Here is a 70,693-nt window from a genome sequence, read left to right on the forward strand (position 1 = left end):
GACAGAAAGTAACAGACCAACATCTTCATTCTTCAGCACTTAACTACAAGCTGAGTACAAATATCTATCAATGGCAAAGAAGTGTTTAGGTATGTAACAGAAAAGAAAAAAAGATATATAATTATTTTTGTATAAAGGTGTTATTGGTCTTTTAAAACCTGTTTATTACTTATGTAGCCACAATATTGCTTAAACAATTTAATCAAAACAATTTTTGTGGAGAGAATGACATCTTTTATTAGACTAACTATATATAGTTGAAAAGAGTGCTTCAGTGCAGCCAAGCTTACATTCTCTGTCTTCCTCTAAGTTTGATCAGTCCACCCCACTCATCTCTCCCCTTCACACAATCCGTTGAAGTCCAAACTCAGCTAGAGTGGGGGCTTGAACCTGCCTTTCTCACATCCTGAGCCTTCCAATCCTGAAGAAACTGAATTAGTGGGAACGGTCCCCACCACCTCATCCTAGCACTACATACTGTGAAAAGCGTACTTATCCCCTGGAGAGGCCTGAGAGTTGTCAATGTGATTCAGAGACAAATTGTTTTTTACGACCTAGAGCAAGCCACGTTTGTCCTGGATGTTCGTGCACTCTCTTTTCTACATTTCTTATTGAATAGCTTTTGCAGCTCTCTGCTCAGGATGCTGGTGTTTGTGAATCTCGCTCTTGGAGATTCCTATATGCTATACAGGGAGTCCTGGTACCTAAAGTGGCATCTGGATTTCACTAGTAACTGGAAGCCTGACCACTGTGTAGGTCGCAGGCATTAGGCACCGGCACTGTAGAATTCTTAGCCTATAGATGTAATTTCTGAGCTCTATGTCTACATTATGTATGACCAAGACTGTCAGTGTTTTTTAAGTTTGCAATATCCATTTATCACTCAATTAAAAGAGCCAATTTGAGGCTGAGGAAAGCTGAAGCACAGGATATACTTTCAGCAAAAAAATGAGCATTGGAAAGTTTTGTAAACAACAGCTCCCTCTTGTGTATTAAAGAAACAATAGAAAGCAGATAAAGAAAAGGCATCTTGTCTGCATATGTCTGAACATGTGAACATGCAAATTTAGCAGAATTTGGAAAGAAATTAGTGCATCGAACCCTGCAATTTGGTTAGCGGAGACAACACAAAACTGAGCTCCTGACAGTGGCTTGCTGAGCTCACAGCTTAGCTCTGCTCTGGGCATATCTGGACGTTTGTCGTAGCAGGGTGGAAGCATATTTATGAAATGTAAAAATGTTTTGCAACATTTCCAATCGTGTATTTCACTTATTTGTCTTAAAAGGAAAAGAACATGGAAAAATGCCATTTTTAAACAAAAATTCTAAGTCATTTGAATTTTTTACTTACAAATATAGTTTAAAAAAAGTTGAAAATCAAACCACTATGTTTTCATGAGTATAGACCCACATGTTCTTGTTGTTAACAAAAAAGACTTGTGATTCTGCAACAGTGCACATGGTATGTTTGAGCAGGTAACAAAGATCACAGTTTTTCCCATAATCTCTTTGTTTCTGATTCTTTAATGGCCTATTCCTTGCAATGACAGAGCTCTGTACCTCGTCCTCTGTGAGGCTGTATGTGTGGAAATACAGTAAATGATTAATTTTGTGTTTAGCTAAATTTGTTTTTTATCGAAAACATTTATTTAAATTTGGTTTCATTTCCTTGGGGTATTTGGGGGTTTTTGTTCAACTATTATGAGCACAGACAGTAGAGCACTGACTTTTTAGACATAAACTCATTTCTTGTGGACTGCAGATTTGAAAACATGGGAACAGAGGTTAAAAAATGCACTGAACCATAAAAGAAAGGATAAACTCAAGTGATTTTAAGGTCTGGTGATTTTTTCCTCCACAGCATGACTTAGCAGAATTCACATAGAGCTGAAACTGTGTGAATAGTAAATATATTTGACTACCCTTTGAGTTTTTTACAGTTGCCAAAGTTGTTCAGGACCAGCTCTTCAGGTATGAAGTACAGTGAAAGTGAAGATGACTTTGTCTTATCACCTGAACTGCTTATTTCAGTCATTTTTATCTAAAAAAACCTGACCAATGTACTGGCAAGTAAATAAGAATTGAAAGTAGTTGGATATCAGCTATATGTTGATGTCAAACTGGTCAAAGCCCAAAGTAAAGATTTTTAAAGCTGAAGTACTTAAAATGAAGCTATACCATGTTAGGTTGAGTCTGAGCAGAGCAGCAAGATATGGTACTTTTTAGTAAAACATACTAATGTATGTGGAATGTACTTTAAGTGAGAGTTAAGTGATGATGGTGAAGTGGATTTTTAACTGTAATACGCAACTAGATTTCTAGAAAGGTATGATGTTCATACAGACTACGGAATCTTATGAAAACATCTATCAAAATCCTCAGTAGGGAGGGTTGCATGTTGAAAGACTGTAAAGGTGAAAACAGTTTTTTCTCTTTTACTACTCTAACAAAAGGAAATGTTATTTCAGTGAAAAGACCTCATTTTTATCTGCCTGTAATTATACCCCTAAAAACAGTCTCTAATAATGGCAAAAGCTTGTCTCTGCTAACCACCTCAGGAGAAAAGATTTGAAATTTGCCTCAGCTACTACACAGAGAAGAAGAAATACACACACCTGATTCTCCTCTACTTTGCAGTTTTCTTCAGTCTTTTCGCTCCGGCTTCCATGTGTTCATGAACTGCTCGTACCACCATCATTCATTAGCATTCCTGGGGAAAGCACGTTTTAATTAATGCCCATGCAAGAAATGCTTGCTGTTTGACAGAATTTTTCACAGACAGAAAGTGACACTATACATTTAAAAATTGAAGCCAAACTAATCTAACAGCAAAATGAATAATTTTTTTTCTAGTCTTTGAGAACTATGTTCTAACTTTCCACACAAAGTGAAAAAAACCACACACTAACAAAATTATCTAGCTATGCACATATGCTTGATGTAGGTTGGAATTCAGAATTCCTCCTGCAAATATTCTGTCTTAGGAGAGAAAAAGAGAGAAAAACATTCTGTCAAGGAAGAACTATGCTGAATAACACATGAAACTCAGTCTCACCCTAATTAGGCAGACTGCTCAGTAGGAAACAAAAATTCATCATATGACTCTCTCTAAAAGATATTTATTCATCTTCTAATTGACATTCTAATACTCTTTGCACAGTAAGTTGAATCATGATAGTGATAGGTAAAATTTTATTATTTTGGAAACAGAATGGTTACATAGAGATAGAACAATGGATATCAGGAAGGATTTGATAACAGTAACAGTAGCATCAGTAATCTGGAGAGTGTTCTTTCTGAATAATTTGTGTTATTCCTTGTAAGTCTTATCAGTGATTAACTGGCTAACTCAAGGAAAATGGTAATGAAATCAGCAAGTATAAAGGCATATGTAAAGGGGGAAAGGTCAGATCCTTGGTATTGCAGATGAATATATTGATCTGTCTATCATCTAGTGATTTGGAGATGTGATGGGAGCATTTAGGAGACTGACAAACCAAGCCAGTCTCAGACTTTAAAACAACACTTTACTGGACTGATGTTCATAAAAAATACACACTGCTAATGGTTCGTTCTTAATCACTATCATTCATTATCACCACATACACAAAACAATTAGTCCTTAAAAAACTTATCCTAAATAAACTGTGAGCATACACTACAGTGGAGCTGATGCCATATATTTAGCACTGATGGCTACGGTCCTTGGTGGTCCTTAGTCACCAGAGTCAAGGTGATCAGGCTTGAGAGCTCGTTGTGAGGGAAGCCAGAACCAAAGTAGGTTATCTTCTTTCTTCCCCATCCTTCTTCACTCACAGTTGACGAGTTATGCTCCTTTGTGCCCTCCCCAGAAGAAAGGAAATGATCTCTTCTGCTCTTGACAACTTATTTTGGGGATCAAAATATGTTCTGGTTTTGCTTATTCTGCAGGATTATTCTGGCTCCACAAAATATTCTTCTTGCCTGCTCCTTACTCTGCAGGATTATTTTCCTTTTATCATGCATCTTTTCCACCTGCTTGGTGTTGGGTTCTGTGATGACAAGCATCCAAGCATCATTTCTTAGATGAGCTTGATTTTGCCTCTATTTAGCAAGGCTTTAAGGAAATGGCCTGAAAGGGCAATGTGGGCAACTACGAGCTGGTCACCTTCACTTCAGCGGCTCAGAAAAATCATGGAGCCAGGTTTCCTGAAACATGTATCTGGCCATACGAAGGAGAAGAAGGTGACTGGGAACAGTCAGCATGGGCATACAGGTTTTAGCAAACTTGTAGTCATCGATTTAAGCTCCACTCCCTTTCAGGTTCATTCCCTCACTTGGGAGATCGGAAATCAGTTTTCCTGTTTCCCAACTCTGCCTGATTTACACCAGGAACTGAAAATGAGTATACTGATGGGGGTCTTCTTTGATTTCTTCTTCTGAAGCTGTTTTACTTTGTAAAAATAACTGAATATTTACTGGAGCAGAACTTAAAGCTGATATTCCTGCAGCCAGTGTGAGTGTTTTAGGCAGGAGAATTTAATTCTGTTCTTGCATCTTGTCTGTCTGGAGCAAAGAATGTTTAATGACATATATATATAGTGGAACAACTCCAACTCTGTGTATCCAATAGCTGGGAGACAGAGTATTTAAGACATTTTGCACTTGCATTTGGAGAGTCCACTGCCTTAGCTCTCAATCATGCCTCATGGGAATTTGAAAACAAACCTCCTATTTTCCAGGAAAATAGTTTAAGCCCTTGGTAAGTGTGCTGACATAGAGCCAGAAGTCTCCATGTGGCGGGTGGACCGGACTGTGCCCTGCAGGACAGCTATGACAGAGAGGGAAACTCTCCGGAGACTTGTGTGAGCGTTCGGCCAAGCCGCCACGACTTCGCCGTGCGGCCCGAGCAGCTTGGCAGCGCGCGGCGGCGGCTGTGTCCTTGTGCCGGGCAGAGCCAAGCCGCCTTCTTTTTCTCTCTGATACAACGTGACTGAACGTTATGATATTTAAACCTTCCCAATCTGGGAGTCGCAGCGGGGAAAGACCTAAACAAAGCAGGTTATGCGGGGCAGCACGTAAACCCGGAGGGGTCCGCCCGCCGCCCGCGGGGATAAAGCGGCAGTTTCACACCTCCCCCCGGCACGCACCGGCTCGCCGGGCCGCCGCGCTCCCTAGCAACCGTTGCCAGGCAGCGAACACGCGCGGCGCGCGGGCGGGGCGGGGCGAGGCGGGGCGGGCAGCACGGCGCCAACCCGGCCCCCCGGGCCGCGGGGCCCCGCCCCTTCCACGCGGAACACCACGTCTACAAAATCATGGGAGCTCACCCGGAAGCGCTTCCGGGCGGGCGGCGCGCGGCGCTCTGGGCGCTTCCGGGTGCGCGGCGCGCTCCCCCCTCTCCGTCCCTCCGCCACGCCGCCGCCGGCCGGTGCCGCCTCCGCCGCCCTCCGCGCGAACCGGGCGCCGCCGGGTCCCGACGCGGGGCCGCCCTTCCCCGGCTCGGCCTCCGCCGCCGCTCGGCCCAGCCGCCCGCCCGCGCCAGAGATGCCGCTGCGGGGCCGCGGCGCCGCGGCGCCCTGGGGGCGGCTGGCGCTGCCGCTGCTGCTGGCGGCCTGCGCCGCCCGCGCCTCCGAGATCACCTTCGAGCTGCCCGACAACGCCAAGCAGTGCTTCTACGAGGAGATCGCCCAGGGCACCAAGTGCACCCTCGAGTTCCAGGTACCGCGGCCCGCCGGGCCCCGCCGCCGCCTCCGGGCGTCGCCTCCGGGCGCCTCGCCGCAGCGGGGCCCTCTCCGCCCCGGTGGCGCCGCTTGTGGCGGCGGGGGGCGCTCCCGGCTCCGCGGAGCTCTTCGGCTCGTCTCCCCCCGCCGCGCTGAGGGGTTAGCGGCGGCTGAGGGTGCTGCTTGGTGTCCCGCTCATCTGAGGAGGCCGTACAGACTGCCGAGTATTTCGGGAAGGGCACGCGCTTAATCCGGAACTAAGCAGGGTGTGCAAAGGTAGCCGCAGAAACTGGTGTTACTTTGCCTCGGCCACGGTGACTGACGCAGTGTCCCGTCTGCAGAATAAGGAGAATACTTAAAGTGCCCCGGCCAAATAGGTGCAGTGGGAGTGATTTTGTTGTGGCTTGTGAAGCGTTTGTGTGATGAGCACCATGCAACATAAGGAGCTAACGCTTCTCAACTCAGAGCGGGGTTTGAGTGGGGCCACGCAGCAAGCAGTGAGAAGGTGATTGAATGGGTAGTTAATTACTAGCTAAGTGTCCCAGACTTGGGACAGGAGTCAGTTCCTGTGGGAGCTCCTTGGAATAGGTGTCTCGCAGATACTAAAATAGGCAAGGAGTTAAAATATACTTGAAAGCTATGGCTAATGTGTGTGTTAAGTGAGGTTGCCTAGCTTTTCTTGATTCTCCCAGTCTCTAATGTGTTGAAGCTGCTGCCATAGTGATAGTGGTGTGCAGCTTTCTGATGTTTAAAAAGCAAATAATAGCCCAGGTGGTTTGGTTGCCTCTGGAGTTTATCAGTGGGGTTGGAGGCTTCAAGTCTGTTGCTACAGTTGGTGAAGTCCTTGACAGCAAGTGGTGCAGTTGCAGCACTAAAGAGAAGTCATTCTTGTCAATGGAAATCACGCTGATCTTTGAGGGCTCTTGAGAGGCTGTGTGCTTTAATGGACTGACTTTTCTCTTTCAAGTCCCATATTTCTTTCTTTACTAGCTCCTGTCCCACCTTTAGTGTTTTCAGGAATAATTTCATTCCCACCAATATCAGCCCTTGTGCTCTGTTGTACATGTTTTGGTTCTTTGTTAGAACTTTTTTCTACTCTCCTGTTTCTCAGATCCCAGGTTTCTTGTCCTTGCCTGTTCCTTCTTGGTTTTTCTTAAAGTCTCTTCTGTGCAGTACTTTTCCCACCTGTTTTGAACTGGATGTCATTGGAGATTGCAGGACAGAAGCCTGCTATTCTCACTTTCATTGGTGGTTTTAACTCAAAAGAGCAGGACTATTGTTTTAAAAAAAGTCTATTTTGTTCTACTACTGGTAGACTGAAGGGCAGTGTCCTTAGGTGCTATGTCAGAAAGAAGAGCAGAGTGGAGGCTCAAGCAAGCTCAGTGGGAAGGAATACTAGGAGAACTTTTAAGCAAGTCTTTCTCATGCGTATGTAAACTGACCCTTTCAGGGTCTGTGCCATATGTGAATAAATTTTATATAAGTGGTCAAGAGCCCATCCCTGTCAAATTTGAGGTTAAACATCAAAGATGAGCCATTATTTAGTTATAGAAAAATTTATGCCTTTGTTCTTGCTTGCAACCAGATAATCATTTCTGTATGAAATACACAAGAGAAAAACCCAACTAGGTGCAGACATCCAGGGTAGGAAACCCAAATATGATTGATTAAAGTCTAAAAGGCTGAAGTGGTAGGAGTATGAAAGCAGAGCCTTGTAATGGGTTGTTCAGAGGAGCTGTAATAAGCAGTGTTTCTACCTGATGATAATGCATTGGAGAAGCAGTTAAACTCATTTGCCCTTTCTATCTTATCACATTTCTGGGGAAAAAAAATGAAGATATCACTTGTGACCTGGACACTTAGAACTTGATACCTAGATAGATACTTTAAACTATATTATGTCAAGTGCTTATCTAAAGGGCAGTTTTTGGTTCTCTGCAGCTCTGAATAAAATTTTATAGGATTATATATTCAAATAGATACTCAGATATTTCAAATGGAGGTAAAACTTCTCTAGTTTAGCAGACTTCTCTACATGCATAAAGGGCCATGCCTGTGGATGCATGTCTCTTCCTCCTTCAGGACACTTTATCTTAAAGGCAAGAAATCGGGAGCAAGGATTAAACTTAAAACTACTAGCCTGAGAGTCATCAGAATAGCAAATTGTGAACTGCCAATGGGTCTTGCCTTGGAGCTAGGAGTACTGGTCTGATTTTGTAGAACAATGTGCTATAAACCAACACTACTCAAAGCCTGAAAATAGGTGAAACAATCTCAAATCACTTGTAGGTGTTATCTGAATGTACTGGTGTTGGAAAGAAGTAGTCATTAATTGTACATGAGTGAGGCAGCAGACCCTCTAGAATGACACTGTTGACATACGCATATGAAAACGAGCCAGGTTGTAATACCTGTTCTACTGGGCGTAAGCCATTCCTGCAGCATAAAGCAGCTTGACCTAATAGGCTAGTTATGCAACGCCCATTGGGCTGTGCAGATGGGATTTGTTTCATTGCATTTTAGTGATCTCAGTTTGCTGAATCAATTCCATGGATGGGCTTGTGGGTATAGTGAATGGTTGATTCATTACAGTTATGTCTTTGCCTTGTCAAGTTTCGTCTACTGTAGCCACTGGTGTAGTACCAGTATCTAAACCAAAGTAACTAAAATCTTTCTTGTAAACTGTTTAAAAAAGTAGCTGACATTACATGTCCTGAATTTAAAAAAAAAATAAAATAAAATCTGAACTATGCGTCTTCTGTAAGAGAATGATTTTTGCAAACTTGCATTGGAAGGATTTAAAATTAATACATTATATTTTAAAACATTTTTCAGATCAAGATATCTTGAAGTACCACTTGACAAATCATACTTCTGAGATTAAATGTGTAAATGTCTGTTCTGTTAAAAAGACAATTTCTTGGGGTTTTTTTTTTTTCAGGTGATCACTGGAGGTCATTATGATGTTGACTGTCGGTTGGAAGATCCTGATGGCATTGTATTGTACAAAGAGATGAAGAAGCAATATGATAGTTTCACGTTTACAGCATCCAGAAACGGAACATACAAATTCTGCTTCAGCAATGAATTCTCTACTTTCACACACAAAACTGTGTACTTCGATTTCCAAGTTGGAGAAGATCCTCCACTGTTTCCTAGTGAAAACAGAGTAACTGCGCTTACCCAGGTAGAATGCTATTGTGTTTGACTGCAACTGTTAGGTGGAGTGAATATTTTTCCAATTCAGCTGCACTAGATATCTATATCACTTCTGAAAATTAATGGGTTGGAGCTTCTTTAAAATAACCTGAGTTACTAAAAATGAATGTTGTCCTAAAGGTAGGATTTATAGAACGCATTGCTGAGAAGGAATTGCCAAGTGTTTAAGAGAAAACAAGGATTAGTAACTTAGTCTAGGCCAGTATATCCTTTTTTTAAGGGAACTACCTTTTCATGCTATGGTTCTGTGTCTGTGGAAGTGTGGATTTTACAAAGTGTAAGCTATTAATGGATCAGGCTTTTCAAATTTCTGAACTTTGGAGAAAATTGGAAGAAAATTCTATCAAAGTAAAACCTAAATGAACAAAATCAGTCATACTTAGCTGGTTTCTAGCTTACTGTCTTTTATAAGACACCAAGTGTCCAAGCATTATTCTTAGTCCAGACTTACTCTCCTAATGTTCTCCTCTTTCTTCAGGATTTTACAGTTTTGCCCTACTTCTGGCTAAACTAAATCCATCAAAACTTCCATTGGAACACTTGTTCCATGAGTTCTTATTAATGTTTTTTACTTTATAACTTTCACCAAACCTCATTTTAAAGAACCATTTAAAAATGCTGGGCATGGCCACTATTTTACTAGTTTGGACTCGAAGGTAAAAATGCTGCTTCCTAAATATCCATCAACTTTTGCTCACTTGAATTTACGCCATATAAGTCTGCAGTAGCTAAGATTTGTAATAAGTATGTGATCTGCTGTGAATTCAATTACAGATCTTACCTCTTTGTTCCTGTCACTTTTCTTCCATGCTTTTTGTCTTTTGGTTCCCAATTCCTTAGCTCCCCATCTTATTGTCCTTTCTTTAGTCTTCATTCTGTGTTTTGTTGTATGGTGTTTTTGTTTTTTTTTATGTTTTGGGGGGGGGGGGGGGGGAAGAGATGTCTTTTTTTGGTTGGTTGGTGGGTTTTTTGCTACCCTGACCCTGGTAGAGGGAGTTCTGAGAACACAGGTGCAGTTTCTATATCTAGCATGTTTGCAGCCCTTCCTGGGCTATGGGAAAAGATACAAGAAAAATCAAGTTTATCAGTGGGTTGTTTCATACACAGCACACACAAGCCCTTTGGGGAAGAGGTAGTATAATGTATCTTTTCTAAGCAGGTGCTCACTGCACTTTTCTCTAGGCTTGTAGTGTGGCCAAATTTGAGGCAGACTTTCACAGGGACTGTAAAAGGTAAATCCCTGAAACCAGACTGACTTCATCTTTAAGATTCCTGTTGCAGAGTAGGATGGCTCTAATTTATTGATGAGATCGGTGGCAGAACTTAATGCATGAAATCTCTTCCTGAATTTTGTTCGGAAGGATGTCTTAGACTTGTTCAAACACCTTCCTTGAAAGCCATCAACTTGAAAAGCAGATCTGGCACAGATATAAGTGACTGAGACACCTTATTAGAGTGCCAGACATTGGCTTTTCAGGAAATACTGCTTTTAAGACATAACTAACTGTAACTGGTTAAAACTTCAGTATTTTGAAGATAGTCATTAATTTCGTATTCTAATCACAGGCAGTGATGGGTACTGACTTAGAGGATAAACTAAAAATGGAAGAAGTTTGTGAAAAATGATCTAGGGCTTGGAAAGCCAGGAGTATGTAGAGATTGAAAAGGTTAAGACTCTTTCAGTTTAGAAAATGAAATATGATTCTTATGAGAGATGACAAAAGGGGTTGGACAATTTTTTCTTAAGCATTTATTGTATGAATGTGGCAGGGAACATCCAGGAACACTAAAAGATGTCAGAATTGTCCTTTCTCTAATCACTTTTTACGTAATATGTGACTAACAGAGTTTCGTGCCAAAGGAACATGTTGATGTCCATAGACTAGACTTCAGGATTTTGTAAAACTTGAGTTTAAGTGAGAATTATGTGTGAAGATCATTGTACTTTATACATTACATGCTTGTGTATTTCACTATGCATATCTTAATGATAAATTACTTAGTAGCTACCCAAATCTGGAAAGAGATTTAATTCTACATATACTAGCCAAACAAGCTGTAACAAATGGGGGATCACTGATATATTTCAATACAGTTTGTTCCCTTTTGAATGCAAACATATGTGAATTTAAATTTCATTGTGGTTCTTAGTGCATCACTTTTTATTGGAGCTGCAGTTTTACAAGCTTCTGTGCTTAAGTCATCATTCGTGTGTGGAATTTGATTAATAAAGTTAAAATTTTTAATATTTCAGTCTGACAGCAGACTGAGCTAATCTTTAGTCTGTAAAGTTACGTGAATCCTAGTTTTCAATATCAAGCCACAAAACTTGACAGATGAAGTGTTAGAAGGATTCTTTATTCAGAGCTGTGTATTTGTTTACTTCTCTAGATGGAGTCTGCCTGTGTTTCAATTCATGAAGCTTTGAAGTCAGTCATCGATTATCAGACTCATTTCCGGTTGAGAGAAGCACAAGGCCGCAGCAGAGCAGAGGATTTAAACACAAGAGTAGCCTATTGGTCAATAGGAGAAGCAATCATTCTTCTTGTAGTTAGTATTGGGCAGGTATTTCTCCTCAAAAGCTTCTTCTCAGATAAAAGAACCACCACAACCCGTGTTGGATCATAACTGGCAGTGATAATGCTTCAGGTCATTGTGTGCTATTCATCTGTAAAATTACTGTTCTCCAATTAATTGTAGGTACAGAGGAACTAAATATGTGCAACATTTAAATGTGTCTACCCCTCCTCATCCATTAAAATCACAAAACATGACCCCTAAAATATAGAAGGAACTCCCAATTTGAAGTATAAAGAAAACATTAAGTTAGTGTTTTCTGATGCTTGTATTAAATATCTGGGAGTGACCAGCCTTTCTTTATTTCTACTGATTTTAATCCAAACTGAGTTTGACTTTACCAGTAAGATTACCTGTGTGCGGTATAATGCTTTAAAAGAACCCAATAATCTAGTGTCTGATATGAAAGACAATACATATGAAAAACTGATTCAATTTTAATTTTCAGGCTGAATGTATTGGATTATAAACAAGCAAATGTGATGAACTGTAGTTGCAGAATGTTTTATTGCACTGTTTTGATTTGCTGTAACAAAAAAAAAATCCAATGGTATTCTTTGCTTATTTGTAAAACTATTGCAAGCTTGACACTACATCATGGTGCAAATTCTCCACCAACCTGGTAAGTCTCCACCTTCAAAACTTGCTAAATTTTATAAGTGAGTGCATTTGCTTAAACACACATTCTTCTACATTAAAATATATTGTATTTCCTCTTTTACAATGTTTGTTTTACTGAACAAATTGTAAACTGAGACTACTCAGGAAATCCACTTTCTGTATTCAAAAATCCAAATCTCCAAGTTTATTTTAAAAAATGCAATAAAATAGGGACTCTTGTAACTTTGTCACTGAAGCTGTACAGTCTCTGTACTCGTTTAAGCTGCTGCTGCTTTTCAGATTTAAGACCAGAGGTAACTTGATTTGTTAAGCAACACAGCACCAGCACTGGACAAAGTTATATTGCATCTGTTAGGCACATACAAAGCTTTTTACTAAATTGTTTTCCTGTTAAGAGGCCAATTTGATATTGATACTGCATTGCACAAGTGCTGTACATTTTATTACCCTGTGTGTGGTGCACTGATACATTATGGCCTTGTGCATCTAATTGCCACTCTTTTTTGCTAGTGGTCAGGAAATGTTTTAAATATTTCAGGGTATCTTTTTGGTAGATTTGTAGTTACGTTGTTTCCACTGCTCATGTCTTCAGTAGCTTATGTATTGTAAAGTCTTGTTTTATTTGGATGTGGAAGGTAGTAAATGTATGTACATACAAGTAGCTTGAATTGAGCTAGTCAGAATAAGGCTAAACTCCTTCAGATGGCTCTGCAGGAGTAAATGGACTCTGACCAATTCTTAAGTGCACACAAACTTAACTAAGGCGAAAAACATTTTTTGTGTTACTGACCTTTATTTAAAAGATGCTACTTAAACTAGCTTTCAGCAAGCAGAGAAAGAATGCTAAATCCTCTTTAATTGTCTGTAATATTTCCAGCAAAAAATTAAGTATACATACACTTAGGCATTCGGAATAATTGATCTAAGATGACCTGACTTTAATGTGTTGTGATAGTTTAAAAAAATAAAAATAAACACAAGTATTCCTTGTCTCTGAACTGATCAACTGCTCTTTCAGAAACTGAAGAAAAAATTTAAACACTTCAAAAAAAAAAAAAAAAAGGTTAAAAGGTCACTGGGGTATTAAAAAGCTTAGTGTATATTGAATTCAGGTTATGTATAGTATCCTTCTATCTTGTACTGAATTTTAAATATTGCAGTCCCATTTTTGGGATGCAAGCTTCCCGGAAAGTTAGACACTCAAAAATTGGAATGAGTTAGTGCTTTCTTATGACACAAATCTGTGCCTGCACACAATATTCTGTATTGTACCTATATGCTTTGTTCTTGTGCGTTTCAGCAACTGATCTAGAGGATTTTTTGTGCTTTATTACACACAAAAATGAAGCAAATAGGACAGTTTGGGTGCAAGTATGGGATGAAAACATGATTTAATTTTGATAGTGTCAACTATAATCTTTTGAAGTTTGAATATCACTTGTGAGTAGCTCTAATCACAACAAAAATATTGTTTTAAAGGTGTGAAACATGATTTTTTTTTTAACTAAATCAGTTGTTCTGTGTGCTGTCAAAAATTGGTAAACAGTGGGGTAAACCAAATACTGGTTGGCCATCACATACATGTCTCTATTTTTTCCTAATGTTTGAATGTGTGAAGTGGGACTGTTTAACTCAATATTACTCCCACTGCAGAGATTTAGTGGACTTGACTTTTGCATTGAAGTTAGGTGTCTGAACCAATCCTCTGGTATCTTGCTGCATAATATGCAGCAATAGATTAAAAATGCCTTTATTTTTGTGTTATTAAAAACATGGCACAAATACACATGTTTAAACATAGCTGTATATATTTTTTAAAGTAAGTTACTGAATAGGATATAATAAACACATGCTAACACTTCAGCAGTGGATGAAGAAATGCTTTGTGATTTTTTTGGTGAAAGCCACATCTTTTTATATATGAAAAGAATAGTTTCCTTTAATGGTATGATGCACAACTAAATCACCCTGCATTAAATGGGATACAGCTGTGTTTTTAAATTGCAAAAGGCCCTGGGTTTCAGCTATTCCTTGGATGTTTTATGTTTACAGAACTTTTCATGTCCTGAAATGTCAGTTCTTGTTTTAGTTTGCAAAAAAAAAAAAAAAAAAAAGTTTAGTTTGGATAAGACAAAAAGCAGACCCTGTGAATATTGTATGGGAAAATAAAAATTAATATATGAATGTGGTCTGATTTGTTTTGTTTACATTTGGTGGGGAAGCATTATTCTTCCAAAAAGCTTTGAATAACAGTTTGAGAAGTTGACATGTATTTTAACACATTACTTGCAAAAGTATAAATCTGTATGACACTTGATCATTATTTCTATCACTGTATGTTGAGGAGTGCACCAGTTCATTGCTGTTCCCAATTAGCTGTGCTTTCCGGTCACTGGAAAAACTCAAGTTTGAGCAAGATACTGTGGTTACTGGCTCTTTGCAGTACATGCAATAATATTTATAAATCTGCTCCTGTTGGAGTGAAATTCAAAGTATTTGACCTCCGATGCCAGGAATGATGTGGAATCTGCTGCATCTGTTGACATTGATTCTGTAGATATAGGGTTAATACAGGATGAACCAGAAAGATTTATGTAAATAATGATGTCTAATGATGGGATATAAACTTTAAATAATTCTTGTGGTAGCCTAATTTGTGATAGGAGGTATTTTATGTTATGTAGCTTATTGTTGAATGCTGGCGCATATCACTTTGACAAATTTAAGTTTTAGAAATCTGATTTAGATAGCTATCATTGATATGTGGGCACTTTCCAAAAATTGCTTTTTCCTCCTGTGTAGTTTTTTTTTGCTCTCCTCTGCTGGTAGTTCTGCATTCACAGTCTTTTAAGAATATTTACATCAAGTGGATTCAAGAAAGTTTTTGTCTAGAAATGTGGGTAAACTCTACTATTTCTGTGGAGTGTTAGAATTACGGTTTTTATAAGTGCCTGGCACTCAGGATTTCAAGGCAGTGTAAGACAGGCAGTGGTGGTCTGGAGCACATTTCCACTGAAAACTGATTATCTTACCAAAGCAAAAAGAATTGCTAAAAAAAACTTTGTAAAAATAAAAAGATGACTCAGTGGATCAGCTGACTTGTCACATGATGGTGAGTGCTTTACGGAGGAGGAAGTGGGAGCATGTGCTCTGGACCCTGCTGCCCCTCTCAGACAAGAGCTCCCTGCACGGACTTGCTGCAGTGGGGTCACAGCTGCCTGCCTGCCTCCCTCCTGGCTTAGTTGGGCACCAGTTACTGAAGGAGAGTTTTTAAGCCTGACCCTTCAGTTCAGCAGGGAGTTACGGTGTAAGACTGTGGAAAGCTGGTGTACAAGGCCAGGCTCCTGTTTTAAAAAAAAAAAAAAAAAAAAAAAAGCTGCTGTACTTGCTACGTGGCTAGAGTAGGTTCCTCGTGTGAAAGGGATGCTGTTTCCCCAGCAAGCAGCACGGGTTTTGCAGCTCGCGTTCTACACCTCTGAAGCAAAGCAAGCTTAGTGTATGTTATCAAGGAAATGCTTTACGAAACGCGAGTTTTTAGTCCTTGTTCCAAACCACTAAAAGGAGCGGGGGTTGCACGGATAGCCTGATGCCATCGTGCACGACTGGAAGGTAGTGTGTTTTTTGTATCACTACTGCCCTATTGGCTTTGTGGTGGTGAAGTGGAAAAAGAAATCTGTCTGTTTATGTAAATTTCAGATCTGATGGATGAAAATGAACTTATAAATTGATTATTTAGGACTGTGTGTTAATGTTGTCTTGACCTCTTACAAATGCTTTTTCTAGCAAGTTGTGCTGCTCTAAGGTTCCTCAAGTAAGTGGAATGAGTTAACCTGAATGTGCCTGGGAAGGTAAGTGGCCTGAGATTTTTAAATTGTGTTGTTTTTCAAAGGCTGTTCCAGTTTTTCGTGCTTATTGACTGTTGTGAACTTTTAACTTTTGCTATGCTAAATTCAGCTGATGTTAGACTTCCTGGTCTGGATTTTCTGAGCAGCGTGGTGCTCGCTTTTGATAGCGCATGGCGTCACACCATGTACTCTCTTCAGTTGTTTCCCCCCACAGTGACTCTGGTAATGCCTTTTTGGCAACCAGTGGACACCTAAAACAGCTTTTCCTCAAAGATATTACGGCTTTTTTGGTCTTTTTTTCTGGTGGTGGTTTTCATTGGTTTCCGTTCCTAAAAACGAGCACACAGCCCAGAGGCCTCCACGCTGTGCGGGGCCCCGCGCTGAGCGGGGTTTCCGCCTGCAAGTGTGGAGCGGGCGGCGCTTGCGGCACCTGCCTCATTTCCTTGTAATTCCCATGCTCAGTCGTTCTGCCTGTGCTAATCCCGGTAGAAAGTGCGGATTTACCGCTGGTGAATGCCTTGCAAAATGGATCTCTGTCTCCTGTAAACCCTGCCATTAAGAGCTTCAGCAATACAAATGGGAGCACACCAAACTACCCCACTTTAAACACTGATTTCCATCTGGGAGGTGGATTGAGAGGGATGACTAAGATCCCCTTTGGGGGCCTCATGATTCAGAGGGTGTAAATAACTTGTGTCCTCTTAATACATGCTTGTATTCTCTTAATACATAAATATGAATATACATTATAAAAATGTTTTATATATGCATATTCTATAAATACATATATAGAGGCAGCTGTGATGGGAGGCCTTGTAAACACTGTGTTGCAGTCATTGCTTCCATGAGGATCTGCAAAAGGTATGAGGGCTGCTGGCTGAGACACAGGTGTGAGAAGGTATGTCACTTAAGGATGTTATACAGCTTGCATGTTCATCCTTATTCTTGTTACTTAAGCCACAGAAGAAGGGATACGCTAATGAGAATTTTAGTTGTTAAATATTTTTCTTGAGGTCTTGGGCTATTTTTCCGCGTTTTATTTCTTCTATTTCATGCCTGAATGATTATGGTCTGTCTGCAGTGTACTGAAAGAATACCCTATTAAATGCCTGATGTTAGAGTCCTTAGTGATTGCGCTGGTTTTGAGTTTTCCTCTTAAACGTTAACAATAATGATCTAAAGTTGAAAATGGAAGCCAAACTTCTTAATTCTGAAAATATAAAAGTAATTACATTTAAAGCAATTGTGACATTTACCACTGCCTAGTTTTGGAAACTATCTGAGCAACAAAAAAGTACGTCTTCCTAATACTTTACTAAATTAAACAATTGATGGGAAAACTGGGGGAGAGAAGGGTGTTTTCATTTTGAGATGACATGGAGAGTTTTTATAATAAAATATATTTTTGCTTTTGAATACCTTCTCTGAACAAAATAAACTTTATACCAGCTCAGACTTGCCAGTTTTCTTGAGGTTTGGTTTTATGGTAACAGAAATAACTGTAATGCCAAAATCCTTTGCTTGGACTTCCCCCTACCCTGTGTGTCTCTTCCCAAGACGTTTGGACAAATCCCCTCTCTGCTGGAGTTTATTCCTACATTTATGCTCTGGTTGCTTAACAGGATTAGCGTGTGCCAGTTCGTAACTCCTGCTAACAGGGCACGTCTGCAGGGATAACCCTGCAGGGTTGTGGATGTTGCTACTGCATTGCTGCAGAATGCAAAGAATGGCAGTTGCTTCATATCGCAGAGCCCATGCTGTTTCCCTTCCCTTCCCAGATTTTGGTATCTGGCAGTTAGAGGACAGGTAGCAAAATGTGTTGTGTGCAAGTGCAATTGGTGCTGTAGAACTAGCACAGCAGAATCTGGTTTTAATGGTGTGGCAACTTCAGTCAGGTAAATTGGGTTTTTGTGTATCAGAAAAGGTGACAGTTGTGAGGGTCGTACAGTACTAACGCACTTGGTAAGCACAGACCTCAAAAATGAAGCAAAAAGTTCATGATACTATTAAGGACAATGTTTTTTTTCCTTTTTTTGTTTTTTCTTTCTAAACAAACAAAACCTGAACAGGACCAGCCTTGAAGCTTTTTTTCTGAAAAAATCATGTTAAGGAGAAAGATGGCTTGCACATCTTTGAGTAGGAAAAACTACAGCTCTAAGGGAAGAGCAAGCTTGCCTGATCAAAAAAACCCTAATGAATTTCAGAGATTAAAAATAGTATAAAATGCAGAAGTCTTGTCTGAACATTGCAAATAGAGGATGCTATCTCTGTGTGTAATATTCTTTTATGGGCAATGTGTTACGAGGCCAGAAAGCTGTGGAGCTCCCTGTAGGAGCGCTAGAAGGTGAGGGGGCAATATGAGAGAATGGGGAGTCCTCTTGGAGGAAAAATGTTTGTGGTTGAATATGATGTAGTCATTCAAGGCCATGTTCCATGTGAAACAAATGGGTTTTAACTGTTATTAAAATAATTACTCAAGTACATGGAGTTTCTGGTACAAGATGGCATATGGGAATGTGCTGAACCAAATTAATCAAAACTGTTGGAAGGCTGTTAGGGCGTTATGAAAGGATATATTGATGAGATCCTGAACAGTGGGATTGTTCTGCGAGGGCTGACAGACTTGTCTGTGCTCAAACTGGTTCTTTGAAGCAAAATCAAATATTTCTCTGTGTGAAGCCTTTAATTTGTGGACTGGGCCTAACGGCACAGAGACAATACTGGCTTTTTTTACTAGGATAAATACGTGTCAGGAAGTGACAAATATTGTGTACAGTTGACCTGCAGCTGGGTTCACTTGGAGCTCTAGCAGATGTGCAGTGGCAGACGGATATTGGGCAACTGGTGCTGTTACCACCCTCAGCCATCCCCCTCCCCGGCCCTCGGAGAGGACGTGGCCCTCCTTCAGGAGGGGTATTGGACGCGAGCAGTTCTTCAGTCGCCGCGGTTTTGTTTGATACAGTAAGCTGAAAGTGCTTTAGTGCGCTGGGCTGACACGATTGATTCAGGGAGCAGGTTGGAGGACCGCATTCCCTAGTAATGTAAACCGTCCGATTTTTGTTTCCGGACACACATGCGTTTGGGGCCGTATCAGAGTTGTAAAGGTATTAGGGAATCAATTTTATGAGACTTGATGCATCTATGTTGACTTTTAGAACAAAAAGAGCTACTTAAAACTTAGTGCAATCCATTCATTAGCATTAAGGTGTATTCCTAAATTGCTGGTGTGTTAAGTCAGGAAGGGCCTGTCACACCATCCTATCTTCAGTGTTAAGTAGTCACTTCTCAATTATCTGCAGTGGCAGGTGCTGGAGTCAAATGGGTAAAGCAAAACTACAGATAATGCAAGTTGTATTTAAATGTTGTTCTAAGAACGTACAGCGAGGGAGTAATGGGGATGGGAAAGGTAAGGCTTGAGTTTTGAGGTTGAGGGATTCTTGAGATGTCAGTGAAATGAGCTGGTAAGGCCTCGTGGCACATTACTGTGTGAATGCAGTTATTCTGTTAGCTCCGTGGAGCCAAGTGTCTCCACGGCCTGGATAACTGAGGGCTGGCAGAAATGCGAGGATAGCACAAAGGACGTTACGCTGACAGCCTGCTTGTGTCATCCAGCTGTTGCGTTTTGTCACAACTTACACTGGCTCATTTTCAGAGACAGAACCTGCCTTGTTATTGCATGTCTTGCATAGAGCTTAGCACAGCGAACTCCCTGGCTTGGACCAGCAACCCCTAGCCTGTAAACAGTTGCCTAAAAGATGATTTCTGCTAAAGCCCTAGAGCCTTTGGTGCTGTGAATCACGCGGGTTTGTCAGATCAGTCCTCCCCTCTCTATGGAAGATGTAAGGTTGCAGTGGAGCAGCTGTGTTCCTTGTCCTGATCTTCCCAGTTGTGTTGGGCAACTGTTAAATAGCTGTAGGAGCTTCTCCATGCGTGCCCCTTGAGGACGGTGCTCTTCTGTCGCACGGCCAGGCATGGTTTGGGGTGAGTTAGCAATGCCTGGAAGTGCAGCGCAGGTGCAACTCCCATTACTGACCATGTCTCTTGTGCCAAGCAAATTCACAGTAGATTGGTCTGGGAATCCTTTTGCTCTTGTGCTGTCTGAGGATGTTAGTTTTTGAAAGACCGTTTTTATCTTTCATCTGGAAAGGCAAATGTGACTGTTTTTGTTGTAGGTTTGCATTTGTGAGCTTACCACCATCCTATCTATGGAGACGGGGTGAAGGGAAGAAGACCATAAATATTAAAGTAGATTTGCTGCTTCTTCTAGCTAGAAGAGTAGATTCTTCCGTGTAAGATTTTGTTCATTTGTGAGAGTATGAGTAATCAGGAAAGGCTCTTTGAAAGCATGCCTTACATTTATGCTTGAGGCCCCAAGGTTTGGGTTCCACTGAGACAAGACCTATCAGGTTCTTCCTTTCTTTAATTCATAACCTTCCTGGCTCTTTTTCTCTTCTGTCTGCAAACAAACCTTAGCACCACACCAAAAATCCAATGACCCGAATACTGGGCGGGCATACTTGTGTCATGAAAAAGATGTGATATTGCCATTTTGTCCTCTACAAAACATTTCTCTCTTTGGTGTTTAAAAAGATGAAGTATAATCCTGGGCAGTAGTGAGGGAATGACATAATGCTAGTTTGGCCCTTATTTGCTTATTTAAAAGGTTCTAATGTTCTAAAATATGGCATCTAAGAGAGGAGGAAATTACATTAATTCTTCTTGGAAGCACTCTTCATTATTGCGCTGTGCCTCAAAGAAAGTGTGGATTATAATAATGTAAAACTTCATTTTGGGATCTTTGACAAAATCACTGCCTCCCCAAAGGATATTGACATGGATTTACCAATTTTTATTCCTAGTCTGTTTCTTTTGAGTTACCAGCCTAGGAGCTGATAGATCATGGATCAATTGTCCATGTTTCAGAGGTGAATGCAAGTGAAAAGGAGTAAAGCTGAAGTAAATGTAAACAGAACCATTTAGGAGGGGTCTACTGCTCGTGGGAATGGAATAAATCCTAGTAGCTGCGTGTTAGTTCTGTTAAGTATGGCATTAATAAAAAGGCATATATAGTATCACATATATAAGTCGCAAGGTGGTGCTGTTCAGCAAAGGTGAAATGTGTTATAGTATTGCCAAGAAAAGAGGCTTCTACCATTGTACGAATGTAGTAGTTTGTGAGGGCGTGTATGCATGTCCACGTGCACGCACAGGATTTCAGACAGTGCAGGAACAATTCATCTCTCTTATTTCAAGGCTGATAAGCTAGATATTGTGTTTTTCTTGTATTATATCTGTGTAGCTTGTATGCATTACTCTTCGACACAAATGTTTCAAATTAGTGCCAAGCAAATGTTAAGAAGGCCTTGCATATGGTGTGGAAAAGAAGCAAATTACCAAGGAACAAAAGAAAGTTTTAAGCTTATCAAGTGTGTCTGTAAACAGGAAGCACTTAAATGGTGTGAAAAATAATCTCTTTAATTTCAATTTATAAATGTCAGGAATTGCACCCACTGTTTTGTTCTTGGTGAACTAATCTCTTTCTTGATATTATGTTCCCAAGCAAACATCCAAGAGTAACAGCTAATCTAATTAGTAAAATCAACTGTTGCATTATTGTTAAATTATGTTATTGCCTTGTGCCTTTGTCAGAATGGTATTTTACTATAACCATCATGGTCTAAGGACAAAGGTGAGACATGGGTTGCTGGAAGAAGTAATATCTTTCATAACGTAACTGGTATGGTAGGAGAAAATGGCCAAACTTTCAGGCCTTCCAAAGCTACCTTCAGATCTTCATGCAAGTGCACCCAAAAGCTTGTCTAGTTTTTCCAACTGTATCAGTTAGTCTAACAATGTGTGCCAGCAAAAACCACATCCCCCTTTGTTAATGTTAGCATCTGCTTATCCAAACAAAGCAGGCGTCTTGAGTTCCAGTGGACCTGCTGACTGAAAGACCACTCTGGATCAAATCAACTCAATTAAAAATTTCCAAAATAGCATCTGGGCTTTCAGACACCTCCATCTTTTGTAAATTACCATTGTAAAATAATTCAGTCATTGTCATCAATCCTTTAATTTTTGTATTGCTTTATCAGTAGATAGCTGTTAAAAAAAAGATAAGTCTATAGTTGATGGACATGACTTCTTAAAAACTGCTGAATTCTCACTGCCTGATGACAAGATTTTTAATGGAAATGTGCTATCCTCCTGGGCCAGTGGATTTTTTTAGATGGCAAGACAAAAAGTGCCAATGACATTGTGCTAACATAGACATTCAGCCATGTACCCTTAGGAGAACTACATATGGAAAAGACTGTGGAAAAAATGACTGCCTATTGTTGTTGCTTGTGTTTGTTTATAGTCTAGATCTTGTATGTCATGACTGGTTTGCTAATCTCTCAGCTGTTTTCTTTAGTACGTGAGTAGTGCGACCTGTGATAAAGTCAGAACAACCACTTTATGATTGACAAGGTTTACCAATGTCTGCATGTGCCCGTATGATGGCATATCTTTCCACAAATGCACAAAGATAAAACTCCTTTTCTTTTCCAGTTCAAAATGAAAACTTAGCTACTTTTTAATGTTAAAATATAATACAAAAAGAATGTGCAAAATGGTCTGATTCCCTATTCTTCAGTGTTCTTATTTCCTCATTTTAAAAAAGTTGAAGTTACCAATTTTTCTCTTGATGTCATGTTAAACTGTAGGTGTGAAAAGCCAAATAAAACATGTAATAAAAATATTAGCTGTATTGGATTGATCCCTAATTGTCTTCAGTAGTTACTGAATTCAGTTATAGATTGTACTTAGAAAATGAAATGTTCTCTACTTTATATGCTTGAGTACAAATCTTTTAAAGTCATTATGAAATGCTGTGATGGACTGAAGGGAGGAGGGTGCAGAAGCATCCTTCCATATACACTGGTTCTCTTAATGAGAATATGACTGTCCTTTCCAGACTAATATAACACAAATGCTTTCCTGACCCCAAACAATTTCTCCTGCTATTCAACATTTTTCTTTCTTCTCAATTTTATCATTCCTATGCGTGGGCATTTGATCACCCTAAATTATTTCAGTTTTCCAAGATTTTATTTTTCTCACTGTATCCCTGCTCGGAGGCAACTTCTTTGAGTTTCTTAATCACTGCTCCTCTCTTATCACAGACCACATGCATAATATTTTTTTTATCATTTAAGCTTACTCCAGTTACCACTTAAATGAGCTAGAATCTTTTTACTGCTTTAGGTCTGATCCCAGTTCTGCCATATGTCTACATGTGTCTCCAAATCATTTGTAGAACACATCTGGAACTTCGATAAAGCATATGTTTATCTGTGGTATTAATAGAAATACTTTGTATTTGATTACAGTTATAGTATATGTTTTGCATGATTTGGTATGTTTTGACCACATCCATTAAAAGAGTATCAATACATTGTACGGCATACTGTGTAATATATTGACTTTGCTTTTTCTGACTTCGATGCAATTTGGTATCATCTTTTTGGTTTGGAGGTATACATAATCCTCCAGATGTACTCTTAGAAGACAGTTGTACTTGCACGCTCTTTGTGCATAAAGCTAAAAATCATCTGTTTGGATTTTGGCAGGCTTTGTTACTGCGGTATCTTAATTACTAGCTTCTATAAAAGGAAGTATCAGCTTTTTTGTTAGCGTTTCTGCCTTCTTTCATTAGCATGAATAATAGCTTCCCCCAGTCAAAATAGTTTGTGTTATTTCAAAAAAGGGAAGAACATTTTTTTGTCCAAAGATTTAGTGGCATTTTTGCTTTTTCTTTCTCTTTTGTTTTTCTTTTTTTTTTAGAATGGAAAAACAGATGTTAATCGCGTCAGCAACTCATTTTTGGATGTGTGTTTGTCGTAATGGGCAGTACTAATTCCAAACCAACTCTTTCACCAGATAGCAGCAAAAAGGCTAAGAACGTGAGTACAGGGCAGAGAGACTCCAAGCAAGTTAACGAATTGTGTGGCCTCTCTGCTGAAATCAGGGAGCCTGCAAGTAGGTCTTCAGGAGTTTGCAGCAGTAATGAGAATATCGAGGGTGTTTTCTATAAGTTTGTGATTCTGCATGCTGAGAATGATGTAGATGAAGCCATCCGGATCCAGAACCTGCTGCAGAATAAGTTTTGTATTAAACCTGGAATAATCTTTGCTGAGATGCCTTGTGGTAAACACATCCTGGAAAATTTAAGTGATGCTGTGAATGACTCTGCATGGACTATTATACTACTGACAGAAAATTTTCTGAATGGTCCTTGGTGCGAGTTTCAGTCTTACACCTGTCTTGTCAATGCTCTTAACAAACAGCATAAATACAACTCTGTGATACCTGTGAGGCCGGTGAATAACCCGCTTCCCCGGGAGAAGATTCCTTTTGCCTTGCAGGCTATTAATGCCCTGGAAGAAGACAGTCCTGGCTTTGCAAAACAAGTGGAGAGAATTTTCCAGGAGTCTACGTATAGGCAACAGCGAGAGATATGGAGGAGGGAAAGGATGAAAGAGAAACTAGAGCACTTCTGATGGTGGAAAAAGCTATGTAAAGACAGGTGATGATTAAAATAAAGCAGAAGTGATATTCTTTAAGGTACTCTTTAAGGAAGAAAAACTCTTCTTTTGACAAAACTAATGATAAAGTTCTCAGGGGAGGCATGCTAATTAAGTACTGGGGAATGCATGCTGCATATCAAGACACAACTGTCACTGTGCATGCCAGCTTAGAGGCACAAGGTGCTGGTTTCCACCACCCTTAACTGGTTTTGCCTTTATTTTTTGAGCTCTGCCAGACATGTATTGTCTTCCGTTAACAGGGTACAGCTCTTCACATCTTGTGGCTGATACTGAAAATTATAAGTAAATGAGGAATACTTATTATTATCAGACCAATTTATTATGAAAGGCACTCTATGAAATATGCTGCTACTTTAAGAAATGGACACTTAAATATGTAGATATTTTTGTTGCACTTTGTTTTTCTATAGCAAACACTTTTTGATGCATGCTGAATGTTTTGTTGTTTAATAAACACTTTTTTGGCTCCTTTTGACTAAGCTTGGTTTGGTACATTCTTTAATATAAAAAAATTAATTAGAATGAAATGGGAGACTGCAGCTTCAAGATAAGTGTTCTGAACTCAGGTTGGAGGAGGAGGAGAGCCACAGAAGTCATATCATTTTGAATTACTTATATTTTATGCATTTCAAATCCTAGTTCTTAAGTGTATTTGAACAGGTTTAAGATGGATCTTCACTGCTTTTTTTTCTCCTGTACTTCATGGGATGACTGCCTATGATTCAATAAGCCACTTGCATAGGATTTAAGTATAACTTTGTATTGCTGATGTGGAATGAAATTACTAAAATAGCATTGGAAACCTTTGTGTTTTTTCTGGTGGAAATGAAATTAAGACATGGTAGTTTATTTTCTGAATGATTGAAAGGTGCCTGTTCTGGGAGTGAGGGCAGTCAGCTCTGAGCAAAACAGTTTGTTCTGCACTGAGGCGAAAGGCTGGTGAGTGGGGCTTTGGTGTCTGGACCAAAGCAACCCCCATATCGATGAGGTAGGTAGCTAACGTCGTGGCTCTGCCGCTCCTTCCTTGCTGTGCCATTTTGGACATGTCCTGCCTCTGTTCCCTATTTTGCAGATGAGAATGAGAGGTGTGTATCTCTGCCTCAAACACAAGGCAGAAGGCGAAGGCAAAGCGAATGGGCGCAGGTGTGGTCTCTTCGGGGCTGTTACCTAGCTAAAGGTTTCAGAAAAGGGGGACCAGTCCCCTTGGGCTTGGAGCGTGCCTCAGCAGCCCACAGCCTCCATGCTTGAGCTACCAAGTCGGTGGGTCACAGCTGCTGCTTTTTTCCACTTCTGTAAAAACCATTTCTTTTGGCTGCCTCCAGAACTGGAGGAAACACCAGCGGCTTGGCTGGGAGACACCCCTACTCACAGGTAGTATCCTGCTGGGCAGCTCTTGGGCAGTGTTTGAGGGTTAAAGTCACAAAGTCACGCTTATGTATTGTTTTCTTTGCATAGCTGTTTCAGACAAAAACTAGTCCTGTTGCATGTTCTGGCCTGCCCACGCTGCTGCATGTCTGCCTGAACAGCGCAGACAGCTCTCCTGTATGCTGGTGCCTGCAAACAAAAACTGCCATCTCGTTTTCATGCAGAAATTTGTACCTTGTCACTACTGATTCCATAACCAGCCTCATCTGCGGAGACCTTTACCTTTCCTGTGGCCTGCTGGGTACTTGCCGTGGCTCACTGCCTGTCACCCTGCCGGGTTGTATCTGGATGCTCAGTGTGCTCTCCAGCTGCCTGACAATTAAGGGAAAGTGCCTGGCAGTTACGGGCTCTGACCAAATGTGATTCGTGTTATCCACTTCAGGCTGTATCCTGCACTGACCACGGCTCGGCCGTGCCTCTTGCGGCCGCCTGTGCGCCGAGTCCCCAGAGGTCCTGTGGCAGAGCACCGTGCTTCAAAGGGTGTGTGGTGATACCGTGGCAAAGGGAGGAAAACTGTGTTCTGTGCTTTTTTTTAAAAAAAACAAAAACAAAAACAAAAAACCAAAATACTGAGGCTTTAAAAAAACAAAACAAAACTGAGGCATGCTTATGTCATCCCATTGCAGGCTAGCCCTGCTCTCGTGCTTGAGGATTTAAGTGGTGTTGCTCTACTCTGTCCTTGGTACCGTGCGGGAAGAACAGCCAAAAGAGCTGTGAGCAATACCACACTGCAACCTGAATGTATGGAACTGCATTTAGAGCTGACTTTCCTTTCTCCAGGGGAAGCTGGCGCGTTGTTGCCATGGCTATAGTGTTTGTGAAGGAGACTCTCAGGCGTGGATCTTAAAGCGCTCTGCAGCCAGCAGCATCTGCGCTACTTCCTGGGCCCGTGCGAAGGGCTCTGCTCTCTCTGCAGCAAACGAAGAGATGCAGCTACAGCCTGCAGATGTTCTCTGTGTTATAGCAGCAGCCTTGGAAGCAGCTGCCTAGGTAACATTTGAAAATTGGACGTGCTCAGATAGAAGAGGAAGGGTGGTCTTGCAGCCGAGGAGTGGAGCGAAGGCTTCACCTTACCCCTCGTTCTGCACGTCTGCCCGAGTATCACCAGGCAGCTCGAGCGAGGCATGACCTTTCGGTGTGCCTAGGTGTCAAAAGAAGCATGTTGGGGCGGGGGGATCCCACTCCTTGAAATCTTTTTGAGACCCCACCCTTCTCCCTCAGCAAGCTAGTTGCTTAAAGACCTACAAAAATTCAGCAGTAACCTTGCCGCTTTCATCTGTTAGGTAAGGGCAATGTTCCTTATGCCACGGAAGTATAAGGAGGCTACCTGTATTTTATGGACAAAGTCTCCTCGCATTGCATTACACAATAGGAATGGCATTACACAATGGGAAATGGATCTGAAACACTTCATATGCCTAATGGTGTATTTGGCTTTCTCTGCAATAGGTTATTAGTGATGTTTTTAAATTTTCCTTTGCTCTGCCTGAAGGTCTTTAAGAACTTATACACACGCATGCGCGCGCGCACACACACACACACACACACACACACACACACACACACACACAGCTGAGACTTAACTGGAATAAGCTGTCGTCTGTTTTTCTCTCTTAAATGTATATTCCTCCTGCAAAATTTCTGGCACGTGTGTCAGATGCATCCTAATCAAATTGGCATGTGGCAAATGTGAAGCATTCTGGCTGCTACCTCAGCCTGCGCTGCACTCCTCTCCTAGGGAAAAGGCAGGGTAAAAGCAGGAGCTTTTCTTTGCAGAAAATCACCATTCTCATTCCATGGAACCAAGAAAAGTTTAAAAAAATATATACTGAGATAAGGCCCCTCACCCTTCCTACACCTGCTCATCAGATGACAGTGCTGGATGCTTTGCCTTAGGTCTCTGGCTGGTATCTGTTGTCAGGGTGATACCTAAGGAAAGGGCAATGGCTGAGTACCTGAGGTGCTCAGGGCACAAATCCAAGAGATTTATAAATCTTAAGTAAGCTAAGGCAATCCGTGGAGAACAGGTTTAATAAGCTCAGCAGAGTTTGCATTAGAAAGCAAGCAAACAGCTCCAATCTGCTCTAACTAAATCTTCTGAGGCATCGTTGCGAAAAGCCCTTAGTAAAGTGTATTTTAGTAATCCAATTTGCAGAAAAAATGGAGGAGATGCTCACATACTGCAGCAATGGGATAAGTAACCGAGATAAAAAGGAAACTGGTTACATACGTGTCTATTGTAGACCTGCTCAGCAGTTCAAAACCCCTTGGTGAAACGCAGGTGATGAAGAGCCTTTAGGGGATGCCTCGGGCAGGTGAGGGGCCCCAGCGATGGCCCTGATTGACAACAGCTCAGAAAGAAGGAGAATCACTGCTAAAATGACACAGGTCTTTTTTAACACAAAACCACCAAACAGACAAACAGGGACACCACTGCACAAGGGAACTGAGAAGCTCAGTATCGGAGCCTTATGTTATTAAATAAATAAACAAACAAACCTCTCTTCTAACCTAGAATTAAGCCGGGGTTGTAAATGGTTTTTCTACTACTTCTCTTCAGGGGCGAGTTAGAGGCGGCAGTCAGAGCAGACGAACAGAAAGGTCTCTACCCACCGTTGACAGGAGGCTGTTCCCGGAGACCTTTGAGCTCAGAGGGCAGACTCTTGCTTCTGACCAGCCACTTAAGTAAATGGTTAAAAAGTGGAAAATGAGAGCAGAACGCTTGAAAGCACATATGTGTGTGGCTGCATGCATACATACACACCCCCACGCGGCCAAAAACCACTGGGAATTTGGATTCTTTGCTGCAGACGCAAAGATTTGGGGATATATATGGCAATGCAAAAGGTCACGACTAGTCTAAATTGCTCAGCGCTTGTGCTTTTTGCAGACTCCTGGTGACAGTTACAGCTGCAGCTGACTGAAATGTGGGGACGCTTATAGCACTCGCCTCTGAAGCCAGGGCCTGAAATACTAGGGGCGTGCTCTCCGGCGCTCGCCGGCTCCCGCAGGGGCTGCAGCGCCTGGCGTGTTGCAATCCAGAGCGTTGCCTAGCACTTGCAGTCTGTTTTGTTTGCGCGCTCTGCTCATGCTAGCTGCTGCTTACGGTAAATGGAGTATTTCTCTGCTTCCTCCCCCCTCGCCGCTTCTGCAGACATCTATTTGAGGAGAAGTAGCTTTACCACGCAGATGCTTGCTTCCCGCCGCTCCGCGCTCCCCAGAGCCTTTAAAGCTTTCTGTGAGTCCAGAGCGCTCCCTGAATTACCAGCTCCGTAGCTAATCTCGGCAGTGAGTTAGTGGAGGGGCTGGGACCAATGCCTCGGAGTTAAATATGCATATTCCCAAGTATCATGACTAGCCTCGCAGGCTAGTAGGTGAAATGTCTCTTCTATATTTAGAAAGCAGAGGATGTTATGTATTTTTTATTCCACCCACCACAGAAGTCTTGTAGATTTAGTGCCTAGGAGTCGATGTATTTTTATCAGCACTGTCAGGCCTGTCCTCTCCTTGGCCTGGGAGCAAAAGAAGGGAGCAGAATGGGAGGGTAATACGGACAGGGTAAAAAAGGCAGCACGGAGATCGCGAGCCGCCTTCCTGCGAGTTTCACTTCTGCGATGCACCAGAGTGGTTGCACCCTGTGGGGCAGGAGGGGCACTGGGTGGCACAAGGGTAAGACTGGGATTTTAACAGAGCAAAAGCTTAGTCAAACCGATTGCTCGTATGCAAAGCCACAGCGCGTGCCCAGCTTACCCCTTGGGTAGAGGATCCTACCACGGCAGCGTGCTGTTTGGTTGTGGCATGGCTGCAATGTGAACATGGCCAGCAGTAGCTAATAACGACATGGCTACAGTATAGTCAGCTCATTTTCAATGCATTTGTTACCTAAGGCTTAGTCAACTGTTGACTTAAAACTATGTTGATGAAATTGAGAATATTTTCTAAGTGGCAAATGTTGGTTTGGCTGAGAATTTTACTTTGGCAGTTGCTCTTGTTATATTTAAGTTCTACCATGTTAAAGTCACAAATTTTACTGCTTGGGATGTGCTCTGCAGTCCAGGGCAGCCTCTCCCAAGATGCTAGGTTATTGGCACTGAAGAGGCAACGTATGGTCATACGCTGGCTGTCAGGAAAGTATTCTGGTTGTATGAATTCAGATGCACAGGTCTTTTACAATAAACGCTAAGGATTGCCATGAGAGGAAGACAATTGGGTTCGTTTTCTTAGAGGAAAATACAGCTTTCACAAGCTTGGCAAATACTGACCTAGCAGCTAGATGCATATGTGCTACCCATTTTAAGAGAAATCTGTAAATCTCTGAAAAGTTCAAGCTCTGTCAATGTACCATTTAGCCTGTTGAAGTAGTGCCAGAGATAGTGGAGAGAGAGCAAAGGAAATACTGCAGCACACGCATCAAATATCCAAATAGAGAGGAACGATGCAGGACAATTAGACCCTGAATTCCCTTTATGAAGATATTTGTATTTTCATCCTGTCACAGTGCACCCCTGAGAAAAGTCTGGCCCTCCCCTTGACACCCCCACCCCACCAGATATTTATACACACTGATAAGATCCCGCTGAGCCTTCTCTTCCCCCAGCTGAGCAGTCCCAGCTGTCTCAGCCTCTCCTCGTACGAGAGATGCCCCAGTCCTTTAATCATCTTTGTGGCCCTACCGGTATGATCTTTACAAAATTGTTACAAATTTTAAACAAAGTGATTATATTCTTCCTATTTCCATCTCTGATTTCATAATACAATTATAGAAAATTAGTGACTCAAATATTGTTACGGCTTTTAGAGAAATACTCAGGGTAAAATCCTGGCTCAGCTGACTTTGTTGGAAACAAAATGTCATCCTTATAGGTTAGAGTGGACAGAGAGAGATGCGTATTTCCTCTTGAGAAATGAAGTACTTTACAGGGTCAGAATTTGTTTGCTTGGTCTGTGTTCACACACGGGCTGCACGTGATTTCTGCCACTAGCTGTAAATTAGCTGCCAAAGGAAAAGAAAAGCGCACAGCTTGCAGCAGTTCAGGAAAACCTGCAAAAACTTCTGAATTCCTGCAGATTTAAATCTCCAGTCAGCTCATAACTTCTCTCACAAATTTAATACCAGTCGGCAGTATGTTTGTCCGCTTACTCAACGACAGAGAATTCAGTTCCCAGTGTTTTACTAACAGGGCAACGCAAACAAACATTGCCAGTTAAAGAAGAAACTTCACGATTTGTCTGATTTGCCCACGGTGGACTTGCATTAGAAGATACGGGGTTTTAGACTGGAGGGCTACGGTCTGGTTCGTTAAGGTCACCTGCACTGGCTGGAAGTAGCTGATAGATAATTTTGTCTGGACAGAGGGAACCTGAGCTAGTGTGACCTCTTACTTCTAATGCTAGCCATCTCCTTCTGCCGATACCACTGTGCGGGAAAAGTCACAGACTTTCTGGAGGAGGATGTGGGCAAAGAGGAAGAGGAGGCATGCAGCTGCCAGTGTCGCAAGCCACACTTGTCCCGAGGGTTGTGCCGGCCCGGGCTCGGGGGCCCTGCGGCCGAGGACTGCAGCCAGCACCACCCGAGGCAGTGAGGGACCAGGCAAAAACATGCACTGTGAAGAAAACCCAGGCACTAGCACGGCTCGCAAAGGAGGGTGATCAGGTCACATTGCCATGCTAGGAAAAGCCAGCAGTCACATGTAATGAGGCTGAGCCTATACACGCAACTACTTCATAGAAATTGGTGCAATCTCCCGTACTGAAGTGTGTGTGTCCAAGGCCTGCAGTGTTTGCAATCTTGTGAGTCTGCCTTTGCAGTTTAATCAGTCGCGAACAGCCAAGGGAGTAGGGGATTTTTTGTGACACTGCATAGCATGAACATTATTCAGGCAGCAGCACAAAAAGTGAGGTCTGTGAGCCACTGGCCATAATGATATGCGTCAATTAGCCAAATGAAAATCTAAGCTAGCCTAATTCTCTCTCAAGGAAAAATGAGGAGCATTTCCCCAGCTCCTCTCTGGCCATGGGGTAGCAGCCAGCCTTTTTGCTGGTGTGGTCCTTCCTGGGCATTTGGCAGGCACAGAGCCACCCTGTGCCCACGCTCTTCCCGGGCTGCCGCTGCTCCCCTGCCCAGAGGATTTGCCATGCCAGCCCTCGTCCTCCTCGGCCGCAGGACCCCATCTGGAGGCATCTCCTTGTGTCTCTGCTCCAAGCCTCACGCAGGGCGTGGAGGGGATGCCGGTGCCTCAAACCCTCGCTCTGGCCCCAGGGGGTGCAGGTCAAAATGCCCTCGCCGGCTCACAGGGCGCAGGGATCTCACACCCTAGGCACAGGTGTCACAGTCACTGGGCCCTGACATTTTCCAGGATGGGTCTCTCTGTCGGTCCTCTTGAAGCTCTTCTGCTTTGTACAAAAATGCATAAATATTCATGAGTAAGAGTGACTGCATGTAGCGTCATTGTCTCACTAGAGGCATCTGTGCCATGTTTGGGGCTGCCAGAGGTGGGGGCGAGCACCGGCAACCAGGAACTGCTTTGTGCAGCCTGACTTGAGGAGAAAGCAAGCTGAAGTTCTGCACCCGTCCCCCTTTGTCCCTTCGGGACCCAGGGAGACAGGATTTAATCAATGACACCAAATGATATAGCATTTTACAACAGGATCTCTCTCTGCAAGCAGAATTTGACTCTCAAAATGGTTTCAATGGCAGTCCTGACCGACCATCACATGGGGTCAGACCTAGCAGTCCATCAAGCATAGTGTGGTGACCCATGAGTTTGCCTTACATTATCACCATTTGGAAACAAAATGAACATCTCTTCTTCAATCTGGAATTAAGTTTGTGGATGCAACAGTGAAACATTTGTCTGTGAACACAGTGCCATAGTTGCCACAGCAATGTTACCTGCTCACCAAGTGAAGAACCACTCTAAACAGAGCTGTAAGTGTCTGCAAGGTGAATAGTCCATTAATCCGTAACATATGTGACAAATACCTTCTGCTGTCTCCTATGAATAGCTGTGTGAGCACAAGAATATCTTGAGGTGGGAACTAAGTCATAGCAACATAGATTATTATTCCACTTAACACCATTCTTCATTCACAGCTTTCAAAAATAAAGAATATATTTTGGGGAAGGATGCCACACAACCAATCAACCCTCAAGGCTAACTGATTTTGTTAATGCTGTGGGCTGAGTATTAGTTTGAGGGCACCACCAAATTATCTGGTGTGACACCCGACAAATCACAGGGCACCTCCCTCCTTCCTCGTGGGAATGACGGCAGATTTAACACTAGCCACTGAAGAGTAGAAACGAAACACTGGGCTTCACACACTGCCAACAGTGGGTGTTCCCCCTTATTTCTTAGTCTGGCACAGGGCCACAACAGAAGACACAAGAAGTCAGAGGAAATTGCCCCAGGCATCATGCCATCACGCTTACAACTGGATTAACTGGCTGTTAATGATTAAGGTTGAAGCCTTAAAGAAGGAATCGGAATCGGTACCTCTGCTTTGCAGAGTGTTTCAGAGATGATGGGTCAATGTATTTGCCCTTTACATCTGGGAAGCCGGACAGAAATCAGAAAATAACTGCAGTAGAAAAATCCTGGACTGTGGCTATATCCTCACAAGCAATGCTCAGTCCCTCTCAGGTGTGGTGGAGCAGGTATCATCACAGCAGGGCAGTGTGGGAGTGTGAACCATGGAAGTGTAGTGGCGGTCAGCATGGAGATGCTTTGTCAGAGCTCTGTAAGCTCAGTTATGTCCTGAGCATGGCCTTTATAAAACATGAATATGATTAAATAGTTTTTAAAGACATATGCATATCAAAGTATGAAAGGAAACTATGCACTGGAAAGAAGGATGGCAGCAGGGCACCTGAAGAAGTATAATTGCCGTTAACTTTTATTTAATAATTTATTTCTCCATTTAATTCATAGATGCCCGCAAATAGTGATTCTAGGGTAGGTTTCTGAAACATCAAGGCAAATCTGTTATTTTCCACAAGGTACAGAGTCTTATTTAAACAAGAAGACTTGTGGCTCTATAGGCTGTGTCTAAACTCAGCAGTCAGTGTGACTTGTAGCTGTGCACCAGAGTTCATCTTTCTCAGTTGTCCAGATGGGGGACCTGTGCAGAACGCTATCCTGTTTCCATATGGCCTGCCCCATTTCCCTTCTGTGGACCTGTCCCTGGGTCTCAACTTCATTCAGAGCTGGGTGTTAGTGGGAACATACCCGTGTTCAATGTTCTTGGAAGTGCTGCTGCATCTACTACTTTATAAGGGACCATAAAGACCTGTAGTTTGTACGTCAACCAGCGCAGGATTTGCTGCCTGTCGCCAGTTTCCCTTGGCGCTTCGGCTGGGCTATTCCCTTTGGTGATTATGTTGGCGCAGGCTCCCAGGGAGCTGCAGGCAAGGGGCCAGGAGCTGCTCAAGCAGCGCGCACCACTGCCTCAGCGCCTGCGCATGATGGGAGACGTCTGAAGGACCTGGCCTGCCTTCTCCTGGAGAAAATGCACTGAAAACTCTAGAGATTGAAGGGAAAAGGTCAGTTAGATTATCGTATCTGTATTCCTACTCGCACAGAACTGTTCCTTGCAGTCTGTTATTTAGATATGATACGCTTGGCCCAGTCTGTTTTTAAATGACTCTGTCAATGAGCTTCCACAACTTATAAATGATTATTCCAGCTTAGCAGAGCCTTCCTACCAAGACGTTATTCTTGATGTTAGTATGCATTTTCCTTTGTTCTTTTTCTTCCCATTTACTGCTGACTAAATCTTGTAAAATTCATCAAATAATTCTTCTGTTCCATTCACACATCTGTAAAATGTTTCGTATTCTCCTCCCCCCCACACTTAGTTCTAATTTAGCACTTATACATATTTAGGTCTTTTAATCTTTCTTCATAAATTAATACCACCAGCTCCTTAATCATTTTGATTGCTCTTCTCTAAATCCCCTTCAGTTTGTTTTCATCTTTCTGCTTCTGAGGTTTGCAGAAATGTAATAAGCAGTCTGTGTGCAGACTTGCCAGTGCTGTATACAAGGAGACAAACAGCAGCCCAGACTGTGATATATTGCTGCTGCATCTACAACCAAAAATTTCATTGGGTTCTCTTTTTTGCTACTAGATTGCATCGCAAATAGATGTCCAAATTACTGCTGATTAACTCCCATGGGTCTTTTCCAGGACTGTTTCTGTACAGGACTTCCCTCCTTTCTGAGGCTTACAGATAATATGTTTGTTGTCATAGAAGTTACATTCCCTTGCTCAGACGTGTGGGTTTTTTATGGTGTTTGTACCTTATATTTTATTACAGGAATAAACCAAATGCTAACTGATACCAACGTATATTTATCCTTTTAATGGATCAAAAAACACTGTAGAAAGCCTCTCTTTCAGATATGGAGTTATCGGGGCAATCCAGAGGGGCTGTAGTCCTCATGTTTGTTCTAGCTAATGCCACCTAATGCAGTGACAGTCACAAAATTATGCCATCCATCATTTTAATTGGGACTGTGTTCGCCCCCCTCCATCTCCCCAGACTGGAAATCTGAAGCAGCAGCAATCACACCAAGCCCAGTCCTGAGACGTGCCGGACTCCCCATAATGCCCATAATGTTCATCAGGATCAAGTCCGTAGTAAGCCACTTGCCACACAGGAAAGTAATGATCATCCCTAAGAGTGAGACTGGCTAGAGCCAGAACTTCCTGCGTTCTGCAAGAACCAGGTACTTTTCCCCAAATATCTTTATTAGTGAGACAAACATACAGTCCGTTTTTTTTTCTGATTTAAACACCATTCAATGCAGCTGCAAAATCAAAGATGCATGTCATGTATCACTGCTTCTCCAGTTTTTGTAGAGATACATGGAAAGGGTTAAGTCACCCCAGTCTGAAATGCATGGCAGTAACAGCGAAGATGCTGCCGACACCATGCAGGCTGTGTCTGAAACTGGGCACTTTGTGGCTTCTGACAAAGCGTTAAAGCAGCTCGGTTGAACAGACTGCGCAGAAGAGGGCTGAATTATTCACTTGTTTATTTACAATGCTGTCAATAGCAAAGCAAACACAAGGAGCTGAAATATTAAGTGAAAAGTAAAGAGAAATATTTGTTCAACAGAGGAAAGCATCAATACCCGGCCTAATCACGCTGGAAGGAAAACAGCCTCATCATGCCGGCAGGAAAACACCCAGCCTCGACTGCTGCCAGGACTGTGCCGTTGCTGTCGCCCCCCGCGCCGGCCCTCTCCTGCACAAACCGGTCACGTAAGAGGCGTGAAGGTGCCTCCAACCCCGCCAGCGCTTGGCTGATATTTTGCGCTCAAGTATGAATTTCGGGCACTTCTGTAAAAACGAAACGCGCTGAGCCCACCGCAGCGCGGTCGCCCGCACGGCCCCCGAGCTCGAGGCACCTTGCTGCCCGGCTGCCTCGTGCTCTGCAAACGTGCGGGCTGCTTTCACCGCTTGTCACCCGCTGCGCTCCCGCGCCCCCCGCCGCGGCCGTTACTCCCCGCTCCGCCAGACGGCGGGCGCGAGCCGACCGTTGCCACCCTCGGCGCCCCCCCCCCGCCCGCGCGAGGCCGCGCGCGCACACAGCCGCGCTATAGCGGGGGCCGCGGGGCGCCCTCGTCCGGTCCCTGGCGGCCGCCGGCGCCGCTCCCCGCCGAGCTTGCGCGGCGGCGCGGTCCCGCCCCCCGGGGCCGCTGCGAGTGGCTGGCGGCGCCCGGGCGCCGCTGCCATTGGTCGCGGCGGCGGCGGGGCCCCGCCCAGGGGGCTGCGCCGCGCCCGGCGCAGGGCCGGTGGTGGGTGGCGGCGGCCAGTTGCGGCGGGGTCCGGCCTGTCATGGAGGTGCGGGACGGGGCGCCGGGCGCTTCCGCGTGAGGGCGGCTCCGGCGGCGGCCCGGGAAGGTAGCTCGCACCCGGGGGCCCTGCCTCGCCCGGGCGCCCTCCCCCGCTGGCGGCGTGTGGGGGGCGGCGGCGGCGGGGGGGGCCGGCGGCGGGGGGAGGCCCGGGGCGGCCGCCGGCGGTGCCCGGGCCCAAGCGCCGCGGCCGGGCCGGGCCGGTTTTCCCGCTGGGTCCCGGTTTGCGGGGCGGGGGGCCCGGGGCCTTCGCGGGGCTGCGCGGGGCGGGCTGCCCCTGTCCGGGGGCCCTGCGGCACGGGCAGTGCCGGGTCCCGGCTCAGCAGCTCTGCGGCGGGGGCACCGCGCAGCCCGGCGAGGTGGCCGGGCGCTGGTGCAAGTGTCTTGTTCGGGCTGTAAAAAAAAAAAGTATCATTGTATTTGCTTATTTGAGAGGTAGGTGGCAAAAACACTCAGAATTACCTTCTTTTGCAGGTTTATCAGTGCTTTGTCAGGACCTCGTTCAGAGTCTCCATGTTGTCCCACCTCCATAAAACTGATCTGAGAAGAAGCGGGGGACAGTCTGTTCGGGCCGTGTGTTTCCAGTAAGCGTTGGTTTGTGACTCCGGGCAAGGCAGGTGTGTATCCTTCAAGAGGTACAGACTAAATGGATCTAAAGACAGCAGTGTTCAATGCAGCTCGTGATGGCAAGCTGCGGCTCCTTTCCAAGTTACTGGCAAGCAAAACAAGAGAAGAAGTGGCCTTACTTATGTCAGAAAAAACCAATGGTGCCACGCCACTTCTGATGGCAGCCCGTTATGGGCACCTGGACATGGTGGAGTACTTGCTGGACCACTGTTCTGCTTCGATAGAAGTTGGTGGCTCGGTGAATTTTGATGGTGAGACCATTGAGGGAGCCCCGCCATTATGGGCAGCATCAGCTGCTGGTCACTTAAAGGTGGTTCAATGTCTGTTAGATCATGGTGCATCTGTCAACAACACAACTCTGACAAATTCAACGCCGCTTAGAGCTGCCTGTTTTGATGGTCACCTGGAAATAGTAAAATACCTTGTGGAGCACAAAGCGGACTTGGAAGTATCAAACCGTCATGGGCATACATGCTTGATGATCTCCTGTTACAAGGGCCACAAAGAAATTGCTCAGTATTTACTTGAAAAAGGAGCAGATGTCAACAGAAAAAGTGTTAAAGGTAAGTTCATTGTTTCATTTTCCTTGTAGTAAAGAGGAGTGAAGTTATTCAGTTATCCTTCTTTAGGAGGCTGACATCCAAAAATATTCCTCTCGTCTCATAATGTTGAATGTTTTTTCCAGTAAGAAAGGAAGTGTGTTTAGCTATGTTTTTACAGTTTTTTTTCAGCATACTCGTTTTCTTATTTGTTAACACTGGTTATTCACTTTCACTCTATATTGATACTTTCTAATCTTAAACACCAGTTCTTAAAAATGTTTAGTCATATGGAACTTGGCATTTATATACGTGCAAAAGCTAATCAACTTTTGTTGAGGAGTCTTATTTGTAGCATGTATGTGTAGTAACATGTTCAAATATATGAGCATATATTGTATAAAATTTACGATGCTTTTCATTCTGTTTCTTAACAAACCAAATGTGCTGCACATAAAACTGGCCTGTGCCACGAAGACTAGAATAGGGAAACATGCATAAAGGAGAAGAATTATTTTCAACACTGGATATGAATAACCACTTTGATTTTTACTTCTCCTTTCCCTCCAAATTTTTTAATCCTCTTGGATTCTTTTTCTTTTTTTCTTTCTTCAATGCTACTAAACAAAAATGTATATTAGGATTCAAGAAATGAAGCTCCATGTGACTGTGATCACAACAGAGGACTTCCAGTAGTGCACGGATCACAAAGGACATCTCTTTGCCTCTGTTTACAATTATCCTAACACTGTTGTTCAAAGTGAAGGCTTCTGTTTTTTTTGCAGCGATCGTAATTATGTGGACCTCTTGTTCTAATCAGTAGTTTTCATTATGTCTCAAACTTACACATGAATACGATATTGGCCAAAAAAGCATATTGATTATTGCAGCTTATGGTTAATTTTTAGCTCATTGATCCAGAATTGTGTTTTAACAGCTTATTCATTATATATGTTAATAATCTGCTAATAAATCTTTTTGTAGGGTAATAGTTCCAATGCCTGTTTCTGATTAATTATGTTTTTAACAGTATACTAAAAGTATATTTTAGCAGGAAAAAAACAGTGCATATAGCTTGCTTAAGTGCCAAATATGGGAGTAATGTATTTGAAATAGCTGTTCATTTAAATGCGCCTTTTTCAGCAAATCATGCAGATATGTGAGGTTAATGTAAAGAAAGCTAAACTACAAATTTGTCATAGAGGTGGGCAGAGCAAAATAAATGTTTCTTTGTAAGGATTTAAGGTTGCCTATGAATCATCATGGACTTGTGATAGGATAAAATGTCATGTTTCTAGACTGGGTTCTTGAAATAATGAGCTAAATATAAAATACACATTGGTTTTTTTTTTTAGTTTTAAACCAATCCTTTTAAATGGTAGGTACAAACAGTGCAGAGCTGTTAAATATCTGATATAACAGAAAAAAAATCTATGGCTTTTTTTTTCCTCATTTTGTGTCAGTGGAGTAGGCTTTAATTTGTTGGTCCTTATTATTCATTTTACTAGTGCATTAATTTAATTTTTCTTTGTTTACATGACTGAATGACAGCTGTGCACTCCGGAGGATTTTCTCACTGGTCTCAGTTTCTCTATTATCTTAATTCATTCCTCTCTTCACTTCTTTCAGTTTCTGTGTGACTCACAAGTTAGGCTTATGAGCAGAAGTTCCTAAGGTATTTGTTTAAAAAAAAAGAAAAAGAAAAATTGAATTGGATATGTTTTAGCTCACTAAAATTCATTTTTTTTAATTTTGACCTGCAGTGTGTACATATATCTATCAGTCAAGTATGGCGCGCCTTTTTTGTATTTGGAAGACAATGCTCCCCCTCTGACATGAGCATACTTTTTCTTTTTGGCATCGTGAAGCAGTCTAATCTCTGAAGTTATTAAATAAGCAGTGACAAGGTTAAGGAGGAGAGAAAGAGAGTACTGTAAACCCTGAAAGTCAGCTGTGGAAAGGCAGAAGAACTGAGCAAAACTGATAGCCTTAAATATTACAATAATATGAGTGTTGCAATGGCCAAGGCTCAACAACTAACCTTCTGAACTTTGTTTTGCAAGAATGCTCACTAGCTATTTCAAAATGAATGTTTCCAATGGGATTCATACTGCACTCTTACAGTCCATCTTAAAGTCTCTTTCTGTGCATTACTTCCAGTTTTTACTCCTCCCTGTTGTGTTTCAAACATTCTCTTGACAGGGAGTAGGGACACTTGTAATAGGGAGATAAAGAGGATGCAAGAGTTCTCTGCTCCTGAGTAGTAAAAATTGTCGCTATCCTTTTATCTAAACTTCCTTTAGATAGGCTCCTTCCTGTAAATTTTGCTTCGTTTGAAATTATAAAGCTCCTTATAAGAACAGAACTCTGTAACTTTACTAAAGTATGCTTAGAAAACTGCTGTTATGGGAGTTCACTAGAGATTGTCTTCCAGATACTATTCTTGAAATCAGGGAGAGAGGGGAGGGCAAAATTACTCAAACTATCTCTTGTGCTTTTCCGCTAGATTTTCATGTTGTAAGATAGCACTTCAAACACAGTTTAAAAAGTGGAAGAATTCTAGAGCTGGGAAAGATGTAAAAATATGTTTTCAAGTGTTGACCGTTCCAGGGAAAAATCTAATATTTTGAGATGAAAAAACAGGTAAGTTCACTGAGATCTAAAAATGAGGATAACTGAGGCAGGGTATAATAGAGCAGTTAAACATGTGCTGAAGCACTGCTTCTAAAATACAGGCATAATCCAACAACTGTTTTGGACTCCTGAGATTCATAATGCAGAGGTTTTGGAAGGAGAGTTGGGGAAGTGCAAAAGTATAGCTGGGGTATGGTAAAGATACTCATGAAGATTTCTGAGTCTTTGATTCAGATGGGAGACTACTCTGAGGTAAAGCATGCATCTAGCCCTATCTCACAGATGATAGTGAAGAAGGAGGTAAAGATGGCTGGCATAGATGACAATGCTATACTGTGAAAGATGGCCAATAGTTCTAAATTTAAAATATGACCACTTACCTGTCCTTGCTCTTGCCACAGTTTTACAGATCTGACTCTTACAGTTTCCCCAAACTTTTTTGAAGAACATAGGTAACAGAAATGGAAACAAAGGATTTCCTTGAAATGTTTTAGGTCACATGAACTGTGCGAAGAAAAAAAGTGATAAACAGGACAAGAGAAGTCTTTTTTTCTCTCTTAAATTGTGGAAAATAGCAAAGGTATCTGTGGAATTAAAGACTTTTTTTTAAGAAAAGCAGAAAAGTAGCTAAAGCGACGCTTCCAATACGAGTTAATTCAGCCTTGTCTTCCTAATTCACAGGGTTCTCCAAAACCTTACTCCTGGTTTAAGATGGTACACATTAAAACTAGCAAGGTTTGATGATTTTTCACCAAATGAAATAGATGTCTAACAGATTTCTGTGGTAGAAGAAACAGTTTTTTTGAGCAGGAAGAACCCTACCACTAAACTCTTGAGTGAGGCACAGATCTCCTACCTGTGTGCTTGGATTAGGAGGAACATTCTGTATTTTGGCTGCATGTAATTTTCTTTTCTGCTGCATTACGAAGCCTGCCAGTGATCCGTAGTTAAGGGATGGTGCTCCCTTACAGCGTTAAGAATAGACCTCTGGATTCTTGATCGCAGTGTTTTGCTAGTGTGTTTCTCTGTGCAGTCCTCTCTTGGCTGGTCAGTGAGGGGTGGGGGAGGGAGAATGCTTACTCTTGTAATTCCAATGGTAGTGGTCTTTGCGGGGGTTTGAAATCAGGGATTTGGGCTCTCTTGGTGATCTGCCGAGGACTGTGTGTGTTAGAATTGGATTTTCTATTTAAAATCCATTTAATTTCCACCATAAAAATATTTTGCATATAAACCATTTTAAAGGGATGTTATACCTGTAACCTAACTCCAGGCAAAAATACTTGTGTCTTGCACTTTGACAATTTACAGCCTGTATTTTGATACTTTGCATTATGCTTTATCTCTCTTCTACCAGAGCAGCTGCAGTAATGGAGATTCATTCCCTTCCTTTCTGAATTAAGAGGTTAAATTGTAGATGAAGTACATTAGCTCTGATAGCCAGGATGGACTGTATGTAATGGCACGGGGAATAAGAACTCTATTCCAAAATAATTACATGAAAGGCAGATTTTTTTTCTGAACACAGCTTGTAACTCTTTCCATTGCTCAGCTCCTTGGAATGCAGTCTTTCTCATCAAGGTGATGTTCCTGGATTTTACTGATGGTTTTCGCTACCTCTGTTCCCTTTGAATTGTTAGCAGACACATCTGCTAGCCAAAAGACTAGTTTTTCCCCTCCTAAGTATTAGAAAACATCATAAGAACTGTTGGCATTCCTTTGGGTATGTCTTTGAGATCAGTACAGGAACATTTGTTTCTTTTTTGTTGATGATCCTCCATACTACCATAACATTTAGAAGAAATCATGTATTTTGAAAATGCAAAATAACACTGTGACTGAAAGGTTTGTTCTTAAATACAACTAGCTATGGTGCAGTATTTGATTATGTTAGCTTTGTAAAATAATATGGAGGATGAGGCTTGTTCAATTTACTTGCTTGTTTTGGGAAGTATAGAACTATACAGATCTTAGCCGATGAGTACTTTCAAGGTTATTCACATAGTAATACTATATCAAGGGCTAGCACTATTTCAGTGTTATCATTTACGTGGGAGACTGGAGAGCATAATGCTCTCAAACCTGCTGGAAGGGGAAAAGCCTTTTGTGGACTTGGCAGACCAAGAAATAGGAGGATTAGATAGATGCGCACTCTTTGCCGTATGATCAGCGTGGTTTAGTATACTTTAAAAATAATTAATCTTCCCTAGCTGTAAACATCGAGGAGTCTGACAGGTTTGTTCCCTTCTGAGTTTTTTGTCTTGTCTGCTTGCCAAAAATCATTTTGGAAGAAAAACAAAGAGCTCTCCCACCCCCCATGAATAAAGGCCTTACTCTAAAAGTATTCTGTGTCTTTTTCCTTTTTTTTTTTCCTTTTGGTTTGGTTTGCTTTTTCCTTTTTTGGATGGTATTACATGATGGAGTGCACTGCATTTTGTGGATGTTTTGTGTGTGATGTTATGTGAAATGGGACATTAGTAGGAATGTCTGTAAATAAAATAGTAAAGGAAGATACATTTTAAAAGGAATAAAATCTTGAATTTCAACTGAAAAAGGAGTTCATGTTGAAATTAATCAATTCACAGCATTTTATGTATTGTTGCTGCTTTGTATTATTAATCTTGGTAATACAAGTTATCCTTAAGTACTTTGGTGAGCAAGGGAGCAATTATTCTGTTACCGAATATGGAAGCTGGATTGTTGAGGTTAAGTTCTCTGCATTTTTTACTTAATTCCTTTATAAAGGGAAGGCATACCTTTATTTTTTCTTTATTGTTATATATAGTAAGCATAAAGTAGACATCAGACAGTTCTCTTATGCACTGTCTATATTTGCACGTATGTATCAATACATTTTTAAAAATCAGTGATACTACTAGGGGACGGACTTGCTTCAAGTGCTTTGCTAAAAATAGTGTTATATGAACAACTTCACTTTACAAAGGTGATGAATTTCATCTGTAAGGTTGCAAAAATATATCCATGTGATTAGTTTTACACACTGCTCGTGTCCTCCAAATTAAAGCATTTTTCTAATATGTTTAAAGTTGAGCAGCTGAGTGTGTTTCTTCAGGAACAGGTTTTGGGTATGAAGTCAGACTGATAGAAAATTTTAAAAGAAGTTTTAGTATCCAGAAATTTGATCAAGCATTTTATGCATTTTAGGAGGTGAATGTAGTTAATATTGGTTGCAGATCAAGCCAAATCACTTTCTGTGTCATTGCTTTGCTTTGTTTCCTTCCCATGTCACAACCTACCAGTCTATTTTGGGAATAATTTGCTTCTGACATAGAAAGGCATGACCTCATTATAAATTTGAATCCCTCCCAGATGTGCTTTTTGTAACACTGCATAGTTAGGGAATTTGTTCTGCAAAACATGGAGCCTTTGTGTAATGTTCAAGCTACCACTTCTAAAGTAGGTCTATAACGAAAGAGTAAAACGTCAAGCCATTATATCAACTTACACCTCCCCCCCCCCCTTTTTTGTAAGATTTCAAAGGACTAAAGGGGGGAATTAGACACTCAAGTCTACTGCCATGTCCTCTTTCAAGTTCTTCCTCAAACTTAACGCTTGATAATTGATAGATGAATGGCTGGATAATCTTGTTATTTCTTAAGACTGGGTTGTATTACTATTATATTAAATTGGCAGCTCTAAATTGTCTACCTACCCATGTCCATTTCTAGTCTATGGGATTGTATTCTCATAATACTTCCTTCCTGCTGCTGTTTCATCCAGTTAAATTGAAGCGAGGTGCAGCCACTAAAGATTAATGGTAACATCCTTCCTTTATTAGCTTACGCATTGTTTGAGGTAGGCCTCTGAGGGCTACTACCATATAAGTAGCTAAAAAGTTACTCTACTTTTGATATGCTGTCAGTAACCTCTGTTTAAGTCAATAATAATAATACTGATAATAATACTAATAAATATCTGATTTTTTTTCAAAGAAAGAGATCATTTGGAGAGAGCAGTGAGAGTCTGTGGAGTTTTAGGAATATTTCCATGTTCTGCTTATCTCCACTGTAAATTAATGGCATGCAAACTCTTGGATTGGACCTGAATTTACTCAGACAATGGCTAAGCTTAATTTATGTGAATTTTTTGTGATATTAATGTGTCATAACATATATGCCTGCCAATTGATGAAAGAGTGTAAAGGGCAACGTTATATGATGATGGATTTAGTGTGTAATATGACTAGTTACCATTGATCCTCGTGTCAAAGCTGGCAAGATACGTGCTAATAGTTGTGTGACGATTGTAAGAACTTTGGTGTTACTAGTGCATTTTGATTTGTTTGTCTTCAATATGCTTTTGTCATGACTTTTTTAACATCTCAGAAGTATTGACTGGAAGGTAGAAAACACAGACATGAATGGTAACATTTAAACATGAAATGCTGTCATCTAAGGATGTCTCTATTTTAACAAGCAGTGTGTGATCTGTAATAAATATTTATTGAGAATTTTACTTTTTTCTTTTTTGAATCAACTAATGCTTCAAATACAACTTCATCTACGTACACTGGTACTTTGAAAGGTGAGTGTTAATTTTGCAGAGCTAACGCAGGGTTCTGACACGCGCTGGTGAAAACACTTGTAATTCTGAATTTCTTTTATCCCAGGCCTTGTCTAGATTGGCATTAGAAAGGTCTTTTGGAGGGTGCCAATTCCAGTGTTTCAGAGCCCTGCTGTGAGGGAGGGAGTATAGATTCGAATACACTCTGAACTGGCTGTGTTAACTGGTGGCTTAGCCTACGCCAGGATGAATCTGGGTTTGCCTGCATCGCTGAGTGCAGAAGCACAGACAGCCTGAGGAGCCAGCTTGTCTTTAGCTCTAGCTTGACAGCTGTAGTTGTGTTTTACCTAGACGTTCTCTAGCACAGCAAGAGGGCTTATGTAATGTGTATGTCTACCAGCAAGTTTCTCTTGTGTGTTTGTCTGGTTTGACCTCTGTCTGTCTTAGGAATGTAAAAGTCTCATACTTGTCAATATTGAAATATTAAGAGTTTTCTCATCTGTGATGGGTACTAAGGACAGAGGGAATTCTAACTGATGAACTGTAGTGGACAAACTCATCAAACTTGTAAACCACCTAAGTTTGGAGTATATCTGTTGCTGTGACTTGCTGGTCTCAGTAGAGCCTGTAGAGTGACTGAAGCAACTGATACTTGAAGTTCCTGTAACTGACCTAACACTCTCCATTAGAAACAAAGATTGCATAGGGTATTTGACATTTGAAAATCACTTGCCATTGCAAGGCCTGGTTTCAGTTTTGTATGTCCTGATCTAACAGATAATTTCAAGTGGTACTTTGGGGGGGATGTCTTTCTTGGCTTGCTTTTTCTTAAGTGATAGCAAAATAATTGGCTGCTCTTCAGAAACATATCAGGAAAAGAACACTTTGCAAGTTCTGAGAAGTTCACTGTGTTAATGAAACAGTATTTTCTGAGTTTTTTTCTTTAACATTTGGAGCTTGCACTATAAGTATTGGTTTAGGGGGCAAAATGTGTTCATAGCTCCCTTTCTGCTAGACTTGTGAAAATTTGTTAAACTTCAGCCATAAAGCTTTGCAAATAACTTTTAATGCATCTTTGATAGGAATTTGATTAGAGTGACAGTTAAATTTTCTGTATGGTATATTTCTGTATGTGGTGTGCTTAAATTGCGATGCTGTTTGTCTTGAATGACTGTTCCTCCTTATCACTGTCATTCCGGCTACCGGAGTTGAGAGTGGCAAGGAAGGCTTGAAATGTGCTGCCAGTTCTTCCTCTGATGGTCCACCAGCAAGTTGGAGGAAGAAACAGCAGATTAACTTTTTATATAAAAAGTTTTGAGAAGTAAAAGATTAGAAGAGGGTGAGGAGGGAGGGGATGGCTGGAGTACAAGCAGGAGAACAGAGGCAAAATATTCTGTTCCCATTAGAACATTTTCATCTAAACAGACCTTGAGTCTGTACATTCTTTTGCTGTTTTGCAAGTTTTGGTATACTCTTGGACGAACTTGTTCTCATCCCAGTGACTTACACAGAAGATAAAGGCAAGCTACTGTTTGATGATCTGCTAACTCAAAAGATAGGTTGTGTTGTGAATCCAAAGCGTCTGGTGCTGCTAGTTGCAAGTAGGTATTGAGTTTAGAGGACAGTCATCATGGTTTCAGTGGATATTTCTCATTTTTGCTTTTGTTTTTTTTCAAACTTCAGCTTCATATCCACTTGCCATGCTTCTTGCTGGAGGGAAAATAAGAATGCTATGAAGTCAAATATTCAAAAGCCAGAAGGCACCAGAATTATTGTATTGACTTAATTCAGGTTATTATAAAAGAAATGAGAAACAGGAATAAAATTTCTGTTTTTGAAATATGTTTAATGAACACCAGTCTTTCATATATACATATATATATGTACTAACTTCAAATATTTTACATTTAAATTTAGGCTATTTAAGATAGCATGAACAATACATTCTAGGCAGAAAGAATGTGTTAATAGAAAGCCCTTACCTGCACCTTATTTTCAGTTTATTTCTATAGTGTGGTCAGCTTTTAAGACAGATCTTGGGCACAAATTAAGGACTGGTTTGAATTTCACTAGCTAAATGCTCTGTAATATGAAGAGTGAACTGCACATTCTAGAGATTGGAGCCTGGAAAAAAATACATTAAGGAAAAGTACAAAGGTAAATCTAAGCTGTTTAGATTAGTAGGCTCTACAACTACTAAACCATGCTTTTCCCAAACATCAGCCAAAGATTTCAAGATTATTGCTTTGTTTCCTAACCTCCTTTAGTTCTGTATAGACCTAGAAATACAGCAGCAAAGCCCACTGCAAATCAGTGTCTTGTTGGTGCAGCAGAAAGCTTGCCAAAAATGCAAATGGGAGAGTTTTCTAAAACTTTCTCACTCAATTTCTGAAAGCCAAATCAGATGACTATGAATGGACAGAGAACTCTTGGAAAAGAGTCTTGTTTGAGAATGTGGAAACTTGCTGACAATGTAACAGAAACTGATGATCTGATGGCCAGTTAAGTGGAATTTACAGTGCCAAAGATGTAAGAAATCCTGATTTGGAGGGAAGTTTTTACAGAGGCTTTCTGTTAATTATTTTCATGTTGATGTAGTGGGAGGCTGAAAAGTTGGTATGGCTGAACCTGTAGTATGTATAAAGAAAAAGGTAGGTTGAAATTATATTATTCTAAAAGCAATCAACCACAGAAGAGGCTTTATGTTGGGAGAGGGGCAGGAGAGTTGTTTGCCATCCATCTTCTCTCTTCCCCCAATGAAATGCTCATATTTGAACTTTATATGTACTTAGTTATACATTTATAACTACTATTTATAATTACTATTCTTTAAATAGATGAAAGGTTGTTTTGCTCAATTGTGATGTCTGATTTTTTTTCTAGTTTGCTGCAAATACAGTTTTCAGTCATGTGGCACTAGTACTTGCTAGAAACTTCCCCACATAGTGTTAGAAACTGATTGCCTTTAAATAAGAGGATGTGCAATGTCATGCTAATGAGAAATTATGTGAATGTAAATGATCAGACTCTTAAAAACCAGATGGCTGTGTGTGTGTTGAAGGTGGTGTTTACCCTCCCCCCCCCCAGCTTTGGGAATCCTAACCAGAGGAACAGAGGGGTTATCTTCAGGATAAGACCTAACAAATATCAGCACTAAGAAAAGTGTGTCTGTGTATACATAGACTTGACAAAATAACCAGCTTCCTCAGAATACTATGGCAGTCTCTGAAGCCCCAGCTGAAATGGAGGGCCTGTTGTGATGAATTGTATTTTCCTCTGTACACAATTATTGCCCTGATACACTTAAAAGGCTTGGGTGAAAGAGAGAAGAGGTACAGTGTAGAGGTGATTAAAACCAATGGTGAGTTAGCACAGCTTTAATTTTTATACAGATTTCATTATTTTTTTAATCATGGCTGGAGAGAGGGAGGAAGAGAGGATATTTGACAAGAGAAGAAGAGAACATATAATAACCTAGAGACAACAAGCTTAGGTTTCTGTTTTATCCTTGAAGGCAGATACAAAATCGCTCATGTACTAGAGAATTGTTTTGAGTTTTGAATAATGAAACAAAAGGGTCCTTAAAACCTCTTTAATTCTTTCAGGTAATAACATCAAGCATTTTGATTTGTATAAATGCCTGGCAGTGTTGATATTTTGATCAGGTCTTGAATATTTTAACTAGTCATTTAAAGCCTTTCATGGTCCATAGATATCAGAACAGGGGTGTGGGTTTGTGTGTTATTTATTTATTTTAATAACTATTAGTGTGGTGAGGTATGAACTATAATTTAATTTTGATTTGTGTAATTGATTTTCTTCTCTTGCTAGGAAACACTGCGTTACATGACTGTGCAGAATCTGGAAGTCTGGAGATCATGAAGATGCTTCTCAAGTATTGTGCTAAGATGGAAAAGGACGGCTATGGGATGACTCCCCTTCTGTCAGCCAGTGTGACCGGCCACACAAATATCGTGGATTTTCTGACGCAGCATGTACAGACTAGTAAGACAGAGCGTATAAATGCTCTAGAACTTCTAGGAGCAACATTTGTGGACAAAAAGAGAGATCTGCTTGGTGCTTTGAAATACTGGAAACGAGCTATGGAGATGAGATACAGTGATAGGACTAATATCCTAAGCAAGCCTGTGCCACAAACACTAATTATGGCCTATGATTATGCTAAAGAGGTAAACAGCTCAGAAGAGCTAGAAAACCTTATTGCAGACCCTGATGAGATGAGAATGCAAGCGCTATTAATTAGAGAACGTATTCTTGGTCCTTCACACCCAGATACATCCTACTATATTAGATACAGAGGTGCTGTCTATGCAGACTCTGGAAACTTCAAGCGATGCATCAACTTATGGAAATATGCTTTGGACATGCAGCAGAGCAATCTAGATCCACTGAGCCCTATGACAGCCAGCAGTTTACTGTCATTTGCTGAACTCTTCTCCTTCATGCTGCAGGATAGGGCAAAAGGCCTGCTTGGCACTACTGTTACATTTGATGATCTCATGGGTATATTGTGCAAAAGTGTCCTCGAAATAGAACGGGCTATGAAACAAACGCAGTGTCCTCCAGACCCAATACAGCTGAATAAAGCCCTTTCCATCATTTTGCATTTAATTTGCTTGTTGGAAAAAGTACCTTGCAGCTCAGAACAGGAACATTTTAAGAAACAGACTATTTACAAGTTTCTTAAGCTTCAGCCTAGAGGGAAGAATAACTTCAGCCCACTTCACCTTGCTGTTGACAAGAATACTACATGTGTGGGGCGCTACCCAGTTTGTAAATTCCCCTCTCTACAAGTTACTGCTATACTGGTGGAATGTGGTGCTGATGTAAATGTCAGAGACTCTGATAACAACAGTCCTTTACACATTGCTGCACTGAACAACCATCCAGACATCATGAATCTTCTTATCAAGTCAGGTTCACACTTTGATGCCACAAACTCGCATAAACAAACTGCTAGTGATTTGCTGGATGAGAAGGAAATAGCAAAAAATTTGATCCAGCCCATAAATCATACTACGTTGCAGTGTCTTGCTGCTCGTGTTATAGTGAATCATAACATATACTACGCAGGACACATCCCTGAAAAATTGGAGAACTTTGTTTTGCTCCACAGATGATAGTGTGGAGTCTCGGAGTACTGTTGTTGAAGCACGACTTGGTGACAATGTTTTTCTCGAGCACTGTTGTGATACACCAGCGTTCCCTTAGCTTGCTCCATCTTGCTGTCATTGGCTAAAGCGTTGTTAGCATCAGATCTACAGAGTTGGTTACCCAGTATTTAATATGAATATGCCATATAATATATTTTGTGGATTATTTAGAAATGTAATGCCATATTTAGACTCTTAAAATTGTCTGCCAAAGGCTTGTCTATTCTGGTCTTATTTGCCTGTTGGGTGTTTGGGACTGAGTTGAATGTTTTCCACTGATGTCTTTTTACTATAACTGTTGTGTGGATTTTATACAGTTGGAAGGTCATCATTTTTGGTTTTGCTTGAGCATTTCTACTCTTATTCTATTCTTTTTCTATGGACTCATTGCTAAACTGTACAAGTTGTATGGACTTGTTAACATTTGCAACTACCATAAGTGCTTTTATCTTCTCTATGCACTGGCTTAAACATGACTGTTGTGTGTGAGCATATTTCTATGCAGCAGTTGGCCAATTTCAACTTAAATGCCAATTTTGTTTTGCAGTTTGTTTGGAGCTCTTTTTGAGAATGCTGCCTTCATAGCATGACAAATTTTGGAGCTACATATCAGCTCTCCAGACTTGGGTTTGACTTTTTTATTCTAGCTGTAACTGAGGTCGCTTTCCTCTTGATCCTCTGGAAATTTGTGCTAAATTTGGGAGAAGAAACTCTCTCTTGTTCTCATGGTAATCCACTTGAACTTTAAATCTCAAAGTCATTCTATTGCATAATGCATTTAGGGGAAGAGTTCTCATCATGTACAACTGACACCTTCCTCTTTGCACTAATGTCTTGCTTGTGCTGGTTATGTGACTAGATGTGAAGTTTGCTCAAAGTTTAACCTCAAACTTAATGATACACTTTAATGGGAAATAGATCAAATGTATGCCGTAGTTTAAATTTACAAATCAACTTCTTTAGCTACAAAAGAAACTAAAGCATGTTGGTGGCATGACGCTTATCAGTCCAGAGCTAGACATCATCTAGTATAATTATAATGTAGTGAGTGGCTGTATGCCAGGGTATTGGAAGTTCTATAGCCTTGTCCCTTTTTCTTCATTTTAAATATCTTTATAAATACTTGCATGGATTTTTTCATCTCTACCATCTGTCAGCTGTACTTAAAGAAAAAGCAGAAGTTCTGTTGTGTATATAGCTCCTGATTAAAGTTACCTATTTTTATAATATTTGCACAACAGCTTAGCTTTTACAACAGAAAGGGCTCTTTTGACTTGATAAGAAATCTATAAATGAAGATCATAAATGAGAGTGAGATTCAGGTAATTAATATAATTCAGCACTTTACTGTTGATTAATAGTAGAATTTATTATGGCACATTAGCCCTGCGAATGTCTTAAGTGGAATTCATTTCTGTTGAGTAGAATACAGTTTACCTGCAAGTTTAGCGATCTAGCATATTGAGTATTGTTGAACTGATGTTTCATTTCAGTGATGGGCAGTAGATGTACCTATGGGGTTTTTGCTCCAGAAATTCAACAAGTTGATCTAGGCTTTTGTCAGTGACAGAGATACTTAAAAGCCAAATGATTTAGATAAAGGAAACATTGATTTAGGAGGGTCTTTTCTTTTTTTAATTTGCTGTTGGAGTATTTTTGTCTTTCGTGAATGAGGCTGAGGAAGAATATGTCTTGAGAGCGTATAAGAATAGTTCTTCCTTGCTTCTTGGCTGTTTCAGGTTTCCTCGTAGTGTACAGTGTGGAGCCAACGAGCTTACCCATCCTTGGGAAAAATACTGGGACGCTTTTAAACAAAGATATGTTGAAAGCAGTGCTGTTTGTGTATTGCCACTTTCAAACTCTGTATTTTGAAGCAACTTTCACCTGTTTGTCCCATGGCATACGTACATTGTTTTTGTGAAATTCTGAGTATGAGGAAATCCTGTTAGCTTCTCTTGCGAATATGCAGCAGTAAATTTCTTTTCAGTTGGCTGAATTTCTCTGATTTGCAATGATTAAAACACATGCCACCCAATTTGTCATTTGTGAGAACAAGTAGTTTGATTTTTTTTTTATTTCTTATTTTTGATATGCTTCTCTACTACTCTATAAGAAGGTATAATCGACAAATCACACCACAGTAGAAATAATCCACGTTACACTTCAAGTCATTTTTTTAAAAAAAGTCCTCTTTCTACAGGTCATAGAGAAAGGGATTTCTAGATCACTGTTTTATACTCTGAAATCTGTACTGCTCTTCAAGGTTTGTAATTTAAATTTCTGTAACTGTCCAATATCCTGTTTAAAATTAGTTACTTGGACATTGCTAGTCCAGAAATATAATTTAAAAATTAGGGGAGTATGTGCTGATAATGTTAGCTGATTTTTGAATGAAAAATCTCCTTAAAAGAGAAAGAATATCACTTTCTAATATATGTAAGTCTGATGAAAATTACAAAGTCTTACAGGGAGGCTTATTCTGGTAACTACTTTTTTTTGCACCCTCACCCCCTTTTTAAACAAACATTTAATAGGACGTACTGATTTATTGCATGTGGTTCTATCTAAATACCTACCCATACACATCAGTCCTAAAGGATAACACCCTAATTCAGAATTTAATTTTGCAAGGTCATGAGGGTATCTGCTGAACTCTTACATGTGATCTTGTCAGATATTCAAGCATAGGTGTCTAGATGGACAATTGAATGCATTTAATTCCACTTTCCACGTAGCCTTGTATGTTTACATTACCCTGTTTATACCCTGTTTAATTTTTACTTCATTTTAAAAGAAATTGGTACAGAGCCTGTGTTGGATAATGCATTGGGGATTAGTTAAGGCTTTACTGACTGGGAGGGAGGGTTAGGAGAGTAGACCCTGTCTGAGATGCTGCTGCTGCTATGGCCAGTGCTAAAGGGTAGTAGCAGTTTGGCCTTCCTCTGCTCCCAGTTCAAACCAGGCTTGTCTCCACTTCAGTATAGATATCACCTTTCTGGACCAGAACTTTTTTTATTCTTAGCCTTGTTACTCATTCAGAGATGAGAATAAGATTATGTTAGTGAAACGTGATTCTAAAGGCAATAGTGTTGCCAGCTGAACGCAAACTGCGATGAAGACAAGGAGCTAAAGAGCATTCAGAACACAAAGAATTGTTTTCTTTTTGTCATATTTTTAACTCATTCTTTTTCCATTCTTCTCTTATCTGTCTTTTTGGGCCTTTTTTGCTGATGAAATGTACTGTTCCAGAGCTACCAACCATAAAATCATTGAGAACACAGAGGAAAAAATTGTATGCCCTTTAGGGGTGTAACAGGTTTTAAAATTGGTTAGACGATTCACAGATATGTGCCTTTTAAAGACAAGGATACTGAAACACCCCTACTTGTTGGATTTCTTTTTTTTCTTTTTTTCTTTTTTTTTTTTTTTTTCCTTTTGATAATACTCAACTCAAAGCACTTTTTCCTTTAATCTTCTTGGGCTTCCACTGAAATACTTCAGCCAGGAAGATTAAAAGTACATTGGTAAAAAATGAAATACTCTTCTTACCAAATTCTAAAATTATATTTCTATTTTTATATCACTTAGGCCTTCCAATAACAAGATTCCAGTTGTCTGTGGTATCTCTGAGGTTCTGATTGCTAAATGCACAGTGTAAAGGCATTTTTTGAAATATAAGGCAACAGTGTGGTTATTTTTCCAGTTATACTCTGCAATGGTCCCTGGATAGGAAATATTTTAATATATTTCCTAAATCCCCAAAGAGTCTTCTTTTAACAACTGTTCGGAAACTGATTGAAATTAAACTCTTTCATATTTGTAAAACACTATTTTAAAAAAAGGATTGAAATGCTATGACAAAATCCTTATAAAAGGATACAATCCTTAATAGGAAAAACATGTGCCTCTTAGTTTTATATCAACTGCAAGGTAATTGCAGCAGGATATGACTGCTCTTGAAATAGCTTCCTCATGCTTTGAAATCTACAGAGTAGAAGGACCACTGTACTCTAAAATATTGACAAATGTGGGTACAAAGACTTAACACTAATTTCCATCTTCTTGTGACTACAATAAAGTCAAGTGGTATTTAATGCTCCAAAGTAATTCTGAGGAAGTTGATGGAGACGTACTAGACTGAAATATAGTTTGTTTTATACTGTTCAGATCTCTTGGCTTAGAGTGTCAAAGTAACTGTTAAACCCTCGGTGAGGGCAGAGTGAAAAGTTATTGTTCATTTGGTTTTAACTGACTTTGTATTTGTGTTCTATTCTCTCACAGAGACTTCCTATGCAGGGCTAGCTTCATGTATTGAAATACTGCAGTTTCTTTTTTACGTGAAGTAATTTAGCTTTAACAGTAATGTAAAAAAGGAATAACAAGCGCATTTCCCTGCTCTTACTCTCTCTAGGCTCCAAATGCAGATTACATTAAAATATGTTTTGGAGAACACTTGTCTGAGTCTATATATGTTTTCTTTAGGGTCACTGTAATATTGGTTGATTAAACCTTTCTTTCAGATGAGTTTGAGTAGTTAAGTGTGAATGGGGCAGCTTTAGACTTAGTCTTCATGTCATTAATCACACCTTAAACAAAGCATTGTTTCATTCTCTTTCTTACTGGGGGAAGGTGATCCAGTACGTCTCCTTTGAACTCTAGTAGTGGGCAATAGTGAGGAAACTGGAGGAAAGAGGAGATGCGATTTTTGTAGTTTCTAGAAAATGCAGTTAGTAACACTATTAACTCTGTTTAAAACATAGGAGGGTTTGTTTATAGTGTAAACAAAAGTAATTAGCAAGACCTTGCAATAAATGAGCAACAGCCACTTTTTCAAGGAAGTTGCACAGATTAATTTTCTTAAAGCTTTTGAAGTCTCTTCCCTATTGCTTGCATAATTAAAAAAAATAGAGAAATAGAGTACTCCAAGGGTGAGAGGAGAGTTATGAGAAAATCCTTATTAAAGGGATTTTCAGAATGGAAGACTTTGAAGAACATTGCCATCATAATTTTGACAGAGCTTTATAGTTCGGCACAGTAGTGATAACACTATACTTAAAAGGCAGTGTGCACTTCATTTCAGAAGACTTATTTGCTTAGATTTAGGCCTCATCAGTAACAGACACCATCAAGAAGAGGAGGTACTGGATGTGGAAAACTGATCTTGAGCTTTCAGAGTGAGATAATTGTTACACAGATGGCTTAATGAATCAAATAGAGATTTTTCTTAATTAGGAAACAACCGGAAAGAATCATTTGCATCATTATTCATCTCTCTGCAGTGGTGGATCATGATGAATGTTTAGTCTAGAACTGTCTGCTTGGCTCTGTAATCTGTATGCCCATGCGAAAAGCTTCTGACACTAGCAAATGCTGATTGGGGGTAGAAGAACAAAATCCATGGTACCAAGTAGCACTGGAAGAGGGCAAAAGAGGCCAATGTTAACACCCCCTCCACCCCCTCCCCCAAGGCAATGCATCTGTTTAAGTTTCCCAGATGACATTAAGAGGGCCATATACCATGCACACTGGAAAGAACAGGAGAAAAATACAACACAAAAAAGCTCTACCTTGTTGCTGATCTCCAGCATTCAGAAAAATTGTGGAGGCAGAGGCAGTAAGCATAGAAACACAGAAGTCTGATACTTCCAAGCACCCATCAGAAGCCAGGGGATACGGGGCTAGTACGGTGTAAGTATAGGCTGTCTACAAACGGCAGCTAAGCCTCCTCTGAGACTGTAAAAAGTGTGAGCTCCAGCTTAAGTTCAAAGGGTTCTTTTTATCATGTCTCCTGAAGATTTATCAAGTCCGGTCTTAAGTCCCTGGCCAAATTTCTCTTGTAGAAGGCTATTTGGAACTTCAGTCCTTCAATAATTAGAAACTTAATACCTATTTGTAACTTTTTCACAGTTTTGTATATGTTTTATCTTTTAATAGTTTCAGTACTACTTCTCTTTTCCTTGATTCCTGAGAGTTATCCCCTCTCAGCCTAAATGTGGTTAGGCTTTAAAAAAATAAAAAAAAGGGGGGGGGGGGCGGGCAGCAAGCTCTCCTAATTGACTGTAAGGATGAGCAAAGAACAGAGAATCTAGGAAGCTGACCTGATGGTTTAGTTCTGATTTTTTCCCTCCAATTGTTTCCTTGCTTGTATGTTACCAAAAAAAACAAAAAACAAAAAAAACAAAAAAACCTAAACTTTTGCTATTGAACTTGGAATTTAACTTGATTCTTTCCATGAAGTTTTTTTAGCTATAAACTTAGTAAATTGTTTTCTCTTCAGACACTTAGCTTGTATTCACCTATTATCATTTTTATTAGATGTCATTTTGTTATCTTTATATACAGCATTATCCTGACTGAAAAATGAGGCACAATATGCAGTATGTGAGCCAGACGTAGATTAATCTTTATCTCACAGTTGCAGAATAGCAACCTTGCTTTCTTGCTATCTTTCTTTCTTGTGTGATGTGGATACCAGACTCTCACTACTTGTTTTAATTTTCTTCAAAAGTTTGTTAACAGTAGTCCACTAATTTTCTTTATTTGCTAGCCTGTAAAAGGGAGTTCTCCTCTTTACTAAACTGTTCTGTTCCATTCTCCAGATTTGGGGAGTTGTCGGTTGGGGTAAATATGTAACCTTCTTTATCATGTTTTTTTGGCTCGCACAGAAAATGGGGACTTCAGGGAGCTGCCAAAAATTTTGTTAATGACTTCAGGGCCTAATGTAAAAGAAACAAAATATCCTCTATGAGGGAGATGCTCAGTGAGGTGGTAAGTCAGGAGTGCCCATGGCTTATTTCTGGTCCCATCTCATACTAATTTCAGAGCAAGCAGGAGAGAGTTGCATACCAGGGCTGGTCCATGCAAAGTGCATCACCTTAATGTTTTAGTTTGCATTAGGAGCATGCTTTTGAAGCGAGTCTCACGAGTGTCCCCACTTGCTGTGCTTTGGCTCACATGACGGAGTTGTCTCAGAGCCCCTGACCTGGATTCCTTTCGAATGAACCCAAGCTGAAAGATGTGCTCCAAAAGCTCACCTAGTAGGCTCTGACTGCTAATGAGTGTTCAGTGCATGGGACCAGGCTGTAAATTGTTCTGAACTAAACCCTTCTTCCTCTCCTCCTTCCCCTGCCACCCAGCTGCCCCCCCAAATCCATGTACGCTACAGACTTTGGTCCTTGGCCCCAACTCCTCCATTCTACAGATCCACTCTTCAGTAATACAAATGTATCCATAGTTTTCTGTCTCCTCCTATGTTAAACATAAGTTGGCACATACGCTGCTTTGTTTTGCTTTTGCTTGTACATGGTTACTCTCTCTCCAGAGTAACACCACATAATCCAAGTTACGCTTTGAGCTGGAAAATTAGAATGAGATAATGTAGTTGATTGCTAAGGTGGATCTACCACATCACTAGCTGTTGGGAAATGCATCAGCCGTGCTGTACGTGTCTTTGATACTTCCTCCTGACAGCGTGATGGACCTTAGTAGAATGTGCTGCCAATCTGATGTTGAGAAATATTAGCTCCATCATACAAATGCAGAAACTAAGGTACAGAGTCAGTGCCCTCTCGAAGGGACCACAGGAAGCCTGTGCCATAGCACGAAACAGTTCAGGTCATTTGGCTCCTGGGACTTTCATTCTGAGATTCTTTGCTCAAGGTATAATTTGACATCAGCAATTTCATACATAAAGAGTCTGCTCTAAAAAAAAAAAAAAAATACCACCAAGAATTTCTGGTCTGTTTCTTTAGCTTCATTTCTTAGGGCAATGAGGCTGAGGTCATTGCACAGTCTTACTGTGGGTATCTATCATTCCTCTCCCTCAGTAATTTTTGAACACGTTGGGCCAGTTTAATAAATTCGGCAGAAAGAAAGCAGTCTTGAAGATATACATGCCTACAGCTTCCTTGAGAACAGCAGGCTGGGCAGAAGGCAGAGTCCTTAATACCACTTACCACTGAAGGAAAGGATTCAGCATGAGCTTGACTCTTATTAGGCATGAGAGAATCCACACAGAAATTAAAATACCCACAGCCATGGAAAAAGCTTTGATCGCAGCCTATGCTTTATTAGACACCAGCAAACCATGGCACTAGTCAAGACATATAACACATTCATCACAGGATATTTCATATAGTTCTTGCACTCTGCTCATCAAGGCTGTCGAACCTGCCCCAGGGATTGTCCTGGTTTGTACAGTCTCACTTCCCTCATTAGTCAGTGTCCCCAGTTATTATAGTTAGCTGTAATCTCATTATGGTACGGAGTATAAATGAAAATTCACTAAAATGCACAAACCCCCAAACTCTCTAGGACCAGCTATGGCTGTGCACTGACTACTCATTAAATTAAATCAATTTAGCTTAGGTGCCAGATTCATTTACAATTAATTCGTTGAGAAGTTAGGACTGCCTGCTGACAGGGTTGGGGGAAACAGTGACCCCAGTTTCAACTCTGCAGGTTCTGTCCTTGTTTGCATCCTGATTTCTGTTGACTTCAGTGGGAGTTATGTACAAGACCAGACTGCATAAGCACACTGTTGCAAAATCCTGCATTTCAGTCCTTCAGGATGGCAACTATTAAATTAAAATGCTTGAACTGAAATGCTTAAAGTTATGTGAAATAAATACTGGAAAAGGAAACGTGTGTGTGTGATGGAAAACGGTTTTGTGGGAAAAGGGATCTGGCACTCAGGAAAGTTCACCCTGTAAGGTCTGCTCTGACCTGAGCCTCCAGCAGGAATTTTTCCCCAACCCTGCTGAGCGCCCCACCTCTCTCTGCGCCCAGGATTAGTTTTCCGACTCTCTCTGATTCTCTTTGTGTAGGAGCATTTCTGCAGCTGTGACGCCTTGCTTTGGCCTCGCTGAACTTGGCCATCCGCTCTGCCTGCTTCGCAGCTGCTCTTGCTGGACGCTGCTGGTTGGAGTCACCTGCCGACCCAGCCAGCCCCTCTCGCCAGTGCGCTGCCACTGCTTGGGAAAGGCTGGTGCACAGGATGAGAAACGGTGGCTGTTCATCCACCTCTCGTCAGCTTTTTCTTGCCATTCAATTGCTGTTTCTCATTGTGTCCTCCATCTCCTCTTTTTACTGTCCCAATTGCTCCCAGGTGTTTCCCATTTCATACTTGTCCTCTGCCATAGCTGCAGCTGCCTCAAGCTCATGTTGAAATGGGGAGCATTTGGGAAGGTTTGGCACTTGCCATGCCTGAAGCAGCTTGTGTTGTTTATGGAAAGTATTAGTAGGAAGTGAGGGTTAGAAGAAATGTGGGGCTTTTGCTTACTAGTCTGTTCTTCACCTGCCTGGTCTTCAAGTGAGGTAAGGATGCTTATGTTGCTGCTTTGTCTCCTCATCAATGAGAAATCTGGGCTCTGTTCTTCAGTCTGCACAATGTGTATTGTCTCAGGTGAAGCTGTGGATGAGTGTTGCGTATTTGGTGATGGGATAAGCTGTTATAGGCTTATAAGCAAATCTCATCACAGAATCAGTAATGCTAGATCTTTTCCTATGCAGAAAGTCCATAAAAGCTTTGCCCTTATTTAAGCACCTGCCTGTACACTTTGTTTCTTTTGAACATGCTAATTTTTGCAGTTTGTGGCTTCTAAAAATCTGCCTTACAAATGTGTCACTTTCTCAGCATCTTTCCAAGTCCCGCTAGCTGATCCACTAGGTTGCTGTTTTGTGACCCTGTTTTGCCCTTCTGTGCTGTGGAAGCATGTGCTAATATTAGGAGTGTGATGTTTCATGTGTTTCCTCTCAAGATGTGCACGGACACTACAAAGCAGGGGAAGTGCATTAAAATCACCTCTTACTGTGTGTTCTGCCTGCCTCTGTCTTGCCGTTTGTAGGGCAAGGATTGCCTGCCTCAGGGTCATCTCTAGCAGGTTCGTAACTTAACTTAAACTGCTTTAAGAGAGGTGACTATGAAGATCTGTAAGCACTTACTGGAGAAGCGCAACTTCATAACCTGAACTAAATATGGTGTTACTTTCTTAAATCTGAAAGGAGAAAATAAAGGGAAGCTGGATATACTGCTAGAAAGCAAAACGCTAGGTGTGCTACAGGCGCAGCTGTGGACAAGGTACGGGCACCCGCTGGTGGGACCGACAGAGAAAGTGAATTCAGTTTCACGTGAGCTCTGACCCTGCTTGCGCCCACGCTGCTAACTTCAGCGTGGCCGGATAATTGGATCTCTGTGGACTTACTGCAAATAGCACTTAGCAGCACGGAGCTGGCCCGAGGTGTCTCAGGAAGTTAAAAAAAATAAAATTCTAATCTTGCACTGATAGGGGATTGTGTTTTGGAGAGGGAAGGAAGACCAGAGCAGGCTGTTGGGGAAGGAGGAGGACGTGATGGCTGGTAAGGTTACAAGAGTCTAGAGGTGATTTGGGGGGGCCATAGGTGGATGTCTACCCTCACTCTCTGAAGTTATCAGCTCCTCATGGCAGCCTCCACTGACCATCTTGCACGCTGCTGAGGGTGGGGGGAGAGCTGGCCAGCCGTGCCGGGGATGGGGACAGCAAGGGTTGCTGCTGGCTGGAGCTTGCTTCCTTCCTTCCTTCCCCGCTGGGCAGCGAGGTCGGGGCACTCCCAAAGGAGGTAGCAGCTCCCACCCCCTGCGCAGGGGCGGCGCAAGTGCTGTGCTGGTTCTGGGCTGATGCCAGCTTTGATATGAGCCCTGATCAGCATCGAGGTTGAAATGTCAACAGGCTTTTCTGGGCATAGGTGGCATGCACACAAGCTGGGGGGCTGCGCCTTGTCCTTAGTAACTCCTTGAGCCCTGCTCCACCTTCAGCATAGTGGTGCTGGTTTTACGCTGGCAGAAAATAGCCCAGAAGAAAAGTCCTGCTTGATGAAAGAAGACTGTGCTGCTACTGCAAAACCAGGCAGATTTTCTAGGCAGTGGTGGCTTTATTTGGAGGGCTGAGAAACGTTAGAAGACCACTGTACTGGTGGCAAAAGGCAAGGCGAGGCAGCTTCTGTAGATGGAGCATCAGTGTTTGTGCTCGCGTACTGTAAACTCCCAGGCCGGAGAAGAAATCCCAAATTTCAGCTCGGTAACGTTAGCAAACTCTGACCCCAGAAAAGGGAATAAGCTTCACTGGCAGTAAGGAGTTTATGCATTGTCACTGAAGCCTTCTCTGACGTGGGGCTAAAAAATCCTGAGCTCTCTGTTGTGTGTGATGCAAGTCACTGCAGTGTCTTCTAGAAAGTGCATAGAAAAGGCCTCTCAGTACAAACTTTGTACCTTCTAGGCAGAGCTGATCTGCACAGTCAACCCTTCAGCAATCTGCTTGGATATAAGAGCACCCTCGAAGCGAGGAAGTGCTCCAGCAGAGGCAGAGACAAACACCCTTCTAGGCAGCGTGCACCAGGATATCAGAAAACCAAACAGCCACTCAATGCTGACTTGTTCTTGTTCAACAGAGTAATTTCAGACTGGGAGGAATGTCAGGAAACCTCTCCTGACAACTGGGACAACCCATTTCCTTTATCTGTAAAAATTAAATAAAGACCTCTAGCAGGAAAAGGTTAAGTGACGTTGTCCAGATCTTCTATTATATGTTCTTTGAACAATTACAGAATTGTCTCCCACTGTGAGTAAGGAAGCCCTGTCCTCTCTGGCTGTCTTTTGGTCAGATGGCTGAGTTCTGGGAATGGGGCCATCGCCATTCGAACCAGGGAAGCGGTGCGCTTTCAAGCAGAGGTGTGTGTGTGGGGGGGTTATTAATCGAGGATACCAAAAAGACTTAAAAACCCTCCTTGAATTTGTAATCCCTTTCTCCCACCTGAACCCTTAAGCAGCGCAGACTACTGACAGGTATTCTAAAGCCCCTGGGTTTAGCACCTAAAATTGCAGGCGTGTGGGTGCTGAGCAACAACTTAAGAGAGGCTTAAGACATGCCATTGCAGTTAGCCAGGCAGGGCCCGGCAAGGGTGACTGTATTAAATCAAAATACGTGTATGTAGCTCACTGCATAAATATGTATGTGCATATGTACTATTAAAGTGTCTGCGTATACATACTTATAGACAGGGAAGCAAACTATTTGCTACAAGAGCTGTGTGACATTCTTGGTAATTAACTGTACTCTTAATGTGTCCTCTCGTCCTTTGGCTCAAGTATTAAAGCAGATTGACTGAAAGTCACAAAGAGGCAACTTAAGAGAGAGTGGATAGCTGAACCAAGGCACTGAGAGAGGCAGAAGTATTAAACATGATTGTTTTATCACTTATCTGGCTGTTAGATACTGGCTGCGAAGAAAAGCCTGTGTGCTTGGACCAAGATATTCACTGAGCAGAAAACTTGTTTTCATAGGGATTTTTTTTGTGTGTATCCATAGCATGTGATGCAACTGCATATCTGGATAAAGTGACACTATTTTTCTGGGTTGGCATGGTTATATAAATATGTAACAATGCACTAGAGAAGGTCAAACACTCCAAACCTACCTTTGGTTCCTTTGCATATATCTCTTGGATGAAATCGGGCAGCTATGTGTGGACTTTGCCATGCTGCTCATCTGCTCATTGAGTGGAAAGAGGCAGAAGAGCGTATTCCAGTACTGACAAAGATTTGACCTTTTGGAGAGGAACGCCTACAAACCTAAGTTCTGTAGATTGGTGGGGGTTTTTTTTGTTTGTTTTTTTTTTTAACAAGCTTCTCCCTCCCTCCCCCATGGAATAACCGTATGTAAAAGAGAACTGTGACAAAACGACTTTGTCTTTTACCTAAAAATGATCATAATAGCTGCAAAGTGGAAGTGTGGTTTAAGTAAATAGTTGAGTTGCTTTGCAAGTGAACCAACTGAGAAATGAAGATTAGCAAAGTGCTATGGAAAATTAGACATTGCCTTGGTTTATCTCCAGTATCTGAGAAAGTTCGAGGCACAATAATTCTCCATCATGCCCAGTGAAAAGTGGAGGTAGAGGAAGTGTGGTTTAGTTAGTGGGCACCTCAGTATGTAATCACTGTTACTAAAATATGTCACTGGATATGGTTTATGTTGGAGAACATGTACTGGTAAGAGATGCCTCTGAAAAAGGGGAAATCACAGGTGTGAGTATTAACCATAGGAAGGAACTGAGAAAGCAGCTTGAAAAACTAATGTATTTCCATTTTGCCAGGTCCCTAATTCTAGACTTGTGTTCTATAAAATTAAATGAAGACATTAACGCTCGTGGCTGTGATGTTAACATTCAGAAGTGAACTCGTGGTAAACCAGAGATCTCATGTTTGCAGACAGCCTGAAGCTTTGGCATTCAGAAGTGAGTTGTTTTCCAATCATCTCACAAGGATGACGGTGAAAACTCACAGTGATGTGGCAACATTATTGACTATTTAAATGCCAGCAAAAGCTTGTAGGAAAGGCAAAGAAATGTCAGGATTAGTAACACTGTTATATTGGCTTCCAGAGTTGAGTGAGACTTAGGAAAGTGTCACCATGCTTTGTTTTTCCCAGTTCCTTGCTGTAGTTCATCCAGAAGGTTGTCTCCTACTGGTGCTCTGGGCACCTCAAAGCAATTCCCCCAAGAGCTTAAACCTGGCTGACGTGCCCTCCCTGTGTGGTCCTCCCCTGGACGACTTCTGGCTCGCGCAGCTACCGGTCAGCTATGAGGAGGCTCCTCAACCGGCAGAGTACCTGGGCTGCTTTCTTCTTCCCTGTTACAGAAATTGCCACCAGTGAATCAGTGATGTGCCCTGCCAGCCAATATAGCTATTTAACTGTCCTTTGTGGTCAAGGCACTTCTCTGGACGAAAGTCTACGTTGTATAGATACTTGCTGATGCAGGAAAGTCTAGTGCCATCAGAATACTCATACAAATGCAGGGCTATAGTGGCAGTCTGCTGGGACTTCCCATGTCCTCTAGGAATTCAAAGTATTTCTTCATGTTCCAGAGTACTCTGGAGTCAAACTTGCTAGACATTGCCAAGTAGAGTACAGATAACATAGGAGATTGTAAGGACTTAGTTAAATTGGCTAAGGGAGGAGGGAGGGAGGGAGGGAGGAGAGGCTGTGGGGAATGCTTCTGTCTTCCATCAGTGGGATTAAGGCTTCATAAATCCGGGAGGGAGCATTGGGCCAGCAGTCTGGCGGAGCTACCCTGGAAAGTTCAGAAATATCTGCAGTTAAAAGGGCTGGAACTGCACTTGTTGCTCTTTTGCTCTTTTGAATATACCCTTGCAACTTGTGTATGAGGAGGGTGGTGCACAGCAAAATGGGAAGGGCCAGTAACAGCATTCCCATGGAGATGAGAGAAAACATTTCTGAGGAAGGCTGCTTCCTTTTGTGGCTCACATGCTCCCTGGCCCTGAAGGACGTTCTTGTAAAGCACGCAGGGGTGAGGCCGTGGGAGTCTCCTGCTTCTCTCTTGCTCTTGAGGGGGTTTTGGTGCTAAAAGGCAGGATTAGGTTCTGAACTGTTGGCATAATCGCTTTTTATCAAGCCACAATACATTAAAACAGGATTACATCATTCATATAGAGACAGGAATGCATCATGCGCAGTGCCACACAAAGTGGAATTTTGCTAGGCAGCGGGTGCACTAAGCCACTTAGTGGTATAAGATCTAGGCTGTCACAGATTACTGGGAGCTTCTGATTACGCTAACTGTAGTAATGTTTTCAAGTACCCCCAAACCTTTTAAAATGTGTTTGCAACATGACTGTTCTAAACTTGCCTTGGCAGATTCTCATTTTTTTATGGTTTCAGGCTTTTCAGCCAAACTTCATTCTTGTTACACTGTTGGAAACTTACTGATCAGAGTGGTTTGTGAACAGTGTGATTTATAGTATCACAGCCCATCAAACCATTGCTTGTAGCAGGCTAATGACTAAGATCACAATTCTGCTTAACTTCTTTGTGTGGGTAGCTCCACTGCTGTCAAGGAGACTGGAAATGTACGTTATGTGCAAGTGTTGGAGGACCTGAGTCTCAGCTAAATGCTAAGCACGTGTGAGACGCGGGATGATTTTTAGCTGTCAGTTCTGTCGGTCAAACTTTCACAAGGTCCTAGGATAATCCAGGCTGGGAAGGGCCTTGGGAGGTTGCTAGCCCAGCCTCCACCTGGAAGCAGAGCCAGCTATGAAGTCAGGCCAGGTTGCCTCAGGGCTTCACCCAGTTGGGTCTTGAAAATCTCAAAGGTACATGTCTTTTATGGAATCATCTGAATACTCCGCTGAATGTTTGGAGAGAAAGCTATCTCGTTTCTGCTCTGTGCATGTTTTGCCAGAGTCAACCTGTGGTGTTTCTGCTCTGTCTTGGCTGGCTCAGTGCACCAACCTGCCTGGAGAGTGACTTCCAAGAACACATCTCCTGTCAGTCCCGTGCATTGTTTGAGCTGTATTTTTGTATTTTATAACCTAATGGATCAGCGAAGTGCAGGTTTCCTTCCTCAGCATTTTCTGGTCATGCGTGGTTCTCTTGTTTCTCCCTCGTGCTTCCTTGTCTCTAATTACTCGTCAGATAGCAGATGCACTCCAAGTTCCCTTTTCTCTCACCTCTCTGATCCCACGCTTCTGCTTCCAGCATCATCAAGTCTCTCTGAACAGCTTCTTCATGTGGATAGGCATGTGTGTATATAATTATGAAGAAGAGCAAAGTCAAAGGGAAAATATGATGACAAAGTCAAACAATTAAAAATTTAGTAAGAACTGCCAGCAGTCTCGCTTTGCATTCCCACGTGTGTGTGGCTGATCAGGCTGCTGATAATTACCCGATCCAGCTATTACATTCACAAAACTTTTGCCTCATTTATTGGACAGGATGTGATTCTGGGAGTGAGTCAGGGCTGTGTATTGAAGGAAGTTGTTGTCTGCCCGTCGCAGAGGCTGCGAGGTTTGCAGCGAAAGAGCCCGGCGGCGGCAGGAAGCGCGAGAGGAGAGCCTTGCGGCTCAGGCGACCGAGCGCTGCCCCCGAGAACTAGGCTGACTCTGCTGTGGGATTTCTGTGGTGCGAAGCTAGTGCCTTCCTCCAAAACTCTCACGGGCGGTTGCACCGGGCATTTCTCACTTCCTGAGCGCTTGGTGTGTAATACCTGACGTCAGACTCGCTGAAACTCTCTATCTTCTCAGCTGTAACTAAAGTCAACAGGAAAGATTTGCTTTAAATGCATGAAGAAATATGAAAACGCCAACTGTTTTGTGCTCTTGGGGGGAGAGGGGGGGAAGAAATTGGATCCTTCATGTTTCAAATAGGACACCTAAAGCTAAAAAGAAAGGAGGCACAGCTTGATTAAGACAGCACTACTGGGAATGTTTCTCAGACTCTAAAATGAAAAGAAAGCTGCCATCTAATATGATAGCTGTGCTGAGAAGGCTAAATTCATTTGCGTGTCTGCAGCGTTCATGGCGAGAGCTCCATAAACACTCTCGGGAGGAACCTAGTGCAAGTGTCGATGCCAGGCTTAGAGGTGTGCATTAAAGGCTGAACAAGGGCGCGAGAGGAAACTGTGAGTAACAAGCACTTTATTCAAAGCAGAGGAGCTACCAGGCAACCTCCCAGCCCTGCTTTTAGGGCCGTGAGTGGTGCAGGGGGTCGGTCTCCTTGGCCCAGGCTGGTCCTGAGCCCTTGGAGGTGCGAATGCTGCTCAGCTATGGAGAAGCTGAGCTGTGTTGGCGAAGTGGTCCCTGATTTCCTTTGCTGCCTCTAAGGGTGCTGCCCCAGGTGCCTGTGCCCCCAGGTGCCCCTTTCCCACACCAGGGCCTCCTCTTCCCTCCCCACTTCTTCTTTCAATGGCTGCACCAGAAATTAATTGCTTTTGTAGCCCTAATCCTATGGCAAAAGTAGTCTACGGTTGCATGCTCATGTACCAGAGCAGGGCTGAAGTAGTTTCCTGTGTACTTCCTAAATACAGTGTCTGTCTTCACAAATATCATGTATTTTTTTGATCTGGAGCTTTTTTTATTTGCCTGAGCAGGTTATCCATACTTTTGTTGTGGATGCTTAAATTCTTATTACTTAAATTTAGTACTCCTTTAGTGTTTACAAGGGAAACGCAAGCTGATACACCTAGACCCTATTCCTGCTGGAGGTAACTTGCTTGCCCTTACTGCCACGCGCTAACCTCCTTGTGCACCTCTTAGCTCTGCTGGTTCATCTCCCATTGCGAAATGCTAGGCGTGACCTTGATGGGGCAGAGCCCTCCCAGGGAAACGCTCTCCTCGGAGACGCTGCCATATCCTGGTCCATATGCTGCTGGGTCACGTATTTGGATGTGAACGAGGCCTACATTTACCTTCAGCTCTGGTTGAAAGTGGAGAAATGCAAAATAGAGGTCTAAACGGCCATGTATCTGAGGAAGGGTAGTGGTAGTAACTCTTGCTCCTGCGGTCCAGCTGGTAACGTGCATGCTGGAGGGTGATTTAAGTGACTATAAGGTGCCGTGAGTCAGAGAGGATTGTGCACATATTGCCCAACTTCCTTACAAAAAGTGTTAATGAAGCGGAGGGTGATACTGAGCCTCTCATCTCGGGACAAAAAATCTCAAACGGGCGAGCGACAGGTGTCTCGGCAAAACTCTTGGCTCCTCGGGGAGACTACGCTTTAAATACTCGAGTGACCGCATTTGTTTTGATGACAGGTCGCTAAGCAACCTGCGTTGCTGCTCAGTAAGAGAAAATACCCTCTCCGCAGTGCTGCCAGGTACCGGCGGGATCTTTGGCGCTGAATCACTGTATCATGAATTAGCGCTGCTACTTAGCGTGTAAATAATATTTCTAAAAGCCCAGTCTCAAATGTGTGTAAATTGAGTGTAAAAATGACTCCTGGTTGAACAACACTGGAAAGGGAATTTTTGTTGAAGAAATTGGAGGCAAACCAGCTGAAAGGAGGGGAAAAAGGAGACAGTACCTCCAGCAGGTGGGTGTATGCAAAATATGATAGCGGGTGGCTCTATGACTGAAAACCAAATAAAACGGGTGACCTCACCCCCGGCATGCGTCACGCTTCACCTTTGCTCTGCCATCGCTCGCGTGAAACCCAATTTGGGGAAGCAAGCAAACAAGTGGGCATTTGCCGTGAAGAAAATGCTTTTTTGTTAACTTCTCGGGAGTGTTACGGGACGCGGTTACTGCTGTGCCGGTGTCCTGCGAATGCCTCCATGATCAGTAAAACCTGTACGCCGATGGCCAGCGGTGAACCGGGGCAGCGCTGTCCTGCCCTTCGCTCTCCGACCGGGAGCTGCTGCCCCGCAGAAGCAGTGGCCGCGTGGTGCCCTGGCGCGTTGTGAGCCGGACCAGAGAGTGCCCTTACTCTTGCTGATAAGACTTCAGAAAAGCTTCTTGGCTGAGGAAAAGTGAGGTCCGAATGAGTGCCCGCTACGTACAAATTTTGAACGCCCCTTTGCAGGTTGGGGGTGGAAATCGAGCACGATCCGGCCCCAGGCTGTATGAATAATGGGGAGGAGCAGCCCAAAACCTTAGAAATGATCCGAGGAAACTGGCTGAAGAAGCATTGCAGAGGCACAAAGTAGCACAAGCGCAGTGAAACGCACTGGCGCGAGCGGGCAGGCCGGGCGTTGGAGCTGCTGCCGTGCCTGGTCACGGCACTGCGGTTTCCTCCTGCAGCAGGAGGAGCTGGCAGCGGGTAACCCGTCACGCTGCCTTTTCTGCTCGCTTCCCCCCGTCGCAACCTCAGTGTTGCCATAGCATGTTTTAAGCGTGTCTGTATCTGATAAACTGTAGGTTGTTGTCGTCACACGGACATTTGAACGGGGAAGATTTCCTGGATGCTGCCTCTGAGCAACAGCAGGACGTGTGTCCCCAGGAAAGTATGTGGCTGATGTGAGACTCGTGTGACTCTATGGCTGGTGAGGAAGCAATTGCTGTTTCATTTCCAAGGAACGCTTATTTCAGGAGATTAAAAATACATATTAATTGGACCTGACACAGCAGTCTTCCAAGAAAGCTCTGGAAGATGACCCCTGTTGGAGGGATGACTGCTGATCTTGCATCTGTGCTTTTACTGCAATTCCATATAAGACCACTTCTTAAAACACATTTTGCATAGCTCATCCCAGCAGCACAACCCCTGCTTGGTGAGAAGGACTACTGTTAGTGGGACAGTATAAAGGAGTGAAGAGTAATTTAAACAGCTTCTGACCATGGCGAAGGCAGCCGTTTGGTTATGTTGCTTGCTTCCCCCACCTACCACGCGGATGTTTATGCCAGCTCTCTGGTTTCTGCGTCCATAGGTTTGTTGATGCCAAACATCTTCATGCTGCCAGCAGCCCACTCAACTCTAATCTCTGCAGGTCGTGTTGCAGTTCACTTGTTGCCTGGTCAATTGAACTGATGCTAACAAAATCCTTGAGAAGAAAGTAACGCAATGAACTGCAGCAAATGCAAAAACGTGGATGTACGATGCTTTTCGTGTGTTTGCTTCTGGCACCTAGCTAGTTTTACAAGCCTTTGGGAGCAAGGCCGTGTGAAGGGGACCTGGTGGCCTGCTGCTAGAGGCTGGTGGCCGAGCTGCAGTGAAGACCGAACTGCTCGGTGGATGGTCTAGGTGCAGCCCCTCCTGGCACCTGCTCGGTAGGCAGGTGGGGTGGATGCTTGCTCAGGGTGTGGGGATTGTTTTTGTTTTTTTCCTGGTTTAGTTTTGGTTTTTTGCCATCTTACATGGAGGAAGCAGTATATGGTGAGATTCATCTTCCCACTTTGATAAATGAAGCCTGACTGCACAAAACTGTATAGACAGCCCTGTATTGCATGGTTTTATATCTTGAGGGAAGATAGCCATTTTAGTACCAAATGCACAGAGATTTAATACCATGCACACTGTCAAGAAAATAGTGCCATAATAGAGAAGGGTCTGCTTGAGCTCACGAGTTTCTAAGCCAAAAGGAAAACCAGCTTCGTCGTGGGTCTGTGGCGCTGGGCGAGTGCCAGCGGCAGGGCCCCGCGGGGGGTCGGCTCCCCTCGTAGATGCGGTGGCACAGTCGTGCGTCGCCGGCAGCCACCCACCGTGGCCCGTAAGGCCAGGGGCGCGCTGTTCGAAACCGTCGCCGGCCTGCGGTGGTGGGATTTTGCCTGGACAATTTCACAATTTAATCCCTATTATGGGACCCGGGGAAGGACATTGAGTTGCCGAAGTCTTTCGTGGGACGCCTCCTCTGAGGGCGGCTTTGGGGGGCGAGCGTGCAGCGGTGCCGGGAGCCCCGGCGGGCAGCGAGCCGTCCCCGCGCCGGCGGCCGTGGGAGGGGTTGCTAAGCAGCCAAATTCCTGGTGCGCGCTGCAGAAAGTGGCTTGTGGTGGGTTTTTAATGACAAATTGAGACTAAAAGAAGTGAACGCTATGAGAGCAATTCTCTTTCCAAAGATAGAGGCCGGTTTCTTTAAATCGTGCCGTGCCACTGCCTTAA

At 42.1% G+C, this 70,693-nt stretch overlaps 3 protein-coding genes and 2 long non-coding RNA genes across 6 annotated transcripts in view; 4 read left to right on the top strand and 1 right to left on the bottom strand.

Annotated features, from left to right (window-relative positions):
- The window catches only part of LOC135325032 (uncharacterized), a 10,595-nt gene extending 5,220 nt beyond the window's left edge, over nucleotides 1-5,375 (bottom strand). The window contains exons 1-2 of the long non-coding RNA XR_010386249.1: nucleotides 5,307-5,375; nucleotides 2,616-2,710 (exon numbers count right to left, since the gene is read on the bottom strand). This is a non-coding gene — a long non-coding RNA (uncharacterized LOC135325032). The remainder of the gene's footprint in view (nucleotides 1-2,615; nucleotides 2,711-5,306) is intronic.
- Nucleotides 5,376-5,523: 148 nt separating this feature from the next.
- On the top strand, nucleotides 5,524-14,300 carry LOC135325030 (transmembrane emp24 domain-containing protein 7). Its single transcript, XM_064502395.1, has 3 exons — nucleotides 5,524-5,697; nucleotides 8,641-8,886; nucleotides 11,310-14,300. Exons 1-3 carry the CDS (start codon nucleotides 5,524-5,526, stop codon nucleotides 11,544-11,546), a joined length of 657 nt encoding a protein of 218 aa, XP_064358465.1. The 3' UTR covers nucleotides 11,547-14,300.
- A 1,435-nt stretch (nucleotides 14,301-15,735) lies between these two features.
- On the top strand, nucleotides 15,736-23,401 carry LOC135325031 (uncharacterized). The gene is made up of 2 exons (XR_010386248.1): nucleotides 15,736-15,964; nucleotides 16,754-23,401. It is a non-coding gene; the product is annotated as an uncharacterized LOC135325031 (long non-coding RNA).
- A 446-nt stretch (nucleotides 23,402-23,847) lies between these two features.
- Nucleotides 23,848-24,504, top strand: TICAM2 (TIR domain containing adaptor molecule 2). The gene has a single exon (XM_064501969.1). It carries the CDS (start codon nucleotides 23,848-23,850, stop codon nucleotides 24,502-24,504), a length of 657 nt encoding a protein of 218 aa, XP_064358039.1.
- A 12,222-nt stretch (nucleotides 24,505-36,726) lies between these two features.
- Nucleotides 36,727-54,785, top strand: FEM1C (fem-1 homolog C). 2 transcript variants are annotated; one of them, XM_064502759.1, is made up of 3 exons: nucleotides 36,727-36,887; nucleotides 37,313-38,028; nucleotides 48,991-54,785. In XM_064502759.1, exons 2-3 carry the CDS (start codon nucleotides 37,485-37,487, stop codon nucleotides 50,298-50,300), a joined length of 1,854 nt encoding a protein of 617 aa, XP_064358829.1. In that variant the 5' UTR covers nucleotides 36,727-36,887; nucleotides 37,313-37,484; the 3' UTR covers nucleotides 50,301-54,785. The 2 variants fall into 2 exon arrangements, with proteins under 2 accessions (XP_064358829.1, XP_064358830.1); XM_064502760.1 differs by having other exon boundaries at nucleotides 36,727-36,827.
- The last annotated feature ends 15,908 nt before the right edge of the window (nucleotides 54,786-70,693 follow it).

The sequence above is a fragment of the Dromaius novaehollandiae genome, chromosome Z (assembly GCF_036370855.1).
Source record: "Dromaius novaehollandiae isolate bDroNov1 chromosome Z, bDroNov1.hap1, whole genome shotgun sequence".
NCBI classification, from domain to species: Eukaryota; Metazoa; Chordata; class Aves; order Casuariiformes; family Dromaiidae; genus Dromaius; species Dromaius novaehollandiae.

Excerpts from the sequence above, each read along its gene's own strand:
- LOC135325030 (XM_064502395.1), top strand. The coding sequence starts at position 5,524 with ATGCCGCTGCGGGGCCGCGGCGCCGCGGCGCCCTGGGGGCGGCTGGCG. Across the intron at positions 5,698-8,640 it reads AGTGCACCCTCGAGTTCCAG|GTGATCACTGGAGGTCATTA; the intron begins GTACCGCGGCCC and ends TTTTTTTTTCAG. Across the intron at positions 8,887-11,309 it reads GAGTAACTGCGCTTACCCAG|ATGGAGTCTGCCTGTGTTTC; the intron begins GTAGAATGCTAT and ends TTACTTCTCTAG.
- TICAM2 (XM_064501969.1), top strand. The coding sequence starts at position 23,848 with ATGGGCAGTACTAATTCCAAACCAACTCTTTCACCAGATAGCAGCAAA.
- FEM1C (XM_064502759.1), top strand. The coding sequence starts at position 37,485 with ATGGATCTAAAGACAGCAGTGTTCAATGCAGCTCGTGATGGCAAGCTG. Across the intron at positions 38,029-48,990 it reads CAACAGAAAAAGTGTTAAAG|GAAACACTGCGTTACATGAC; the intron begins GTAAGTTCATTG and ends TTCTCTTGCTAG.